Here is a 70,624-nt window from a genome sequence, read left to right on the forward strand (position 1 = left end):
AAGGAAAGGGCTCCTTCTTGGGAGACCCTGAAATCAGACGCTGCAAGAGCAAACACAGATTCCGCACGTGCAGAGAACCAGTTTCTCAAAGAACATCAGTCCGTGGGTTCCCCGTTTCTTTACGTCGTACGTGAACAGAAGATGAGGAATAATCCGCACGTATTTCTATCAAAAGGTCTCAGCTTTCAGAACCTCAACCATTAGCTTCAAAAGCATCTGCCCTCCCTTCATTTGGAATTACTGGGGATTTGCCATATGCAGCCTCGATGTTCATGTGTCCCACGTGGAAACGTGGTTTCGTTAACTTGTTTACCATGCATAGTCTCGCCATCAGCCACACTACAAACTCATAAAGACATACGCCGTCCTGCTGCTCACATGACGGACCCGTCACACCGCTCAGCTCAGCGATTCTCACATTTAGAAGCGAGTTGTTCACACATGCAAAGCCCTCCATTTCTATTAACGAGGGACAGGCAGTGCTGTGGGCTCCTGTGCTGTTCTGGGTGAGCGAAGCCAGCTGGTGGAGGAGGGACGGTCCCCCACCATCATTTTTTTTTGGAAATACGTTGTTATTAACTTAGAACAATTTTTAATTATTCTAAATTGGAGCACTATTTTTGGCATTAATGATAGGTTCTGTTTATCATTCAAGCCGTCAGCTCCCTGAGGGCAAAGGCCACGTCTGATCACGCCTTGCCCCCAGACCCCCGAGCATCGCATGCATCTGCCGTAAGCACCGGTGGAACGGAACTGACTCAAAGTGAAAATGCCCATCTTCCCAGGACTTGCAGAGCTCAATTTGCCCCTTTGCATATAGGAAGGCAGTGTTGTTGTTGTTTGCCTACTGGAAAGCCTTCCAAATATCCTGTCTATGTCCGAAACCCACGCTTCTTAGCATGGCATTCAAGGCCTTCCCATGAGTCTTCAGCCTCTGTTCATCGAAACGCCATCCCGGCCCCGACTTCCCAGCTCTGCACGTGAGGTCTCGAGCCCGGTGTCCGACACCAGGCCCTCGCTGTGGCCTCTGTGCAACCCTACTTCATGCCCCCCTTCCTCCCCTCCTCTGGGGCCTGCGCCCTTCACACTCACCTTAGGGAAAACTGTCCCAGGCGGCGTCTTGCGCTGCCGTGGCATCCGTCAGATCTTGGAAGAGTCTGCTCGGGATGTTTGGCTTGAACGTCCCCAATCACCATGGGGTGCTGCCGAGTTCCCTCCTTCGCCCTCTTGTCACAGAACGTGTTTACCCTGCCTGTCGTCTTGTGCGGACGTGCACACAGTAGGCACTCTGCGTATTTTCTGGGCTGTGGAAGCAAGGCGCCCCAGCCAGGGACGGAGGTCTCTTTCCCCTGAGTCACGCGAAGTCTGGAGGGCAGGGGCCCCACTGGTCAGAGCGCACGCGGGCCGTTCCTGGCAGCCCTGGCCCCCTGAGCTCTCGGGGAGGGGCTGCTCCTGGGAAGGAGGCACGCACTGCGTCCCCTCCAGTGCTGGGCGTGACTTCCATGTGCTTGTCCCCGAGCCTGGCTCAGGGTGAAGGATTCCAAGGGGGTCTGTGGTAGGCCTTCAGCCACTGCAGAGCCTGGGTGAAGGGGCAGGACCAGAAGCCTGGGGCTGGTCTCTCAGTGATGTGAGCCCGCTCTCCTCACAAAGAGGGCACACATCACCTCGGGGGGGGCGGCGAGGGCGTCAGAAGCCCCTCGGATGCGTCCCCAGGCTTCGTTCGCATCTCCGCCATCTTCCTCCCAAGGATCTTCTTCCTTCTGTGGGGACCACACTCAGCCCAGGGCTCCGTGGCCCCTGTCTGCTGCAGACGTGAGGACACAGAGGGGCTCGGGGCGGCTGACAGATGAATAGGAAGAGGCGGGTGGGCTCCTCTGGGGGGCTGCCTGGGATCTCCTTGTGCTTTTCCCTGCTGGGATCTCAATATACATCATTGCCACATAAAAACAGTTGAGTGTGCAAAACGAATCTTTGTTTCTGAAAGCCAAGTGTACACCCAAGACCCCAGTCCTTCCCGCAGGGCTGTGCGCTGCCCCCACAGCCTCGCCCTGTCCCCCGGGCCGCGCCACGCCTGTGGGCTTTGGGAGGACACCGAAGAGACTCCGGCCAGCATTCCAAGGTGAGGCGCCTGGCCGTGGGATCTTTGTACTGGGCTCACTCAGGCTCCGCTATCTTATTACTCTGTTGATTAATGTTTGATGTTTCCATGCCAAGAATTTAATTACAGACACTGTTACACCCTTGCAGGGCCAATAAATTCCTTCTCATGATCTATAAGACTGCACAACACAAGAGCCAGAGATGTTGGCCTCGCTGCGTCAGGTGAAGGGAAACACTGCAGATTTCCTAATTCGCAAACCAAGAAGAAGAGTAATTCATTGTAGCCTACAAGGCATTTTTCTTCTTTGATTTGACATGTTCATTTGTCGTTAATTATTCATTGTTACGTGCAGTCATACGTGCCGGTAAACAATGTAAACACGGAGCAATGGAGTCCTGCCCCCAGCTATCTCCATGAGCGTCAGATGACGGGGGGTTGGCCATGATTTTGAGACGCACAGAGACAGGGCTGGCAATCCAGACACAAGTAAGGACATCCGGGCCAAAACCAAACAAATTCTACAAATTCTGAATTTGTTCAGGAGTTTAAAATGTTCTCCTTCGAGATGTTCACACGAGCTTCTAAGACTGCCGGTAACTCTCGGAGGAAGGTGGCGGGCTGTCAAGATCCCAGGAGATTCGAAGGGCACACAAACAGTAAAGAAGAGGCAGGGCACACTTACCAGATGACACATGTTGGCTTTGTCCAAAATGAGCATTCTTTCCCACATTCTTCCGCTGGGTGGTTCCCCTGAATTTCTCAGTGGGCTCAGTTCTCCCTTGGCTCGCATTCCCCATCAGTTCCTGTCCCCCTCAGACATGGAGAGGCTTCAGACGCTTAACGACTGTGCCACCCAGGCACCCCTGGAGAGGCTTCAGGAAGGCTGGGTGCCTCCTTGTAGCTGACCACACAGACCTTGGAGCTGGGGGTCAGATAACGGAGACAGAGGTGCACTCACGGGCACAGCAGCGTCTCTCCAGGACCACTTGCTCCTCTGCTCCGGGCTGGAGCCAGCAGCCTTGGGTTCTGGAGCTTCACGACTGTGTGCTCTTCATGGGGTCAGTGTAATCTCACCTTTAGTGCAAATGCTCCTTGGGCCAGGACACACTTACTGCCTCTGGTAGGATCCAGAGGAAGTTGGGTTCATTATGATGTTTAAATCTAGAACTTTCGTGGAGTCCAAGGAAACACTGAACCAGTAAGTAGAACTTTCACTTTTTTTTAATACCTCAGTCCTACCCACCACGCGAGCACCGAAACTCATAGCCCAGGTGGCTGATGGAGAAAGAATCCCCTCTACCATCTACAGAGCCCAAGGGAGAGTGATGCGAAAAACAGCAGATCTACAGGAACTTGGAAATCTTTCCTGCCCCTGAAGATCTTTCCAACCGGTGACCAAGCCTTGACACTTTCCAGTTAGGATTCCCTGAAAACTACATCAAACCCAGCATCTGGCTCCCTGGAAGGACGGTGAATGTTTATTGAGAGTGGATTCATATTGACGACCATGATCACTTCAGTTCTTCTTGAAGGACATTTACAAACATAATCCTTTTACAATAAAAGCATAATCGAGAGAGAAATACATATAATTAAGTACAAAAAAGGAGTCTATGGTTTGGCAGTTGTTGCCCTTAGAGGAAGGGATAGGCGGGGTTCGCACGGGCTCCACCAGGTGGTTCTGCTTCCCGGACTGGGTGTCAGTTATATGGATGTATTCGGTTTGTCAGATTTTATCAAGCTGTTCCTGAACAATTTTACATCCCCTGTCTTTATTTTACAACTCAGTAGAAAGCTCCAGAAAATGAAGTGCATAGAGCTCCGCTGAAGAAGCATCTGAAGCTCCTCTCATCTGTTACCCTTTCAGTACAGAAACGAAGAGGAGATAAGAAATCAAGTTCTGTCCCATTTCTTCAGCTAACCAGGTCTGTCATAATCTTACTGGTTTTTCTTGCTTTTCTCATCATGATCACATAAGGAATTTGCACTAGAATAATCTTCGTGCCCAACGTTTCAGCTGCGTAAAGATCCTCGACCCCCACCTCACGCTCCAGCCTCGTTTCTGAAGAAACCATCCGGGAAGGGCTGGGAATCCTCCCTGTGCCCACGTCTCTCCTCTTGTTGAGACACTTGGTCCAGGTCTTCATCCGCAAGATGCCCCTGAGCTGCTCTGACCACAGACACAGGTGACCTCATTTTGCCAAGTCAGTGATCTGTTCCCCACCGTCCTCTGACCACACACCCCAGCAGCCGACCCCAGAACTGACCCATGTCTGGGACACTAACTGGGCTCTGCCGTGTCTCTCTCTTGGGGTGCTCATTTGTCCCAGGCTCCTCCTGGTCGCCCTAACCTCTAAAGCGGAAGGTGCAGGGATTCGGATGCAGGGCTCTCTTCCCCCAGGCCCACCCAGGCGGTCCGTCTCCTTCCGCGCCATGACTTTAATCCCCTCTCGATGGTGCTGACGTCCCAGTTTCTCTCCCTCCCTAGGATGCCCCCAGACTGCAGCCTCCGACGTCTCACACACTCCACACCAGGCTCCCGATTGCTGTCCCATGAACCTGCCCCCCTGCCAGCCTCCCCAGTCTAAGAAAGTGGCCACTCGACCCTTCCAAACTTCTGGAGTTTTCCTTGGCTCTGCCCCTCTGCCTCAGCACATCTGCTAGGCTCTGCCTTGCAGGCACGTCCTCAGCCAGAGCCCTTCTCACCCGTTCTGCTCACTGCCCCCACGACCGCCCCGTGGCCAGCACTGATCTTCCTTGCTCCAACGACTCAACAGCTTCCCAGCTCAGTGGCTTGTCATTCTGTCTGTCTTCTGTACTGATGAGGTCTTTGCAGCAGCCAGAGGGAGCCTTTGAAACGTAAGGCATATCCTGTCACTCCTCTCTCTTGTGGGTTCTGTAGTGTCCCCTGCAAATTCATGTCCTTCCCAGAACATTCGGAGGTCATTTCAGGTGTAATTAGTTAGGATGAGGTCAGGCTGGGTAGGTTGGGCCCTCACTCGATATGCCGGGTGTCCTTCCCAGAACGGTGAAGAGACACAAAGACAGAGAGAGAGAGAGAGAGAGAGAGAGGAGACTGTCACGTGACTACACAGACTCAAGGAAGCCGGCCACATGATGTCGGAGGCGTGATGCATCTATGAGCCATGGGACATCCAGGACCTCAGACAACCCCAGGAGCTGGAAGAGCAGGAAGGATTTTCCACTACAGTGTTCGGGGGAGAGCGGCCCTGCCCACACCGTGATTTTGGACTCCCAGCCTGTAGACTGGGAAAGAATCAATTCCCACTGTTACAGCCATTCACATTTAGTTTTGTGTTCTTTAGAATAAAATCCAGTCTTACCTGGTCTATAGGCCCTGTGTGATCTGCCTGGAGTCGGGCCTTTCCTCCCCACACACCTGGCTGACCCCGGGCTACGTCGGGCTGTTGGCAGCTCCCCTGTGCCTAACCGGGCTGTGTTCTGCTGGCCCCTCCCGACCTCCCTCCTCGTACCAGATTGTCAGAGGACCAGGACACTTCCACTGGACACAGAGGAGCGACTCCCCCACGGCTACACCAGCATCAGTCCTGACGCCCGTCCTACTGCCTGCCCCTCATACAGACTTTCACCCAACCACTAAGTGTACGTTCTTGGCTTAGGACAAATTTCCTGAGACTTTCAGGGCCCTGCTGGATGGAGCGTGCCTAGAGCAATGTTGGGCACTTACCAAACCCTTGCTGAGTGAATGAGCAAACACATTCTAGTTTGCTTTCTAGAGAATTTCCTTGTGTGGCAAGAATTTTTCGGGACAAACTGGGCCTGCTTGGGATTTGTTGGGTCGAGAATGGAGACTGCACGTGTGCGGTTAAGTCTCATGCAGTATTTGCTGGGACAGCAGAAATCAGGACCGTCCTCTCCAGAAGCGCCGTGGAGCGGAGGTGAGGGAATGCTGGGCGGGAGGTCAGTGAGGGGCAGCGGGACAGAGTGACGGGCGTGGGCAGAAAAGACCTTCAAAATGGTGGCCCTGGGATTCCTCACGTATCTGGAGCTTGAATGAGATCCGTGGCCCTGGAGTGAATGCAAACTTTCCCAAATCTGCTTGTTCTCACGGGCGTTACACGGGCCTCCGAGTTTCGTCGATGGGCTCTGTGGCTCGCTGTGAGCGTGGACAGGTCCTGGCACACCCGCAGCATGTCCGGGGGTCCCACATGGGTCTCTGCTGGGTCTCTGAGCCCCTGCCTGGTGGCGAGGGCTGGAGTGGAAGGAGCTCGTGCCCCCGCTGCCAGAGGCTGGAAGGGAGGAACCCCACTGGAACCTGAAGGCCTGGGGCTTCAGGGAAACGTCGAGGGGAAGGCGGAGGCAGCGTGGCCCCACGGTTTGACTCCGAGATGAAGCGCCGTCGCTTCGGGCGCGGCCTGGCGGGGGAGCCTCACGCTGCTCTGTTCGGTGTTTGTAGGGAAGCTGGGGGGAGGCCAAGGCGCATTGCACTGAGTCAGGTTTCGGTTCTCCGTGAGAGAGATCGTCGACAAGCACTGTGCACGGGCAGGCGGGCAGCACTTCCAGAGAGGGGTCGGAGTAGGCTCGGAGACCACGTGGAGCAGGTGAGCAGGCGTCCTCTTCAGGGACAGCATGATGGGCCCTTCTCTGCCAGGCGGCTGGGAGTGCGACGGTGGCCTCCCCTGCCCAGCAGGGGGCACTGCGTGGCCACCGTGGTCCCCTGCTCCTGCCTGGGAAGGTGGAGCCCTGCGGTCCGGTCAGAGGGGGAGGACGTGGGGCTCCACACACTCCACTCTCTCGTCCTGTCCTGCACCGTGCGGGCTGCTGACCCCCCGGAAGTGGAGGGCAAACAGGGAAGGGAGAGAGGAAAAGGGCCTGATTGCAGCCTCAGACACCCTCCAGCTGTGTGATCCACCCACCATCTCACCCTCATGCTGGGAGGGGACAGATGAGGGGACAGTTTGTCTCAGGTGCCAGCGTGGAGGAGAGGCCAGAAGGCGCAGGGAACCTCTGGAAGGGCACCTGAGGCTGGCAGGTTGGCGCCCGCAGGGAGCAGGGCAGTTTTAAAGCGTCTCCCTGAGGAGCGGCCTCTAAGCTGAATTCTGAGCACTCAGCCAGATGGGGGAGGAGGACAGGAATTTTAGCAAAGCCAGCAGTCACTGCAACATCGCAGAGATGTGAGACACATTTATGTTGCTCTTCGGGGAAAGGACCAGGGGCGGGGGCAGGGTGAGGTGGGACAAGCTCTGGGGATCCCTGTACCCCAGGTGAGGGCGTTGGGACTTCATCCTGAAAGAGAACGACCTTTGCTGGTGGGTGGGGAGGGACAGCAGCATGTCACCCTTACACTTTGAGGGACAGTCGGTCGGGTCACCCACCAACAGAGACCACGGGGAGAGAGGGGTTCGGAAGATTCCCAGACAGCACCAACAGGGCCGGTGACTGGTGGGGGTGACAGTGGGGGTGCAGAAGCATCAGGGAAGAGCCCCCGGCAGTGGGCCTGATGCCTGCGGGTAGCTCTTCATGGGAGGGGGACCAGAGGATGAGACGGCCTTTGGGATGCCCACCTGCCGGCAAGAGTAGGGGACACAGGGTCATGGGGCCTGGGGAGGGTGAGCAGGGGCTTCTGGAGAAGTCTGGAGTCGGGCCAGTGGAGGTACACAGAAGTGGGCCTGGAAAGGCCTCGGAGGAAGAAGATCTCTGGCTTTGATTTGGACGTGAAGCTGGAAGTGGGTGTCAAATACCTTAGTACTTGCTCAGCTCTCGTTTGATGGTACCTTGCGTCTTCTCTCTGGCAGGTGGGACTTGCTGCTGTCATGTACTGAACAGGAAGCCCAGGCTGGAGCAGACCCTCACCAGCCAGGGTTAGGGTTAGGGGAGGACCTCCAGAAGGCCCTTGGCCCAGGCTCTGGAGTAGAAGCTTCTAGTCTCCTGCAGGGTGCAGCAGAGAGTGACCAGCTCTCACTGAGCGCTGCCCACCCCCCAGCCTCCTAGCCCTACTTGCCCACCTGCTCACAGGACCCCATTCCCACTGCACACCCTCCGCCTCTGTCAGGGGTCCCGGATGTCAAAGTGCCCTAAAACACACACAGGCGTCTGTTGGACTGTGCTTGCCCTCATTCTTCGGGGAACATCCTTTAATGTTTTAGGACCTAGAAAATGATTCTCTTTGAAAACACTGACAAGGCTCCTTTCATCCAATAATGATGATTATATAATCTGCAGGGTTTTTTATTGCCTTGGCTGCCTGTAGACTTGGGCTCCTTTTAGCAAATTGGAGGAACTCTAGATTTCTGACACATTTCTCTTTATTAGGTGCTTTGAACTTTGTTATTTCTACATTTAGCATTTTCTTTCAGATAGCTCTCCAATTTTCAGGAAGTTTTTAATAATATATTGCAACATGCATCCCTACATTATAGATTTTTAAAAACTTGCCCCTATTAATTACTCTGAGCAAGTAACTATGCATTTGTTGCTGAGCCCTGGGAGCTGGACCAAGAGAGTTAGGATTGTTGGATCAAATCCTAGAGATGCTTGGGAAGTGCTGTATTTTAACCTTCGTCCAGGGGATGGACACCCCATCGTACACAGCACTTCACAGACGTTCACAGCAACACTTTGTCTTAGCGATTCCTCATGAAATGGGAAGATTCTCACTGTAGAAAAGGAGTCATAACAGCGAGGTGAAATCACTTACTTTCTGCTACAATCCAGACTTCGCGCCAGCACACGCGAGGCTGGAAGTACTGGTGTGACCTTGGCGCTGGTCATTCATCCTTCACCCGCTGACCAGGCAGAGAGCAGGGCCGGGGGCCCTCTCTGTCCAGACCCCGCTCCAGGGTTCTTGGGTACATTCTCAAACCCTTCTCACCAAGAAGTTCAAAGCAGGAAAAGAGAAGGCCCTCGTGCTGCAGGCGATCTTCCAGGGAGAGCCGGGGCCAGCTGAGCAGCTGGTTGGGCAGATGGGAAAGAGCTGTCTGCTAAGAACCTCCGTGAGCGCTAGCCAAACGCTCCCGTGTCTGCACCAGGTTGACCGGCAGGCCTCCCGTCCCTCGAGGAGGCGTGGGCTCCTGGCGGCAGTGTCGTCTGGCACACTCTCCAAGGAGCATCAACAGTAGCAGACGGGGTCATGTGCACAGCCGTCTGATCAGAGCCCTGGTGACCCCTGAGCTTCAAGTGAGATCTTTCAAGGCAGCGAAATCCCTGCTGCGGGGACTCTGGGAGATACCGAGCAGTTTCTTGCAGTCCTTACTGAGATGGCCTTTACTCCCAGTATTGGGACAACAGTGGTCTTTTTTTTTTTTTTTAAGATTTTATTTATTTATTTGACAGAGAGAGAGACAGCCAGCGAGAGAGGGAACACAAGCAGGGGGAGTGGGAGTGGGAGAGGAAGAAGCAGGCTCCCAGTGGAGGAGCCCAATGTGGGGCCCTATCCCAGGACTCCGGGATCACGCCCTGAGCCGAAGGCAGAGCTTAACAACTGAGATACCCAGGCGCCCCGGGACAATGATGGTCTTTGGGCCTGAAGTTCGAGACCAGGCCCCTCTGCCCACGTTCTCATCTTTGAGATCCTAATGGATCAGGGAGACCCCCTTGGGCAGGGAGGGACCGAGCACCCCCAGCAATAGGCCAGAGAGTCCAGCCTTTGCCTTTTAAGCCAGGTCAGCCCATCCCCCTCCCTCAGACACGCGACAGCATGCCGACCCTGAGTCAGGAAACAGCCAATGATGCCAATCACCGAGGACACCTCCCCGGCCTTCCAAAAAAATAATTTTAAAAATAATAATAAAATAGCAAAATATCAGGACTGCTTGCATCCCCTCTGTACCTGGGCTCTGATGCTGGATGCTGGCTTGGACAGGTGACCCTAGAGATCTCTGCAGGGCTTTGCCTGTACTTCCTGGCTCTGCTCTCGTCCTGTGGGTCCTTTCCCGTGGACCTCTGGCCCAGGGCACACGCCTTAGTGCCATCTGTGTCTCAGCAGATGCCTAGTGGGGTCAGGAGAATCGGGCCTGTTATCTCTAGGATAATCTTCGAGGGACTCTCTGGAAGGTATGAGTGATTCTTAAGTAATTGAGGGCGTCTCACTCTCAAAGTCTCTGAGCTGAGAGAGCAACCAAAGAGCAGTTTCAGATCAGCTTGTCTCACCCTGGTTTGCATCCAGGAGCCACACGTCCTTCATGCATGGAACCCTAAACCTCCGAGTTGGGGGGACCATGCTTGTCATCTACCCCTCACAGGAGGCCTTCTGTACAAATACCTGTTGAGCTTTGAGTTTTTGTGAAACAGCCGAAACTCCGTGTTTGGAGATGGTCAAGTATCTTACAGACAAATGCAACGCGAGACAGCCTGCAGTGAGTGTCGGAGAAGGGAAAACCACACCACGAGAGTCAGGGAACATAAAGACTCCATTTGTTGAGACCACGGAGGGCTGCAAGAAATCACAGAAGACAGGATGGGAGGGCAGAAATGATTCGGATGGAGACACTGGGGGGAGGCATGGCCCTTCCGTCCAGGGGCGGAGGAGAGGTGAGGAGGATGTGAGGTAGGTGGTGGGTCCACAGAGGCCGTGGAGGAGCAGGAGAGCCAGCTGGAAGGGAACCACGTCACCTGTGTAATGGGATCAACTCCTATTGACTGAGGGAGCAGGTGAGGGGGCCAGGGTTTGGCTGGAATTTCATAGAGAGACCAAGGAATGGGTGAATAATTCTTTGAATTATCGATGGATTTTCTTCACTCTACAAATATTCACTAAGTGCCTGCTGGTATTGTATCCCAGACATTGCAAAGCTCAAGGTTCAGTGGAGGGAGTTGCTCATACAAATAAATACGACAGAGCGTAAGCTGTGTAGGCTTGTGGGGACAGCCCACATAAGCTGCGTGGGGAGGGGCAGGAAGATTCTCAAGGTCGAGGAAGCGTGTGAGCGAAGGTCTGGAGCAAAGTGTCCAGGAGAGGAACCCGGCAGCCTCCTGTGGGCCTTGGGGCTGGACTACGCTGGCCTCGTTAAGGGCGGGGGAGCATGGGAGGGTTTTAAACGGTTGATAGGACTTTGTTAAAGGCGGGGGGGCGGTGCTGGGCTGGGCTGGAGGCTGGGCCAGAGCAGGGCTGTCCACAGGGAAGCAGGAGGTGTGGGAATGTGCAGAAGGGCCACCTTCATGGGCCATGAAGGGAGAAGCCTTGGTGAAGGGCAGGGACTGAGGGTGAAGGATCGCACCTCGGGGTGAAGGGGAAAAGGGAAACACACCCCAGCAACACCGTCAGAGGTGCCAGAGGGTGCTGAGCTCCAGGGAGAAGGTAGACGTCTCAGAAGGAGCAGAGGCCAGCATTAGCAGCTGGTGAACGGCAACGACAAGGACGGGGACAGACTGTTGGCGGATGTGGGTTCTGAACGGAAGGCGCACGTGTAACAGGTAACAAACCCACCCACGGTCCAGGTTTATTGTACTGTTAGCCTCACGCACTGTAGTGGGCAGCATGCTAACCCACTTACCTGATGACCGTGGGGTGTGTGAGCTAGGTGCGTATTTAGGATAAAAGATCTGAAGGGGAGCTCGGCCCATAGTATAGTTGCATTTATTCAGAAACTTATAGTCTATAAACTTCGAGGGACATAAACGCTCATCTGGCTTTGTCGCTCACTGACCCTGGGAGGGAGTCAGCTGACTTCCCTGGATGTCAGTTTACCTATTTGTAAAATTAGAGTGCCAGACCCATTCTTTTCACATCTCCCGGTTCTTACAAACAGCAACAGTACGTACAACAGCAGGGGCAGGAGGCAGCCGCCGCTTCTCCCGAGCCGGGTGCCGTTGGCTGAGTACGCGCCCAACCTTCTTCCCTGTGTCCGACGTGAATGACTCCTTCGTGCACACTCTCCATCTCCACTGGTGACGTGGTGGACCGAAAACTTAGCAGAATAGGAAAAAATTATACACAAAATATAACTACGTATGTCTTCAGGACGGCTGACTATTGCCGACACGTTGTGAAGAATCAGCCGTAAGCCGAGGCCCTTCGGGTAGAGCCCTCTTGTGCCACCGCGAGCGTCCCTGTCACATGGCTGTCTCTGTTTCCGCCCCGTCCGCTGGCTTTGTCTGTTCCGTGGCAACTGGCCTGGCCGGCTTCTTGGCCTCCAGATACTCCACGGTCCCGTACGCCAGCATGGTCAGACTCAGGACTCCCAAGAGGACGTAGAGTTTGACGTTGACGCACAAGAACGTGCTGTATCCAAACGCAATGACGAACCCCAGCGCCTCCCACAGGCGGTAATTCGCAAAGGCGGCCTCCTTGCTCTTCTCGAACAGAACGCCGTAAAGAACTGCAAAGGAGACACGGCATGAACACGTTGCTGCAAAACCTCAAATGTGTTTTTTCAATTATTGATGAAAAGAGTGCAATTTTGCGAATGCCCAATTTTCTCAACAAAGTCAGGAACGTTTCCTTTTTTAAAAGAATTATTTTATGTTGGGGATTATGGAAGTCTGGAGACATTCTTTAGCAGCGAAGAACCATCATACATAAAAGAAACACAGAACTCACGCAATGTTAGCCCTGGAGGGAGCTCAGTCCAGCCTAACCCTCGGTGGGTGAGTACGTGGAAAAGTAGAGTAGAGCTTAGAGGCCCCACCTGGGTCAGATGAGGCATGGCCCTTCACTGGAGTCCAAAAGCAAAGACAAACACAGGCAGTGCTAACCCCAGGACCTCAGACTGTGACTGTACTGGGCCTTTAAAGAGGTGATTAAGGTAAATGAGGTCATTAGAGAGGACCTTCATCCCACGACTAGTGTCCTTAGAAGAAGAGGAGATCAGGACACAGATGTTCACACAGGGGGAAGACAGCTGTCCACAGGCCAAGGACAGAGGCCTCAGGAGAGGCCAGCCTGCCCACACCTGGGTCTCAGACCTCCAGCCTTCAGAACTGTAAGAAACAAAATGTCTGTTGTACTCTGCTGACAGCCCTAGCAGGAGAGCACAGTCTGATAAGTGCTTCTAGAGGAGAGTAAATGATGTTGGTTCCGGTTTGCAGGATGGTAAAATGTTTGGTATGCCTGGATGAAAACCAGAAGCTCCCCGTCTCCTGACCTGAGTGAGGTGGCCCATGTGTAGGGGGGTTAACAGCTAGGAAGCTGCAAGTGTTCAGCAGAGACGTGTGGATCCCCAGGGACCATCCTGAGCATCCTGGCTATGCCCAGTGCTGGCCTAACCTGCTCTGTTGTCCTGAGCTGCTCGGGCCACCTCACCCTCCTTTCTTGCCCTTTGCCCCTTTCCTCCTCCCTACATTTCGCAGGGGAGGGATGTAGGGAAGAGAAGCCTCTCTGGCATTGCTTGAGGCCAGCAGCAAGGTCTCCTGCAACCCTGCCTGGAAATGTCAACACTCAGAAGATTCTTCTTGGCATTTGCTTACTCAGCTGTCTGCCTACCACGGGAGGAACTCAGGAGGACGAGCCCATCAGAAAGATACAAGGTCAGATATACGTCGTAAACAACATTTGTTTGGGAAAACAAGAGGCTGTTTGGAAGGCTCAGAAGAAGGTGCCCTTGTTGTCCGAGCCTGTGAAGTGCCCTCAATGAAATAAGGGTCTCATAACAAGGTCTGGGATTTAGTAACTCTTAAGTTATTTTACAGATTTCATGTCTTTCTACACATGGCCAACAGGTACATGAAAAGATGCCCGTCATCAGGAAACACAAATCAAAACCATGAGATACCACCTCACACCAGTCAGAATGGCTAAAATCAACAACACAAGAAACAACGGATGTTGGTGAGGATGAGGAGAAAGGGGAGACCTCTTACACTGTTGGCGGGAACGCAAACTGGTGCAGCCACTCTGGAGAACAGTACGGAGGTTCCTCAAAAAGTTGAAAATAGAACTACCCTACGATCCAGCAATTGCACTACCGGGTATTTACCCAAAGAATACAAAAATACTAATTCAAAGGGGTACATGCACCCCTATGTTTATAGCAACATTATTTACAATAGCCCAATTATAGAAACAGCCCAAATGTCCACCAACTGATGAATGGATGAAGAAGAGGTGGTGTTTATATACAATGGAATATTATTCAGTCATAAGAAAGAATGAAATCTTGCCATTTTTAGTGGGGAGGGGCAGAGGAAGAGGAAGAGAGGGAATCTCAAGCAGGCTCCACACCCAGTGCAGAGCCCCATGTGGGGATCGATCTCACAACCCTTAGATCATGACCTGAGCCGAAATCAAGAGTTGGATGCTCAACCAACTGACCCATCCAGGCGCCCCAAAATCTTGCCATTTGCAAAAACATGGGTGGAGCTAGAGAGTATGATGTTGATTGAAATAAGTCAGTTGGAGAAAGACAAATACCGTATGATTTCACTCATGCATGTAATTCAAGAACCAAAACAAATGAGCAAAGAGAAAAAGAAAGAGAGAAAGAGAGAGAGGAAAAATTTAAAAAAACCAAACAAACAAACCCAAGACACAGCCTCTGAACTATAGAGAATATACTGATGGTGACCAGAGGGGACAAGGGTGGGACATTGGGTTGAACAAGTGATGGGGATGAAGGAATACACTTGTGATGAGCACCAGGTGATGTATAGAATTGTTGACTCACTATATTGCACACCTGAAACTAATGTAACACTGTATGTTAACTAACGGGAATTTAAAGAAAAACTAACTAAAGATCGCTTGTCTTTCTTTAGAGGGTGACACTTAAAACTGGATCCCAAAATGAGATGTTAGGGATGAAAATCCACGTCAGAAACACTGTGGCTGCGAGTGTGAGTGTTTCCATGTTCTGTGGCCAACAGGTGCAGTGCTGCCCTGAACAGGTGCAGTACCAGAGCAAACACACCCCAGTTCCATGAACATTCTAGTAATGTGGCAATGCTGATTTTAAAGTAACGTGTTTGGTCTGTAGTTTGGCATCTTTAGATTTCAAGATTAAATTTAGATTGTGATGATTATAAATTACCGAGTTTGGCTTTTCAGGAAATATCTGGATCCTATTTTAATCTGAACATAAAGAAAGCAACACATTAGTAGTGTCAAATTCCAGCAGTTACTTAGGGACATGGTGGGCAGAGGGGAGAGACATTCAATAGAAAAGGAAAGTAGATAAAATAATATTTCAACAATTCTGAAGTCTCTTCACATGCAGACTAGGTTTGAGCAAATAAGCAATGTGGCGTGCACAGTGGGAGCCGGGTTTTTCCTTGTCAGAGAAGGAAGGCACAGATCAGCAAGGGGAGGCCAGAATGAACCCGTGGTGCTGGAGGGGAGTCAGGGACCCCAGTGTGGACTCGTCCTCACTTAACGTACCTACAGATAGGCAGATACAGAAATACAGACGTGTGTACGTGTGGCCAGCATGCACACATCCATCCCCCCAATCTGGCCCCCAGAAGCCTTGTCATCTCAGATGCGATGAGCATGCCCAGCACGCAAATCTTATGTTCTAACACTGTTGTGCAATAAAAGGAGCCCAGGGTCCTGGGAGAAATGGCTGATGCTAGTGCTGGCCCAGGAGACGAATCTGGAATAGTTCCCTACCAGCAAGTAGGGAAGGACAAGAAAGATCCCAATGGCCAATGCTGGAACAAGTAGAGCAACAGAACAAGTAACGTAGCTTTGGACTGTGACCCAAAGGATGTAATAAATACATAAGCCCAAAGCAATGGAGACAAATGGTTGAAGAAGTAACTAAATAAGCTGGGGAGGAGGGACAAATATTCCCTTCTGTACAAAAATTGTACAGACTCCCCCTTTAGCAGGTGGAGATTAATTACCTCCCGCTGACTGTTGGCTAGATGTGGTGACTGGCTCCCAGAACTGGCTGTGGAAAGGAAAAAGCAGCCTCTACTCTGCACTGGACAGGTCTGGCAGATACCGGGCTGGTCAGCAATCAAGGTTCACATCATCAGTGATGGATGTGATGAGAAGAGTTCTTCACTCTGGAGTCTTCCTACCCAAAACCCTTAACTCCAGCCTAATCATGAGAAACATCAGACAACCCCAAACTAGGGACGTGCTACAATACCTGACCAGTATTCTTCAGAAGTGTCAAGGTCATGAACAACAAGGAAGAGAAACTGTCCCAGATCAGACCAAGGAGCTGTGGTAATTCAATGCAATGGGGACCCGGGATGGGACTATGGGTGGGACCATGGGAGGGATCCTGGAACACACAAAGGGGGAAAACTGGAGAAAGCCAAATAAAGTCTAAAGTTTAGTTCAGTGATGTACCAACATTAATTTCTTAGTTTCGACAAATGTATCACTGTTTTGCAAGATATTAGCATTAGGGGAAACGAAGAAAATGGTACATGGGAACTCTCTGTACCGTCTTTGCAACTTTTTTGTAAACTCAAATTATTCCAAAATAAAAAGTTTATTTAAAAAGAAAAGAAGTCTTGCTCCCATTCTCGTCCTCCACAGAAAGGCACAGGTGGGAGCGGCCAGAGGCTGACTGACCCCTGTCCGCGCACGAGGGTGTGGACATGTCATCGGGCAGTCTTGTTTGCTTGGAGAAGACAGGCTCAGTGATCTGAGCAGGTAACAGAGGCAGATTTTTTGTGTTTATCAACCCGAGACAGCCCCTCTGGCGGTTAGCAGGGCAGAAGAGTATTTTTAGACCACACATTCTGAATCTCAAATGCAGCGCATTGGCGTGTGAGGATTGCTATGGCAACGGTGCCCGTTTTTGCTGAACTGTCAGAGCGAATGAACAGACGAGCACGTGGCCCAGATCCGTGGCTCCCAAGGCTGCGGACGCCTGGGAGCCCCATGGGAACGTGGAGCGGGTTCACGTCCCTGCCCCAGGAAGGAGGGCCCGGAGCTCCAGCACCTGGTCTGCTTTTAAGCCAGGCTTTACACTGGGAAGCAGTGGTGGAGAGGAGGGTTCAGTTGCACTGAACCGCATTCAGCCTCATTAATTAGGAAAGGGCGTGGCTCACCTCACCTGTCCTCCCAAGCAAGAGACTCACGCTCAGGGAGAGTAAGATGACAAATCCAACCTGCTATTTGAAAAAAACGAAAATGGCAGAAGCTACACAAAATTTGCGGTCTCTGTAAACACAAGGAGCCCGTGGGCGCCCCGCGGCAGGGCAGCAGGTGGTAAGGGAACCTGGCGCTGTCAGCCCGCAGGGGATTCGGTGATGAAAACATCGGTCCCTGCGAGGATGACGGCAAGCTTAGACTCCAAAAGAAATTCTCAAATAATGAACAATTTTCCCCAGCAACTGATGTTTCCTTGAAAAAAATTACTTTTTGTCTGCACAAGAAGACAGAATTAATTCATTTTAAATTAGTACCCTTTATTCCAGGGAGTCCGTCTTCCGGCCACCCATGGTGCTCGATTGTCCCGGGTGTCCGCTGGACCTCACCTAACCTCGTCTGCCCAGTCCCGACAAGGCTCTGCTGGACAGGCTCTTCTGTCCTCGGCAGGAAAAGGACAGTGAAAACCGTCATCATTCCTGCATCTCAGGGAGAAAGAAAGCCAAGCATTTTCACTGCAGTCATCTGAAACATCTAAGGAATTACTGCATGGGCTATGATGTGACTCCTACCCCTGTCCCCTGCCTGACTTTAAACATGTGAATACTTGAAAAATTCCCATGAGCTCAGAGACGTCGGCCAACACGGTGGGAAGCAAGATGGCATGTGCGTGCGCCAGGAACGCACTGGGTGTCTCACTCCTGCACGCAGATGCTGAAAGAAATTCTCTCCTGACGCTCACCAGGTGACCTGACCTGGCCCGGGTTTACGGCTCTGGACTGCCAAAAAACCTAAGGTGTTTCTGCTTGCCACTCCTCATGGAATCAGTACTTCCCTGCGGCGACCCTGCGAGCCCAGCTGTGAACAGTTTCTGTCACTGCTGCAGCCACATTCGATGGTGGCTCGGAGTTGCACACAGGTTTGTCACCTGCTTCAGGAGTGTACGAAAGCCTCCTGCACCCCCGAGGTGTTGGGGAGGCCGTGAAGCCCGGACCCCCAAATCCAGCCGCACTGCATTTGTGTGAAGATGTTTTTCCAGCTGTTCTGTGAGCTGGCCACAACGCAGCTCGTAAGAAAGGAGCCACCGCGGGGGCACCGAGGCCACAATGACCGAGGTCCTGTGTGCTTCTCCTTGGTGGTGGGGACAGCAGCCAGGCCCCCACCCTTGTGCTGTTTGTGGATTGGCCTGACCCATTCTCTAGCCCCCAGGTGTTTCCCAGTGCGGAACTGGGGGTGATGCCACCAGGGGAAGAGGCTCTCTTCGGAGCCAAGCCGTGGGGCATCCCACACCCACTCCCCATCTCAGGCTGTAGAAGGGCCTGTGGGAAACTCAGGGCTGTCATTTTCACTCACCTCCCAAAATGGAAGCCCTCGGCCACCAGATTTGTACGTGTGCCACCCGCACCCCTGCCTCCTGCCTCTCTCCTAGTGGCGGCTCTGACACCCCTCAGCTACGGCTCATCTCACCATGGAGAGCATGACCCTCGGCTGACACAACACAGGCGCCCCCCAGACAGCCCAATCCCTGGGCTGTCACTGACTCCCTCATCAGGTCCTCCTGCTCCGATCGCCATGGGCCTCCCCGGCCTCCTGTTGGACCTCTGCTCCTAGGCTCCGGCCACTCCCTGTGCACCCGGACCCACTGCTGTTGTCCTGTGCTTCATGGTGACCGTGACGTCCCTCCTCCAGGTGGCCCTCGCATAGGGGGAGTGCGGCACTCCGTGCCCAGCACCTCACGCAGAAGCCTTAGGTCCGGCAGCCCAGCACTGGGGGCCCCTGCTGTCAGGGCCACTGACCCCTGTGTGGTTATCCGCCCCTCCTCCACTGTGTCTCTCTCGCTGCCCGGCCCCATGGGGCCTTGCGTCCCACACACAGACGCCCATCACCTGGTTCAAACTCGGGTGGCCTCTGTCCCATGTTGCACCCTGTGTAAGCTCGGCTAGTGGCATGTCACGGCCTCCTGTCCTCTGCTCTGTGGGTGGCTGAGCCTCGGGGGCACCAGGCGGCTCCACACGTGCTCACACCACCCCCCGCTCTCCCGGCCAGCTCCAGAGACTGCCCAATAGGATGGCGGGGCTCTGGGCCGAAGCCCCAGGTCTGTGCCCAAATCCCAGCTCTGCCCTCAGAGCCCAGGCCTTGCAAGCACCCTGGCCCCCGCGCTCTGCTCCGTGGCCCCACGAGCGTGTGTGAGAGCGTGCCTGGCTGGCAGGCTCTGTCAGGGATCCCCAAACACTAAACGGGCACACGGTGAAGCCCAGCAACGCCTCGGTCGTGGCTGTCGTGCCCGGCGCTCCCTGAGAACCCTGCTAACTCCTCTCCCATGGTGACAAAGCTTCCCGTGGTCCCCAGAAAAAGGGCAGCCCTTCTCCGGACCAAGGGGGACCCCTCTGTCCCCCTGACCCTCTCATTCCTCGTCCTCACGTCCTCATTCAGCTCCCCACCTTCTCCTTTACCGGCCCCTTCCCCTGCATCCTCCCGTGTCTCAGTCCCTGACTTTGCATCTAAATGCTCTCACACCGGGTGCTGAGCCCTGCAACAACCACCTCTCGGGCTGAGTCCCCAGCAGGGTCCTCTCTCTGCCTCTGCTTGTCTGCCCTCAGACCCTCACCCTGGGGACGCTGCGCCCCAGGCCACACGGCCCGCCCGCCAGCTGGCCCGGTGGCTTCCTGCACGCTGTGCCCTCAGGCCGGAAGTTCTGCCTTGTTTGACCTGCTTCCCCTGCCTCCTGCTCTGCCCCGCGGCCGCCTCGATGGGACTCTGTTTTGTCTTCCATGAACGCAGCAGCCCCTTGTCCCCCCATAACCCGATGGGGCTGACCTTGTCATTTCCCACCTGGACCCTTTCTGCTGTTTGTACCAAAGCTGAGCAAAGCTGGACCCCTCCCCAGGCAGGCTGGGGCCCCTGTCAGGCCCCCAGACTCTCCATCTCACCCCAGCACCCTGGCCCAGTCTGTCCCCTCAGTGTGTCCCATCTGCTGTGACCAGAACACTTGTGTCCCCCAAATTCATAGGGTGAACCCTAACCCCTAGGTGACAGTGTTAGGAGGTGGGGCCTCGGGGGGGCGATGAGGTCTTGAGGCGGAGCCCCCATGAGCTGGATTTGTGTCCTTACAAGCGGTCTCCAAAGAGCTCCCTTGTCCCTCCCACCATGTGAGGAACAGCAAGAAGATGGCTCTATGAACCAGGAAGTGGCCTCTCCGGACACAGACTCTGCACCGTGGTCTCAGCCTTACAGCCTCCCTCCCGGCGCCCCAGCCTCCCCCGGCTCCCCCACCGCTGCGGCCTCCCCCCACCAGTCAGTTGGGCCCTGACTCAGGCCTGATCCCCAGGCCTCCCGCTGACCGCCCCTCCCACTCCCAACTCAGTTTCCCAGAAAACTGCACCCTGGTCCCAGTGCCCCTTGTTTGGCTGCTGTCACAGTGACCTGTCCCCTCTTCCACTTGGAGGTTACACATCTCTCTCCCCGTCGGGGCCAAGGGTGCCTAGAAGGCTTCTCCAGCCCCATGGTTCCAGCACCCAGCACATGGGCCGTGTCGCTGCTCGGGGATGAACACATAGCCACGAGGGGTCCGCCATGCTTAGGGAAAAAGGTTGTGCCCGTGGCTGACTTCCTTCTTTTGCAGCCTGGGTTTGAACAAACGCTCCAATCCAAGTAAGCACCTGGAGCACGCTTGGTCCCTGTTTGTGTCCTGCTCTAGGCTCGCTGCAAGGCGCATCACCTCCCCAGGGGGCCCCGGGTCGGCGGGTCCTTTGCCTGCCATGTGTCCCCCACGCTGGCCTAGGTAGGGACCCCCGAGAGGAGACTCACCATTGTTCTGTGTCTGCCAGACAGCGTCGGCCACGCCCCAAAGGCCGGAAAACACGAAGAACACAGCCAGCTGGTGGGGATGAGGTTTCCACAGCAAGAGAGCGATGATGCAAGACAGGTGGGTCACCGCACCTGCGGGCGTGGAGGGTAGAAACCGGCAGGAAGTGAGCGCAGCCCCAGGGAGGCTTGGACGAGGCGATGCTCAGGGAACCTCTTTGTTTGCTTCAACCTGTAAGTAACGGTTCCTGGAAATACTCCAAACTGCCTTCCTCAGCTGGATGTAAACACTGAACACGCCGGCAGACCCGGGGGTGTGCCCTTCACAGCCTCTCACTGCAGCGCGCACCTGGCCGGGGGAGCCGCTTTGCTCATCTTTGGCCCCCCCGCCGTCCAGGCAGGGCTGGGGTGACGAGCCCTGAGCCTTGCAGGGAGTGTCATTGTGTCCCGGCTGGGGAGACCCCAGAGTGATGGAAGGGGGGGTGGGCTGTCGTGGGTCGGACTGTCAGCGAGTGCTGGGGGCGTGGGGACGGCGCTGGGCTCCCTAGCAGGTGCAGATGTGAACGGAGAGGTGGGCAGAGCCACGCAGGCTCATCCCCCCTGACTTTACCCCAGTGGGTGGTGAGTTCTGGCCTCATGATTCCTGCGGACACTGCGGCATCTATGGTTACAATGTAGTCACAGAACAGCTTATGGTGTTGCTGAAACTGCTGCCGGGTCAAAGGGCAAGTCACTACTCTCCCCTGTTCCTGCATTTCCTCGTCTGTAGAGTGAGCACTGTCCACCCCCCAGGGCGATTGTAAGGATGAAACAGGAAAACCTGAGCAGGTGACGTGGCCCCTGCTGGGCGCCGACTAATGCTTATTCTTTCCCTCCTTGCTGTGTCCCTGCGCAGACACGGGAGACCCCGACTGGGCCGCCAGGTCACGGTCTCATCAATGCCCTTACTATTCTCACTGTCTCTGCTTCTTTCTTCCCTTCCCAAGAGGCACAGAGGGGGAGGTGTGCTTAGAACGCAGTCTTGTCCCACCAGGCGGGGGCGGGAAGCCTCCCCGCAGGGCCGCGCACACCCAGCCCGCACGCCCTCGCTGAGCAGAGCACGCCCTTCCGTCTGGCTGCCACCATTCCCCCCTACCCCGAGTGGCACGGGGTCTGCCTACCCAGCGCGTAGAGAGCGATTCTGCCCGTGTGCTGGGACAGCCTTCCGTAGAGCACGGAGCACAGCGAGTTGGTGGCCGAGAAGCAGATCATCGCGTACCCGACAAACTGGATCCCCAGGGCGCAGGTGGTGTAGGACTGTGGGGGAAGCACAGGGCACGTTACCCCCCGGCCGTGCACGGTGTGGTGGCGAGTCTGGATCAGGGATTGCGGGCGACACTAACATGTGTTCTGCTGTGGGACGGCCGGTGTGCGGGGTTGGCCTCCCGGTGCCAACCGGAGGAGAACAGGCCCATGCTCGGTGGGAACTAACAAGGACAGAAACCTGCGCGCAATGCCCCCACGCCTCCTGTGCCATGTGTTCCTGTGAATTACGTGGGGGCTGGCGGAGTGGGTCGTTCCCTATTCTGCACACCGGGCGGCTGCCAGAAGGTGGGGAGGGATGAACGGGCAGAGTGCAGAGGACTCTCGGGGCAGCGAAGCCACTCCGTGTGATACCATAATGCTGGACACGTGTCCTTACGCACGTGTCCGTACCCACGGAACGCAAGCACCAGGAGTGACTCCTGACGTGGGCGATGGTGACATATCATGACAGGTTCACAGGTTGGAACAAACGTCCCCTCTGGGGCAGGACGCTGATAACGGGGAGGCTGTGCGTGTGTGGGGCCGGGCCATGTGGGGCTCTCGGCACCTTCTGTCAATTTTTCTGGGAACCTGAAACAGCTCCATAAATAAAACCCTAAGGGCGAAGAAGCAGATGTGAAGGAAATGAAGGGAATCTCCATGGAGGCCAGAAGACAGAGGAGTGTTCCTGCACCGGACGGTGGGGTACAGAGCGGCCCCACCCTGGACCCCGGGGCAGCGCGTGCTGTCACCGCCCGTGCCCTCTCACCCACACCCGCCACTCCTGTCCCTGGGCAGAATCAGGACAGATACACAGACGAGCGGGCTGGACAGGAAGCTCTACTGCTTCGGGACAGGCTGGGCCATGGCTGAGGTCACACGCCACGCAGTCTACTGCAATGGGAGGGGCCGTGGCCAAATGCCAAAGGACTGTTTTGTCATTTTTGCCTTTAGTCTTTGAAACGCCTAGACCCTCCGTCAAGGCTGTCCCAGGAGTGGGGGGTGCCAGAGGATCTAGGACGCACGAATCCTGCACAGAGCATCTGTGTCCTAAAAGATATTTGTGGTTAACCTGAAATTTGGATTTAACTGGGCATCTTGCTGGTTCGGCACGTCTACCTGGGAGGGAGCTGTGGTGGGCATGAAGCTGGAGAAGTTTCCTGGTCGAGGAAGGGCAATCCCCGAGAAGCAGCCTTGGTCCTGGCTCTCTGGCCCCTTGGAACCCCAGCTCCCGCCCAGCACTTTCTGGAAAAGGGGGTCTCCACTCTCTACCACCCCCATTTGAGGCATCCGTCCCATGGGACCCCGGGATGATCTTTAGGACAAGACACCCATGGGTGGGGTGCAATGGAGGCAGAACCTCAGCGAGCATGCCACGGCCACGAGAGTTGGTGGTGGACAGTGACCTCGTATTCCTGCTACGCCAGCCCCAGGGGACAGGTACTTCCTCTGCTGGCCTGCCCCCAAAGAGACCTTCCCTACGCACCAAGTGGGCAGCCAGGCATCTAGGGAAACACAGGGCGACAGTGCCTGAGAGCCACGTCCATTTCCAGATTGAAATGCATAATTTGAAAACTAGCATGGGGAGTTCCAGTGTCCTCGTGGGTTTCGTGTTTTTTCCTAAAATAAGGGCACAGGGTGAGAGGCAGGTAGGCCTGACACAAGGCCGTGTTATGTCCAGGGAGCTTGGGCCGTGATGAATCCAGGGAGCTTGGGCCCTTTCCCTGAAGACACATCTCCAGTGAGAGCTGGTCCCTGGAGATAAGGCCCAGCTTGGGGGGGGGGGTGGAAAAGGGGGGAGGGGGAGGGGGGACGAGGGGGGGCAGGGGAGGGGGATGGAGGAAGTGACCTGAGGCTGAGCTCCTGAACCATAAACTCTGCTCTCCTGCAGCGGGGAAGGATGACCCCCCGGCCCCGGCAGCCCCGCCCCCACCTGGCCCCGGGCAGGTGGCCCGGAGACGCGCACGCGCAGGTGTTAGGGCGCACGCGCAGGTGTTAGGGCGCGCGTCCCGTCCAGCTCCCTCGTACCCTGGTGTAGTCGCCCGCGAGGAAGGCTTGCTCGAATCCGCTGTACATCGGCAGCAGCACCAGGAGGCGCAGGCGCCGGTCTCGAAGCAGCCTGAAGGTCGACAGCAGGGTGGACCAGAAAGGTAATTCCTTCTCCCCTTCACTTTTCTGCTGAGCGTCTTTGATGGGTTCGAGAAACACGGCTACGAGCAGGACCGCCAGGACGCTGCTCCCTGGTGGGAAGCAGAGGGCAGGTGCTGGGGTGCTCACAGGAGCCGGGGCTACTGGCTACTCCTTCACTCCTCTGGGGCATCGGTTTCAAATCCTGGTTTAAGTGAAACGAGGCTGCGGAGCCTGAGCAGAGCCTCTGGCCCGCACCACACACCCTGCGAGATGCCCAGGTCCTCCGCGCCCCTCACCGCTGCTGTTCCCCTCGTCCTCGCTCTCAGGTAACCCCCAGCAACAGCCAGTCTTCCTTTTCAGGACTACGAGTCCTAGGAGGTTATCGTTGGCTGAGCTTTATGTTTATTCTACATGTGTTTACCCACAAGTCCGGGGTGGGAACTGGGGGATCCTGAATGTGAGGGGATACCGCACATTCGAAGACAAGAAATGAAGCAGCTCTTTATAGGCTAAGGAGGGAACTCCCCACGGGGAGCAGCTGGGGGAAAGACCGGTGAAGGCTGTGAGGCGCACTGTCTCTCGTGCCGCCTGCGTCCAGCAACGACTGACCACGGGGGTGGGCTGGGGCCGACAACGGTGAGGAGGAGGGACAGCCGGGGCTTTCCCTCTCACGGTGGGTGTGTTTTGAACCACGTGAATGGGCTGACTATGCAAACGCACTCTATTCAAGACGCCCCCTGGAGGGGACACCTGTGCCCTCCTAATCCCGCAGGTGTGACTGCCCCTCTTTCTGCACCATGCACCCCTGTGTCGTTTGGATCAAGGCTAACATTTACTCCTTTTCCTCTTTACCCAGAAGCCTTCTCAGTCCTTGCTGGTTTTGTGATACCTGTGCACCTGTTCCAGGTTTCTCCTCTCTGGCGACACTAGTGACCCTCAGTGCTCTGGCAGCCACAAATTAATCCAGGAGCTTGATGCGCTTCCCGTTTCTCTGAAAGGCAGTGAAAACCCTCCAAAACGGTTTTCAGCCGTGATTTCTAGTCCGATAGCTCAGACCCGTCAGCCTCTAAAGATGGCTTTAATTATTTTTTCTCTGTGCTCCATCTCACCAGCCTGATGTGATACCAAGTCCGTCCCGCCACGATGTGCTGGCTGGGCATTCCTGAGACCGCCAGTTTACAAAGCCAGCCCTCTCCCAAGCTGTGGGCAGAGCTGGGGCAGGCACGCAGAGGGGAACCTCACGTGGGGGTGAGGATACAGAAAATGCATTTCCATGGCCTGGGCTGTTCCTTGAGACCAACAATCCTCGACGTTGTGACTTCGGAACAGTATTTTTAATTCAGTTAATAAAAATAGAAGAAAAGCACACATGGCTACTATATTGAACTTTGCAAAAGAAAAATGATGTTATCATCATAGGAAACTGTTAGACAGCCCTGTTCTGCTGTATTTGATTTCACGTGAAAAATACCTGGGTACAGCCCAGGTGAACACATTTTGCAGGAATATTTATACTTTGGGAAGATACTCTTTTTCACCACAGGAAGGAGTTCGGTTTGCTGTCCCTGGGACTCCACCCTCTGTGAGCACGTACCCGTGTAGATGCCCAGCAGGGTGTAGATGAGAGTCTGCGAGGGACGCAGGGTGCTGTTGGTGGACGCCGTGGCCATCAGACAGTCACTGGCCCCACAAGACAGGAGCTGCTCCTCTGGGATGGCCTCTGTGCCGTCGGAAGCAGAAAGGTGACGTGAGAACACGGGAAACTGATAGGGCAAGGGGCACGGGGAATGAAGCGTGTAGCTAACAGGAGCCTGGACACCCCATAGGCAAGAGTCGTGATAGGTCAAAGTCAGGGGACACGGGCTTGTTTGACCACGTACTTGTCGTATGACTTTCTGGACCTAATGTAAATGCTCAACGTTTCCAAACTAATCAAGAAGAAATAAGGTACATTAACATTAGAACAGGTGTCAGAGCTGCTGGGATCTCTTTCAGATTCATCTGTAGCCATTCCTTGACCTTGGGCGGGTCATTTCTTACCTCTTCTGAGGGTGAGTTTCCCTATCTGCTAAAATACTAAAACGTGCACTGTCAATGACTCTCAGACCATGTCAGAGTCTCTGGAGAGAAGGGGAAGATGTCTTGGAAGAAAGAACATTTGTCGTAACAGGAATCTCATCACATAGAACTTGGCTGGTGAGATCTGCAGCACAGAGAATGAGAGGTGCGGTGGAGGGAGGTGGAGAAGCCTCGCAGGGCTCTCGGGATGACTCACTCCTTGGAGTCTGTGTCCTGGGATCGCTTGGAGAATTAAGCTTGCTTGCCTGAATGTCTTTCAAAGTAAAGCTGTTCACTCCATTTCACACCAGTCGTGTGCTAGAGACGAAACCTTAATCCCAGTTTCTGTTGCATTATTGCTAATCTTGGCAGCAGTAATGAGTATGGACGGGTCTCCATCCACCCGATGGTTTCCCTTCTTCAGATGCACTTAGCAAGTGATGACATCACATGAGAAACTGGGGAAGGAGGATTTTGGAGTTTCCCAAAGGTGGGACTTTATAGGGGATGGCAGGATGGAAGACCAGATCAGAGATATAGGGATAATCCCGGTAAGAGTCAGGAGTCAGGACTTTCCCCCGCACCCCACCCCACCCCAATAAAGGTTGCCTGTGAGAATCAGAGAGTTTATTTCCTCTGCCCTTGGTTTAAATCCTCAGACATCCAAGGGTGCAGACATTAAACAGATACACACTTTATATCCATGTCTGGACAAGGTCAGGTAAAGATGTGATTTAAGACAACAGCTGTCAAATTTTGAAATCAGTTAAGGGACAACTGGTCTTACGTGGAACATTTAAGACACTGGACAGTGGATCAATTCAGCGGGACAGTGAATCAGTTGAACCTGTTGGTCTAAAAGGATAGTGATGATTCTATGAACCCAAGTTCCACTGGCAGTGGCCCTCCATTTCCCACGGGCACTGCTCTGCAAGCCCTCTCCCTGCCCCTGGAAGGGCAGGGTCAGAATGGCTGAGGCACTTGTGGACGAGACAGCCCCTCAGACCTACACAGACTGCCCTGAAGAAGAGCTGGCAACCAGGAGAGGCTGGGGCGCAGGCAGCTGAGAACCACATCTTTAGGCTCCTTTCAGGAGCCATCACTGAGCCCTGTTCCCTTTTACCTTGAGTGGGTGTCTGGCCAAACACCAGGGAGGAGATCAGGTTGCCCCACACACCGGATGACTGGAATATGAGAAAGAAGATGCCAAAATACTGGTTCACCACATCTCTGCCAACTTTTCCCACCTTCTCTGCTTGTGTGTTTCCCATGATGGTGAGGTACGTGCATTGAGCGGACCACAGCGGGGCTGCTCCAAGACCCAGCAGTATGGAGGTGGGAATCAAGGTGTACCTGTAAAATAAAATGCAAACAGCGCCTCTTCCTCCTCCATTCTTCCCTACCTCTGTGGAGAAGGAAACTCCATGCCTGGTCTATTGTAAGCATTATTATGTTTATGGATTGGCTAGATGGATTCACCATTCGTCAGACTCAGATAAATGACCAAACCCAGTGCCCTTTCTGGTTTAGAAGAGAAATTCACTGCCAGTGAAGTTGTTTGTGTTTGAAAGCAACTGCCAATGAGCTGGGGTTACGAGTAAGGTTGGGTGGTTTTTGACTATTTCTAACAGCTAAATGTTGAAAATGATTTATTTAGTTTTTGAAACATTGATTGATTGATTTACCCTCTTCACTGAAGACTGCATGAAAACTCTATGGCAATAAGAAAGAGAAGAATGTGAAGTCATCATAATCATTATGTCCTGGATGACAACAGGCATCCCTCCAGAGAGATGCTTGACAGGTGTGTTCTTGGGAATAAGGGTGTGAGGCTGGTGCTCTTAAATCTTGGTCCCGGAGGACTCCTCTCAATCAGGGAGTAAGCAGAGCTCAGCCTGGGCCCCTGCACCAGCTCCAGCCCTGCCACGTCCACTTCCTGTGATGGGGTGAGGGTATGGTGTTGGGTCCATTGGTCACATTCTGCTAAATCCCCTGGAATTCACCCTGGACATCTTAGTCAGGGTCTAGCTCTCATCGCTGGGGCCACAAAGGAGCCCTGGTGCAGGGGGAAGCTCAAGGCCCACAACAGACCTGAGGGAAGGTCAGGGCTGGGGACTGGGAGAAGGAGATGGGCCCAGCAAAAGGGACAGAGACATCTTGATGGGAAAAACTGGGAAGAAAGCCTCCACATTATCCTGTTCCAGACGCAGAGAGGAATTTCAGGAAACAGCACTCATGTTAAAGGGGATACAGTGAGGCATCATGGGGCAGGTGCCAGCTGAGTGCTTGTGAGCAGCTAAACCTGAGCAGGGTGGGGCTGTGCGGGCTATACCAGCTGGCGTAGAAGTTGCCCAGGGAGAAGGCCACGTAACAGCACATGGAGATGACGATGGTCCACTTGCAGCCAAACTTCTTAATCAGGAGCGGCGGGAGGAACATGGAGGACAGGAGCACCCCACCATACAGCGTGCTGAGTGCTGTCACCCCCAGGCCTTCCTCACTGTACAGGCTGCTCTGTGGGGGACAAAACCGCCCTGGTCAGAGGGGCCACTGGCCAAGGGGAAAGAGCTGTAGGTCAGCACTAGGTTCCTGAGACCACCAGCAATAGGCTTTTCCTGGCGGGTGGCCCCCACCCAGCTGACAGGTGAGGCATGGGGGGAAACCAGCACAGTCCCAATGGAGAGTCAGCTGCTGCTAGAGACCAGGGAGGGGGAAAGCCTGAGGCCCAGGGTGCTGGGGTCACAGGGGGGCAGAAGGCCTCACGCCTTCTGTGATATCTGCTTTCATCTATAGGACAGCTGTGCATTCCTCCCCTTTAACGCTGAGAAATGGGTGCTATTTTCCCCACGCTAGAGATAAAGAAGGGGACACTGTCTCCTTGTAGACTCATACGCACAGAGAGAGAGTTAGATGATCTGGAAGCTGGTACTTTAATGCCTGGACTGTTCACATTCCTTCCTAGCTGCCCCCCCCCAAGACAATGTCCCGCAGCAAGGGACCCTGCACAGCGCAGGTGCAGCCCCTTGGTACTCCCTCACTGTCATTCTGTCCGCTGTGGACCCCAAACCCGTGGGCTGAGTTCTGACTCTGCGTGGCACCCACCACTCCAGGATTCTCTCTTCTCTCTCTCTTCCTTTCCTGCCTCACCCCTCGACGTGCTCTGACTTTCCTTGTGCTCGCTTTCCAAAGGGTGCCCATTCCTCAAGTGCAGATCAAGGGTCTCCAAGGGCCCCTGGATAATGTCATCCATAGACACCTCTGCTTTAATCCTGTGCTAGAATTTCACCTGACCTCTAGCACGCACGACCTGTTGACCTGTGGTGTCACCCCAGCTGACGATGATCCCTGAACTTGGGAAATGTTCTGCGTGTTCCAAATCTCTCCTGACGCCTTGCCCAAAGCAGGCACATAACACAATTTGTGTATTAACTGAGACTGAAAGTAACAACAGTTAGTCCCATGAAAATTCTGAAATCTGGCTGGAAGATGGAGATTGAGCACTCTGCTCTGACGTGGGGGTTATCTGGAAATTTCTGCTTGTGACTCTGGTTGCTAGGAGTTGGTTCAGCCTGAGCCTTTTGTTTCCTTAATACAAACATATGAGTTCCTCCTGTATTACTGAGCTGGTCTCCTCGTATTCCTGAGAAGCATGCAGCACTTCCGTGTGCTGGAATTTCTCTTCCACACGCAGTGCGGCTGCAAATCAGCAAGGCATGCTGGTCACTTACAATCGAATCTGACTGCAAACCACTGAAAAGGAAGACAAATTTCAGTAGCCAAAGTGGGAATCAAGTTTTAAAAGCAAATTTCTTTCCTACGTGAACACCGGGGTTCAAACACCTGTGTCTGCATGTGTTAGGAGAGCAGAGCTGCAGAATTCGGTGTGAGGATGAGGATGTGGGCGTGTGAATCTGAATCAGGCAAGACCTGCTCCCAGAAGCAAGTAGGACATTCACTCAAGTCACTCAACAAATACATCCTTAAGCACGTACCAGTAGAGGCTCTGTGCACGGCTCTAGTGAAACCAAAGGAAATGACAAGAGTGCACGGTGGACGGGAGCTGACAGAGTAACACCAGCAAACAGGCCATTGCAATCGAGCCTGAGTCCTGCAAGGGAAGCTAGCCCAGTGCAGTCAGAAAGACCTTCTAGAAGGCATGAAGACCAAATGAGATCTGGAGGATGAGGGGGCAACCTGAGGAAGGGTGGGAGGTGTGGGAGGCAGGAGATGTGGGGGATGAGTTTGCATGGGCCTCGTCCTGAGCTGAGAGGCAGCAGGGAACATCGAGCTGCTTTGTCCAGAGCCGTGAAGCTCTTCTGGGGAGATGAGTCTGAACAGACTGCCGGACTAGACCATGAGGAGTCCCGGCTCAGTCCTGGGCAGTAGGTTGGATCTCTAAACCCATGGAGAGCCTGGGAAGGGAGGTAAGCTGGAGACTGGCATGCACCGCTGACTTTCACGCACAGAGTTATCCGTCGATTGCCTCCTGGGTGTCGAGCACTGTCTTAGTCAGGGGGACATGGTCATGGAGTAGTGACTGTCCTCCTGGCATCAGAGACTCACGGGCATACTGCGGAGCCTGCCATAGTACCAGGGGAGCACACACAGCTGTGCCCCATCCAGACTTCGGTTCCAGGGAGCAGGGAAGGGGGAGAGGGTGACATCCAAGTGGAGATCCGAATGACCATTAGCTGCAGGAGTGAGAGGGGCACAGCTGCTGCAGGGGGAGGCTGTGTAGGTGTGTGCCTGGGTCCCGCGGTGAGTTCAGATCAGGGCTGGGACCCTGGGGATGCCTGGGACAATCTGTGTCACCCCCTGGAGGCCTGAGAATGAAGCTAAGCAGATGAAAGCAGAAGGAATGACAGGGACAGGCAGCCGCCTCCAAGCTTGTGGGGACGCAGCTGCAGCAGAGGTCGCTACTGTGCACGTCATTGCATTCTTTGCTAGGCGGGTCCTGACTGAGGGAGACAATGGTCCCCGTTAAACCACGTTTACGTATTCTGGACCAACAGGTGAGGAAATATGGCGGGTTAGGGCAGGACAGAAGGCACGAACTGGGCGAGGGGACTGCCGCACGCCAGTGTTGGAGGTCTGCTTCCCTAACGTCTCTGGTCTTCCAAGGAAGAGGGGGCCTTAGCAATGACCGTGGGTGCTTCTACTCCTGGGAACCCAGGCAGACTGGGGGGGGGGGACGTCTGTTCTCTCTGGGCTGCTGCCCCATGCCAGCTACACTTGGAAAAAAAAATAAAAAAGTAACTATCTGGGGAAATATATAGCAAAACTACTCCTTGGCAATGTGACCCCTGCCACAGCTGCTTGGAGAGGCCTGAGGAGGAAAGAGCGCCATGGGGGTCAAACTTACAGAAAGCACTTTGACAAGGTCACTGTGTTGCTTAAAGAGGCTTAGAATCTATATAGTTTAGTGAAACCTGGTAAATTCATGTTACTACCTACTACCCCAACCACAAAGCCAGTCATGAAACCATAGAATTCACAATGATTCATCCTGCGTCTCTCCCTCTAACTATCCAAAGGCAAAGAACATCTTATCGCATCACTAACCCAAGACCCACACCCCTTGTCCAAGGGTCAAGCGCACACTTTCTGCTGGGCAATCCTGCTGGACTGGGTGAGGCTCTGCGTTGCAAGTTCGCACATAAAAACCACTGTTTGCGAGGCTTGGGGAGTGAATTGGTTCATGAGAAACCCTGCGTTCCTCGTCTTCTGTGACCATGGGGATTCCTGAAGGCCAAGAGACAGACGTTCACTCAGGAGTGCTCTCACTTACCTGCAGGCTCTGAAGGCCTCCGTAGGCTGTAAAGAGAAGCAGGAATCCAAAAGAAACCACAAGGACATTCTTCAGGCTTCTTTCCATCCTGCTGATTAAAGATGTCAACCATCAGTGGGCACGCAGACTCGTCGTTCCTAAGAGAAACCAATCGGGGCGTAGGAAAAGCAGTCTGTACCAAGAAGTCACACTCTCTCTCTCGTCTGCGTAACAGGCACAGGTGAGTTAATGGACTCGGTTATCACTGACACCGTGAAGCACCATGGGGTTGTTATTCATTCCCCTTCTCTGTCAGCTACAACAGCCAGTTTCTAACAGGGCAAAAGATTAGGACTTTGATCAGCCTGTATGTACTTGCAGGTTTCCCCTATTAATTTCTAGTAGATAGAGTCCTTACGGTAATAATGATTTACATATATGTGTATATATATATATATATATATATATATATATATATATATATATATATGACAGTACCTTTTGCATTAAAAGAAATTGTCAATTTGCAGAATGTGGATGTACCTGAGTCTTAAAGAACAAAGTATGAATGTGAGCTTCAAGATACATAGCTCAACTTCTGAAAAAGACGTAACATGATTGTAAGATCCAAGGGCCAAAGTATTGGTCTCTCAAAGGCTACGTGATTTTGTAACACCGCAAAAATTAAAAAACAGACAAACGAAGCCACAATGCCTCCTGAGTATAGCATTTTATAATTGGCAAAGGACTTTACATGCATCATTTTATGTTGTCCCAGGGGGAGCTGTGATAATTGTCACTGGAACTCTCAGACATTACTAGACAGGGAGCTGAACTTCAGTACAGGTCACAGATTTTGAATTTTTGGAAGAGAGCAATGCTGTCCAAGGGAACTTTCTGCACTGTCCCTGGCAGCCACTCGAAACATGGCTATAGTGCAGTTGAGGAACTGAAATCATCACTGCACTTAATTTTAATTAATTTAAATGTAAATAGCTACCTGTCGCGGTGCCTACCATACTGGGTAGCACCCGTCTGGTTTTAAACAACTTAACCGTATCTCACAGCTAATAAGCAAAACCACTTGTTTACCCAATTGTTTGTTCAATTCTTTCATTAAGTTGTTGGTGAACTTGATGTTTGAAGATTGTTTCCAAAGTTCTGTGAAATCAGCGATCTTTATTTAATTTGGATCTGCAAGAAAAACCTGGCGGTGTTGGTGAGCCTAACATGGTTAGGTTACTGGCAGCACCATCCATGGGAGCATGTCATTCTGTTTGAAGAGCACGATGAAGCCCTTGCAGCTTAATTTAGTCTTGTGAAAATAAAATTTTTAGGAAAATAATGGTTTTATGTGCAGGCAAAATGTGGATTGTCATACTTACTACAGATATGTAAGCAGCATTGTCCCATAAAAGACATCAACATGGAAACAAGTGAGACCTGTGGGTTCAAACACTAACCCTGTCACTTCTCTGCCGGGGAGTCTCACGGGAATCGCACCACTTTCCAAACCCACTTTCCTCTTGAAAAAGAAGAGTTTCAAAAGTTCAGGAAGCTAATAATTGTGAAAGCCCCCAAAACAGCTCTAAAACGTCGTCATCACCAGGAAATATTAGTTGGCTAAGATGACATTTTAACTTTCAGAGAAAATACCACTTGGAACAGTTTTTAAAGAAATCTAATACTTAGTATAACATTCACTTTTTCACACCAATCTTACCGATTAATGAACTCTGGCTTCTTTTTTATTTCCAGCAACATTCTAGCTTTCTTCAGCACTGGTCCGTCTATAACTATTCACAATTGACTTCCACTCTGATTTTAGAAGAACCAACTGAGGTTTTCTTCCGTCACCCACTGTGAAACGTACCCGGTCCACCTGCTGGGATTTGCTCACTGACTCCGGGGAGCAACTCCAGGGAGCTGCCACCCTAGCTCTGTGCTTATGCCGCGAAGCCTCAGTCTGCTCCTGTCTTTGCAAGCCACGTCCGTCCCTGCCCCTCTAGCTGTCCTTCTGGTCGTCAGGAGTTCACATGGAAATAACTGCTTTCATACTATCTGCTTCCACTTTCCCTCCTGGTTCTTCCCTTTTATCCCTCATAATAGCGACTTCTTAAACGAACAGTATTTTACAATCTGCCTTGGCTCTCTAGCAGAACAAAATGCTCCCCCCACCCAGTTTTAATGAGAAACAGTTCACATATACCACTGTGTAAGTTTGAGGTATGCAGCATGGTTTGATTCACATCTGTTGTGAAATGATTACCACGACCGGTCCAGCTACCACCCACCTTCTCATGTAGATACAATAAAGAGGAAAGAGAGGAAAGAGAAAAAAAAACCCACATTTTTTTGTGATGAAGTCTTAGGATTTAAAAACGTCCCTCTATTTCCTAGACATACATCCAGCAGTGTTACCTGTAGTTGTATCTATATACACAACTTACAACTTACTATCCATTCATTCACTGATGGGCACTTAGGTTGTTTCCATGTCTTGGCTATTATAAATAATGCTGCTATGGACATGGGGGTGCAGGTATATTTTTGAGTTAGCGTTTTCATTTTTTTAAAAAGATTCCATTTATTTATTTGTCAGAGAGAGAGAGAGAGCACAAGCAGGGAGAGCTGCAGGCAGAGGGAGAGGGAGAAACAGGCTCCCCACTGAGTAAAGAGCCCAATGAGGGACTCGATCCCAGAACTCTGGGATTATGACCTGAGCTGAAGGCAGACGCTTAACCATCTGAGCCATCCAGGCATCCCAGTGTTTTCATTTTCTTTGGATACACACCCAGAAGTGAGATTGCTAGATCATACTGTAGTTTTATTTATTTATTTATTTATTTTTCAAGATTTTTATTTATTTATTCGACAGAGAGAGAGACAGCCAGCGAGAGAGGGAACACAAGCAGGGGGAGCGGGAGAGGAAGAAGCAGGCTCATAGCAGAGGAGCCTGATGTGGGGCTCGATCCCATAACGCCGGGATCACGCCCTGAGCCGAAGGCAGACGCTTAACCGCTGTGCCGCCCAGGCGCCCCTGTAGTTTTATTTTTAACTTTTTGAGGAACCTCGATTCTGTTTTCCACAGTGACTGCACCAATTTACATTCCTACCAACAGTGCACAAGGGATCCTTTTCTCCACATCCTTGCCAGCTTTTGTTATCTCCTGTCTTTTTGATGATGGCCATTCTAACAGGTGTGAGGTGATATCTCATCGTGGTTTTGATTTACATTTTTGTGATGATTCGAGATATTGTGCATTTTTTCACGTACCTGTTAGTTTTTGGTGTATCTTCTTTGGAGAAATGGCTGTTCAGGTCCTTGCCCATTTTAAAATTCTTTTTTGTTTGTTTGTTTTTTTGCTATTGAGTTGTATGCATTCTTTATGTATAGTAGATATTAATCCCTTATCAGATATATGGTTTGCAAATATTTTCCCCCTTCCACAGGTTTTCTTTCCACTTTGTTGATGGTTTCTTTTGCTGTGCAGAGCTTTTTAGTTTGATGTCATTCCACTCATTTACTTTTGATTTTGTTGTTTGTGCTGTAGACATCACATCCAGAGCTTTAGTCCTGTGTTTTCTTCTAGGAGGTTCATGGCGGCAGGTCTCATATTTAAGTCTTTAATCCATTTTGAGTTAATTTTGTGCGTGAAATAAGATATGGGCCCAGTTTCATTCCTTTACATGTGAATATCCAATTATCCCAGCACCATTTATTAAAAAGACTGTCTTCTCTCCATTGAGTATTCTTGACTCCCTGTCAAAGATTAGTTAACTTTATAATGCTTGGGTTTATTTCTTACTTCTGTTCCATGGGTCTATTCATCTGTTTTATGCCAATACCACACTCTTTTGATGAATATTGCTTTATAGTATCGCTTGAAATCAGGAAGTGTGATGCTTTCTGCTTTATTCTTAGGATTTCTTTGGCTTTGTGGGGTCTTTTGTGGTTCCATATGAAATTTTAAGAGGTTTTTTTTTTTTTTCCTGCTTCTGTAAAAAATGCCTTTGGAAACCTGATAGGGATTGACTTAAACCTATAGGTGGCTTATGGTATCACTGGCATTTAAACAATATGAATTCTTCCAATCCATGAACGTGGGATACTTCTCCATTTATTTGTGTTCTCTTTGATATCTTTCATCAGTGTCTTGTAATTTTCAGAGTACAGATCTTTCACCTCCTTAAATTTATTCCTGAATATTTTATTGTTTTTGATGTTACTGTAAGTGGGATCAATTTCAATTATTTCCTTTTCTGAAAATTTGTTGTTGGTGTATAGAAATGCTACTTATTTTCATATGTTGATTTTGTATCCTGCAACTTCACTGAATTCATTGATTAGATCTAATAGTTTCTTGGTTGAACCTTTAGGATTTTCTATATATAAGATAATGTACTTTAAAAATAGAGACAATTTTACTTCTTGCTTTTTAATTCTGACAACTTTTATTTCTCTTTCTTGCGTGATTGCTCTGGCTAGGACTTCTAGTACTATGTTGAATAGAAGCAGTGAGTGGACACCATTGTCTTCTTCCTGATTCTAGAGGAAAAGTTTCAACCTTTCACCATTGAGCATGGTATTAGCTATGGGCTTGTGATATATGGTCTTTATTATGTTGAGATATGTTTTTTCTATGCCTAATTTGTTAAGAGTTTTTATTGAGAATAAATGTTGAATTTTGTCAAATGCCTCTTCTGCTTCTATTGAAATGATTGATTCTTTTCTTTCATTCCATTAATGTGATGTATCACAATGATTGATTTATACATGTCAAACTATCCGTCCTCACATTCCAAATGGTAAATCCTATTTGTTCATGGTGAATGGTCCTTTTAATGTGCTGCTGAATTTGTTTTGCTTGTATTTTGTGGAAAATTTTTGCACTGATATTCACCAGGGATATTGGCCTGTAGTTTTTTTGTTTGTTTGTTTTTCTGGCAGCAACCTTTTTTGGACTTGGTATCAGGATAATGCTGACCTCATAAAACGAGTTTGGGAATGGCCCCCTTCCTTGATTTTTTGGAAGAGCTTGGGAAGAGTTGGTATTAATTCTTCTTTGAATGTTTGGCAAAATTCACTGATAAAGCCATCTGGTCTTGGGTTTTTCTTCATTGGGAAATTTTTTATTATGGAGTCAATCTCCTTACTAGTAATTTGTCTGTTCATATTTTTTTATTTCTTCCTTATTCAGTCTTAGTAATTTATAGACTTCTAAAAAATTTTCCATTTTTATTAGGTTGTCCAGTTTGTGGGCTTAGAGTTGCTTATCCTTTGAATTTCTGTAGTATGCATGGTAATATCTCCTTTCCTATTTATAATTTAGGTGATTTTGGTCCTTTTTCTTTTTTCTTTGGTTAGATGAGGGTTTGTAAATGTTATTATTTCAAAGAACCAAGTCTTACTTTGGTTAATCTTTTCTATTGTTTTTCCATTCTCTATTTCATTTATTTCTGCTCTAATATTTACTATTTCCTTTCTTCTAACTTTGTATTCAGTTTGTACCTTAAAGCATAAAGATTGGTTGCTTATTTGGGATCTTTCTTGCTTCTTAATATAGGCATTTATTGCAATGAACTTTGCTCTTAGAACTGTTTTTCCTGCACCCCACAAGTTCTGATATGTTGCATTTCCATTTTTGTTTGTATCAAAAAACTTTTTTATTTCTCCTTTAATTTCTTCTTTGATCCATTGGTTGTTCCGGTGAGTGTTGTTTAATTTTCACGTGTTCATAAATTTTCAGTTTTCCTTTCATTATTGATTTCTGGGTTCATGACATTTTGGTCAGAGAAGATACTTGATATTATTTCAACCATTTAGAATTTGCTCAGACTTGTTTTGTGGTCTAACTTATAGTTTATCCTAGAAAATGATCCATGTGCCCCTGAGAAGAATGTGTATTCTGTTGTTGGATAGAATGCTCTGCATATGTCTATTAGGGCCATTTGGTATATAATGTTGTTCAAATCTGTTGTTCCCATATTGATTCTCTGTCTGTATGATCCCTCCATTGTTGAGAATAGGGTATTAAAGTCCCCCACTAGTGTCGTATTTCTGCTGATTTCTTCTTTCAGTTCTGTTAGTTTTCGCTTTATATATTTAGGTGCTCCAATGTTGAGTGCAGAAATATTATATATAACAATATAACAATTGTATCTTTTTGATGTATTGACACTTTTATCACCATTTAATAATCTTCTTTGTCTTTTTTTTTTTTTACCATTTTTAGTTTAAAGTCTGTTTTGTCCAATATAGATACAGCTACCTCTGCTTTTTTGCTGTTGTTGTTTCATTGGCTCAAAACGTCATTTTCCATCCCTTCACTCTGTCTATGTGTGTCTTTAAGGCTAAAGTGAATCCCTTCTAGACAGCATATTGTTAGATCTTGTTTTTTTTAATCCACCCAGCCATTCTATGTCTTTAATTGGAGAATTTAATCCCTTTATGTTTAAAATGATTACTGATAATTAAGAACTCACTGTTGTCCTTTTGTTAATTGTTTTCTGGTTGTTTTATAAATCGGTTGTTCCTTGCTTCTTATCATACTGCTTTTTTTGTGTCTTAATGTCTTTTGGTATCAGGAAGATTTGACTTCTTTATCGTGTTCTTTTTGTACATTTACTACAGGATTTTCCCCTGTGGTTATCATGAGGCTGACATAAAAAATCTTAAAATTATAACTCTTATTTTAAACTGATCATAACTCAACTCCAATAAAATTCATAGACTTCATAGTTTTACTTCTCCTCCCCTTCACATTTTAGCTTATTGTTATTGCAATTTATATTTTTTATATTGTATAACTAAGACTATTGTAGTTATGGTTATTTTTAATATTTTCATTTTTTAACTACTTTTAAACTAGAGTTGTAAGTGAATTATGCACTGCTATTATCATATTGCAGAATCTAACCATGGCTATATATTTCTCATTACCAGTGAGGTTTACACTATCTTTTTATGTTTTTATTGATGTTAATAGCATTCTTTTCCTTCATTCAGAGAATCCCTTTAACATTTCTTTTAAGGCAGGTCTGGTGATAATGAACTCTTTTGGCTTTTGTTTGTTCAGTAAAGTTTTTAGTCCTCCTTCATTTCTGAAGGACAGCTTCACCAGGTATAGAATTCCTGGTCGACAGTTATTTTCTTTCAATATTTTGTATATGTCATTCCATTTTCTCCTGGCCTGAAAAGTTTCTATTGAGAAATCTGTTTCTAGTCTTATGGGGCTTCCTTTGTAATTTTTATCTTTTCTTTTGCTGCTCTTAAATTTTTTTTTTTTTTTTTGGTCTTTGTTGATAATTTAAGTACAATGTGTCTCAGTTTAGCCCTAATTGGTTTCAACTTATTTGGGATCCTTTGGACCTCAAGGATCTGGATGTCCATTTCTCTCCTTAGGTTTGGAAAGTTCTCAGCCATTGTTACTTTAAATATGCTTTCTGGTCCTTTCTCTTTCTCTTGTCCTTCTTGAATTTTCATAATGTGAATATTGTTTCTTTTCATCGTGTTCTGTAATTCCCATACTCTTTCTTCACTCTTTCATTCTTTTTTCTTTTTGCTCCTCTGACTGAATAATTTCTAATGTCCTGTCCTCCAGGTCATTGATTCTTTATTCTCCTTGGTTGAGTCTACTTTTAAAACCTTCTACTGAATTCGTCAGTTCAGTTACTGTATTTTTTTGACTCCAGGATTTCATTTGTTTGTTTGTTTTGATGGTTGCTATTCCTTGTTGAACTTCTTGTTTTGTTCATGCATTGTTTTCCTAATTTCATTTAGTTGTCTGTCTGTTTTCTTGCAGTCCACTAAACTTCCTTAAGAGGATTGTTCTGAATTCTCTGTCCAACAGTTCATAGATCTCCATTTCTTTAGGGTCAGTTATTGGAGCTTTATTAGTTTCCTTTGGTGGTGTCATACGCACCTGATTTTCATGATCCTTGATTCATTACATTGGTATCTGTGCATCTGAGTAATTGAACTCTTCTAGATGTTACAGGTTTGCTTTGGCAGAGACAGCTCCTCACCAGTCAGCTCTGTTTGGGTTTCTGGGTGTGTCTGCTGATAATGTTCTTGGGGAGATGGGCTCTGATACTATGGTCTATTTTTGGCAAGGCAACTTTTCCAGCTCTGTGGGTAGGAACCGGGGTTGTGCTATTGGCTGAGAAAAGTTGAATAGGACTGCTGGTTTGGTTCCCTACGCAAGCGAGGCTGAAGGATGGGCTCCACAGTTGGATGGATTCTCTGGTCAGGTTTACTAGATGGTCAGGACTGGGTACTACATTCAGTACTAGATAGGGCTATGAATTAGTTTCCCTGACTTGGCAGGACAGCAGGACCAGAGCCTGTATAGCTCATGGGTTGGGGACCTGAATCACACTAGAATTCCCAGGTCAGTTGAGGCCCCTGGTTTTGCTCTGCAGATGGGGGGAAATCACTGACTGGTCTCTGTTCAAGTGGCACTGTACGTAGGACTATTGAATGGGCTATGCAACTTCCCGTGTGCTTTGTTTAGGTTGCTTACAGGCTGAAGGCTGTACTCAGTGATGAGCTGGGCTATGAATTAGATGTGCAGGGATGGCCAGGAACTGCAGGGGATGCAGCTCTAAAGCTGATAAAGTTCTTTGTTTCTTGTCTTAACTGAAGCCAACCCACACCCCAAGTTCCCTGGAAGAACAGGGCCACTAGCTTTGCCCTGCAAACTGCAGCTATGCTTGCCCTTCTCTCCACTCTAGCACTGCTGGTCACACAGCTTTCAGGAGTTGTCACCAAGCCCTCTGGTTATATGGGGCTGGAAGACACTCTGCACAGTGGGTGGGACCATGTCTCAGCCCCTACGCCTGGAAGGGAAGGGGAAAAGCTGCTCTCAATTTCCCAAACAAGCTCTCTGGTTGGGAGTGGCTGGGAGTGACCCTGGGACTTGGCCATGTATTCATTTCCCTGCTTGTGTGCAGCAAGGAAGTGTCCACGCTTGGTACTGGCTTTGCTCTGGGGGCAATTAGCTCTGCCTGCTCGCTTCTCAGGTCATGCACAGCGGGGCTGCACAGCCTCCAGGAGCTCTTGCCAGTCCTTCTGGCCAGATGGGGCTGGAAGGCACTCTCCATAGTGAGTGGGGCTGTGACTCAGCACCCTGCCTGGGCACGGGCAGACTGGGCTCTAGGGCTGGCAGAGCTCCTTGCTTGAGGATCCCAATCAGGCAGATCTGCACCCCACTAAGTTCCCTGGTCAGACCGTACCCCCGACTTGGTTTTGCAGATGAACAAGGCCTCTTGTGGGGATGACTACTTGGGCACTGCAAATATGAACTTGGTCTGCTCAGATCCCAGGGCTGGTTGTGGCAAGCACCTCCCCCCTTCTCCCTCACAGTCGAAATTCCCAGTGGTTGAGTCTTGCACATTCCCCTGCAATCCCCATGGTATGAAATCAGATTAGGGGCTCCCACAGAATGACCCACACTGCTGGGGAGGCTAGTTGTTACCCCGGGTTCCCTTTTCCCACTGCATGGACCAGAGGCTCAGGGGAGACGTCTCCGCGTGGGGCTGTGCTGGCCTGGGGGAGGAGCAATGTGGTCAATGTGTGGCCGTGTGATGGCTCCTCTTACCCAGCTGACGCGGTCGACGCGGTCTGTCCTGGTCCTGAGGTGTAGGCCCTGCTTCAGCCTCAGGCCCGTGCTCCAGGCTCCTCTCAGGGTGCTGTTCTCTGATAGTTGTCAGCTATTCTTGTGAGAGGGAACGAAGTCAGGGGCACACATAGGTATGTCGCCATCTTAGTGATGTCACTCTCCCAAAATATTTCTTAAGAGATGTCCGCGAGGACCATGCCCAAACCGTTCATGTGATGAGGGCGAGCTTAGTTGAAGCCACAATGCTTTCTTCATAATTAGAGGGACCCAGCCTCAGAAGTGTGTGTCCACTAAGTTATATATTCCTGCAGATACGCGGCTGGGACGGGGACGGGAATGGGAAATTCCAGAAACCCAAAAGCTGTTTGGACTTGTCAGCCAGTGTCAGCACTGTTAGCAATGCATGACAGGCACCATGAACCCCGGGGCCAGGGGGAGCCTCGAACAGCTGGAAACTTAGATATAAATGGCTCAAAATACCAATGATCACTTCATTCCTTACAATTAACATCAACACCTTATCACTTTGAGGAAGAGAGATGATCTCCTGGATCTGCTTGAGTCCTCACCTTACCTGAGACTCAGGAGGTGACAGGCAGGGGGTTTACCAGCCACTAGATGCCACTGTTTTGCCGACCCTGAGCTCGGCAAAAGCTCCCGGAGGGGTGCGTCCTACATCCATAAACGTCCTGCGGCGAAGCTAAGCTCAGCCTCAATTCCAAGGAAGTCTCATCAGGGATTTGCTCTTTTGAAGAAATTACTTATATAAGCAAGTTAATATCAATTTTCTTGACATTTAGACCTGATACCTTTGTTAATAAAAGCAGCATGGCACAAAGTCAAATCTGTCCTATTCATTTACTATACTTTCTTCTAATAAAGATGAACAATGTATTTGTAAGGAAGGGAGCCAATTATTGCTTACGTTTGGAATTCTTACACTTGGAAAATAAGTGTATTTGGTGCTTTTTGTTCTTTTTTAAAGTAAGAGCAATTTATATTCTCTCAACTCTGGCTTCAGAAAGCATTCTGTTAATCTCTTAGCAAGTGTTTCAAAACAGTGGGAGCCTCGCGGGGGCAGCTGGCCTGCTGGCTGGTGGGTGAGGCCGGCGGCCGTGAGGACCGAGCTGGCCACAGTGCTCTGGAGGCGGGGAGGGGGGGGGGTCCTCCTGGATCCCGTCCTCCCCCAGCAGAAGCCCCTTCAGCTCCTTCCCATCACTTCTCAGAGAGCAGAGCCCCTCCTCAAACTCAGCGGAATCAGGGCCCAGAGAGAGACCTGAAATATTCTGAAATATGTTTACTCTCACAGCGCTCGCAAAGCGTATCAGCCCGGGAGCTGTGCTGAGATCCTGGCTCTTCCCTGCCCCCAGGCCCCTCGCAAGCATTTCCACTTGGGCCACGTGAGCGGCTGGACTGCAGCCTGCATCTCAGCAGGAATCTGCCAAGCTCCCCAAGCCACCGCGTCTGCAAAGGCCAAACCCCGTCATCTTGTCCCAGAGAGAAGGAGACAGGCAGGCCATGGGGAGCACTTGGGATGCCCTACATGTGCCCTGCCAGCATCACAACACGAAGGAGTCGGAGAGGGGAAAGTCCTCACGCCATTCTCCCGTATTTGAGAGGCAAGGGAGGCGCCTGGCTTAGCACACACTCGTGTGTGCCCATGTATTCACACACACCTCTTTGTTTTTCAAGTGCACGGTCGGAGGGAAAGCTACTTGGCCGGGCCTGCCCTGTACCAGAGACGACTCTGGGTGCTGAGACCACCGCTCCGATGGTCGGCAAGGGCCCCGTTCCACGGAGGCTTAGTACCGTTGGCGGGAACAGGCAGTAAACCACAAATAGAGAAATCACACCAGTTCAGATGGGGTACACACTGTCCCCCAAATAAAGCAGGTAACGCGACAGAACAGATGGGGAGGGTGATCACATCGGCCCCCCACCCCACATCTCCACGAAGGTGACAGAGCCCACCGCTCATGCAGCTGCTCAGCTCTGCAGGGGCTGAGCCCGACCAGTCTGCTCCCCACAGAAAGTGAAAGTTCCAGCCCCGCAGCTCTCAAGCCCAGCAGACCAGAGCCCGAGGCCCTCTGATTGCACAGGGTCCCGCTGAGCCCAGGCAGCAGCTAGGAAAGCTGGACCTGTAACTGGGACAGCCAAGAGCCAAACGCACATTTGCCCACGATCCCCTGAAGAGGGCAAAGTGGTGATTATGCCCGAATGTTCTGGGTAGTTCTCAATCCATTATTTTGTCTGCACAGGCAGAGCTGCAGGATATAAAAGTACCTTGGTAAATCTCCAGAGATAATTGTGTGCCTTTGATCCCACAGCACACAGATATCCAGGAAGTTTGAATTACGTCTGCCCAGACTAAACAACGCCCCGCGTGACGATTTTACCTAGTTTTGTGCCTCCTTAGTTGCCGTCATTATCCTGGCATAGGCCTTCATAGACCTTGGAGGACGCTGGACATTTTCCTGGTTTGCTTTTGGTGGCAAGGAGAATGACTGACTTCTCCAAAGCACGTTGGGAAATCATTCACAACACCTGCTTCGCTTCAGCAAGCAGCATAACCTGTTTGCAACTACAGGTCCCCCCGGCTGCTTATCTGGGAACTACTTGACTCTCTGGGAAAGATTTGCCGGCGAGATGTGGAAAGGCAGACTGGGACAGAGCCTGGTGTGGCTGAGAACATTTTATGAAGACTTCTACTGAAGTCTTGGTTTTCGCACAAAAACACCTTAAGCTCATTTTAATTAAAAAAAAAAAAAAGATCTCTTGGAATTTAAGAAACAAAACAAATCAACAAATAAAGAGAAAAGAAACACACCAAAAACCCCCAGACTCTTAACGGCAGAGAACACACTGGTGACTGTGGGGGAGGGGGAGGGGCGGGGATTCGGGGTACATGCATGAGGACAGGCACTGTGTAGGGTAGAGAAGGGTCGACTCACTATGTCGTACACCAGAAGCTACTATAACACTGTGTTAATTATACTTCAATAAAACAATTAAGAAATTAAAAGAGTTAAAAGAAAAAAAGAGAAAAAACATGCCCATATGGGCACATGTGAGTACAAACACACACACATACGTGTGCATACCTACATACGGTGAGTCTCCAGGCAGACTCACGCCAAATCCTTCCTGGACAACAGAAGCGTGGAAGTTGGGGGCATGTGTCCTCCATTTGATGTCCCTGTTTACTATTCCCATGTTTTTAGAAAAAGCATTTAATTTAAAAAAGAATAAAGGTTTTTAAAGGAAAACAGACTTATATAAAGAAATTTTGTTACAAAGAACTCTAAACATTAAACCAAAACTCCAACTTATGTTTAGGCCTCTGATTTAATCATTAACCTGTTCACCTCTTAGCTTCTCTTGAATGTTCTCGGGCCCCACCTGCTCTAAAAGCCAGTGGTTTACCAAGCGAATGCAAACAGGCCCCCAGGTATCTGCCACCTGCTCACAGCTTCCAGGGCTTCCAGACCGAGCCTCACTCTGTCCCCCGCCCCGCCCCGCTCCGAGTGCTGCCGTGCAGGCCATCCTTCAGAAGTGTGGCGATGCTACCTCTGTGATCACTTAGCCTTGAGCTGGTCCACACGGATCAGCAGCTCCCGGAGGCCTGCACTGTCTGTGCTGAGCTGGAAAGAAGTGAGACGTGTGGTTGGACCCCCGGAGGCAGCCTGGCAGCCAGCTGTGCAGAGGGCTCCCCCGTGTTCTGCTCCCGTTTCCCGAGTCCAGCTCTGCACTGGCCGCAGAGGGACGTGCGGTGGACAGAGGGCAGGCCCCTCTCCCAGCCTGAGACCCGCGTGAGGGCCTGCCTTCAGTGGCAGCCGGCACGACTGACCGGTGTTCTCTGGCCCCAAGGATCCGCTGCCCCCCGGCTGGGAGGGGACCACGTACCTCCTTGTGCCATTTGGTGAAGAGGCCACTCGTGCCCTGTGATGGTACGCGCAGCGGGACCGCAGGTCATCACAGGGTGGGGAGTGCGCTTTTGCTCCGAGGGGGGGACATCAGGCTGATGATGTGTTTTGAGAACTGGGAGGGATTGTGACTCACAGGTGAGGAAGGGTTCTGTGCTTACAGCGTATCGCCTGTGGGGCAGCTCGGCCTTTGTGGGCCTGGCTTCCGCCCCCGCGCGCCCCGCGTTCCCAGGCAGGATGCCCCGCGGGTGTGAACCCAAGAATCTCCGCACAGAGTTGTCTCCCGAGTGTTCTTAGCCCGCCGAGAGCGGGCAGTGCGCCGCTGGGTCAGCTGGCCTTCTGAACCTGACAGCGGGTCTGCCCCTGGACGTGGGACCGAGTTTTCTTGGGAAAACGGGCTGTGTGTGTAGGTTCTACAAGCAAAATCAGGTTTTCTCTGAGTAATCCCTAATATCCTGGCTTTTTAAACATGGTGTGTCCAGTTGATGTCACGGTATTTCACTGCACCCCCGGTGGCCGTGGCTCGAGCTCTGTTTTGTGAAGTGTGTTGGGAGCAAGGACGTAGGGGAAGCCCGCGCTCCTGGCCTTCACACTAGTTTCTCGTCTGCATCTTTCCCTTGCCCTCCCCAGCCACCATGCACCAAGCGGCTCATCCTCACTGCCTCCACAATGCGGTTCTTGCGTGTTCTGAGAGCTGCATGCTCGACCCCTGATTAGCAGCTCTTCACCCCGTGCCGTCCACCGTGCTGAGTAGCCTCTAGTCCTCAGGGTCTACGGCAGAAAATGCGACTTACAGTTTAAAAAGAAACCCACAGAAAAGCCTTCCCCTGCTGTGGTCAAGGTGGCCGGGGTTTGAAAATGTCCGTGCACGTCCCTGCAGCCTCCCCTGGGCTTGTGCGTCTGCAGGAGCCTCGGTGCTCGGCAGGGCGGCCGGGCTGAGGAGCTGGGGCTCGCCCGGTATCTGACGGTCCGCAGCCGGGTGTCCTGGGGTCTGACCGGCGTGTGCGCCTGGGTTTGGCCTCGGCGTGAGTAAAATATTTTGGATTTAGAACATAGACTCCAGCAAATAAGAGAATGTGTGACTTGTGACTACAACCTTCCCAGAAGGGACCGAACATTCTGTGAGATTCACTATAAAATCGTTTACTGAAGTGGCCTGGTGTCTGGAAGAGCCAATTTATTGTTGAAACATTTGCAAATTACGGTACTTCTGGCGTCCTAAGTGAGGACTGGGGCCGCTTGCTGGAAGTTCGTCTTTCTTAGCACGCTCTTGCAATAAGTAAGCAGCCGTAACGTCTCCTTCATCATTACGAGGGGTCTCCGATGCCGTGTCTCTTGTTCTTCAGACCCACGCCTAAAGAGTCAAGTTAGGATGTGTGTGTGTGCGCGTCTATGCAGTACGTGTGCTTACGTGTGTGTGCGTGTGTGTGTGTGTCTCCGTTTCCGCCCCATTCCTCTCCAGCTGCGAGGCCACGAGGGGAACAAGGGAGCACGCATATTCAGGGCTGGGTTTATCGCACAGATAATGTCCTCCGGAGAGACTGCCAACCCACCTGTTTCTCCCACCTCCCCACCTCCCTTCACACCTACCTGGGACTCGGGAAGGAAGGAGTCAACCTCACTGTCCTTCGTGAAACATGCTGTTTTCACTGGGAACACTGCACTTTTTCTGATGGGAGCCCGGTGCCTCTTTTTGTGCCCCAGGCAAGGACTCACCAGGAGGAGCTCCCACCGCCCCCATGCGACATAGATGAGACCCTGGTCCACACGTTCTCATGACTCCATCGCACTCACAGAGGACCCCTTGACACCTGTGCTGAGGCAGACTGGCCGTGCAGCTGCCCCTGTCTGATGGTTGAGCAGCTGAGCCGGGAGCTGTCTGGCCCCCTGGAACCATCTCGATGCAGGGGAAGTCCTTTCCTGACCAGCTGCCCAGCTGAGGCTCCTCTGAGTGTGTTTGCTGGGCTGTGGGGCCCATCCGAAGCCTGCCCGCTCTTCCCCAGGGAAGTCCAAAGCCAACCCTTGCCGACTCGGATCTGCACACGGGTCAACCCGACCGCAGCCCCCAGGATACAGCCTGTCTCCCAGCCTGTTTGCTGCTTGACTGTGACCTCACCTGCGTGCTTACATTCAGATCCTGAGCAAAGACTGGACGGAGCCTAACTCCTCTTTCTCAGGACACGGAGGACTGGCTCTGCCCTTGGTCTTCACTAGGAGGTAAACTGTTTCCTCCCGGGAGCGTGGTTAAACCTTTTCTCTCACTGAGGGCTAAGATGTCTGTCTCCTCAAAGAGAAATATCAGGAGACCCACCGGGGTGAGAGGACACCCGTCGGGGTCAGGGGAGGCCCGCCACGAGGGGGAGCGGCCCCGGCCCAGCCTCCCCGCAGACGTGGTAGTGGACGAGCCTTGTCAACTGCCCTGTTCAGGGGACTTACTGGGCATGAGCACCTGCAGAAAACAAGGCCCACTCACAGGGCCAGGCTCCCCCCTCTCCCGTGTGCCCTTCGAACAGACAAGTCTGGGCCCTTCCAGGAATCTCCCCTCACCACAGACCCTGCTGTGAAAATACCCGCTTTCTGAAGTGCTAGCTGCCTGACCTGGCTTGACCATTGAAGTGGCCCCCCAGATGCATTTTCCTCCCCCTCTCCATCTCTAATGAACTCCTTTGTGTTCCTGGAGCTCTTTGAGGCCAGGGAGCAAGTGTTGGGGGCGGGCTCTAGTCCCGAGTCTCCTGTTGCCTTTTACTGGAAATGAGGTCGGCCACCTCGTCCTGTGCTACACGCGTACTCGTTCCGCTCCCGCTCGGGGAGGATGTGCGCCGTCTTCTGACTGAACGGTGCACAGGCAGCTCGGGCGGGCTGGGATGGATCACTAACACGGCCCGCTGGACTCCCACCTGGGATGTCCTCCGGGACGGTGATGAGTTTCAGTAGAAGCTTCTAGAGAGTGGGTGGGTTTCCTACGGTGTTCACGTTGGATACGATTCCCCGAGCTGGCCCATCGCAGCTAAGTTGCAGGTAAGACCACAGTGAGGTCAAGCTGAGGGCCCTTTGATGGGCATAACCAGGGCCAGTCCCGGTGAGACAGGTTACCTGATTCAGCCACTGCTCTACTCATGTTTAAATTTTTCCCTTCAATTCTATCCCCAAGCAAAGGCTGCTTCAGTTCTCTAAGTTCCAAAGTCAAAGTCTTAGGACAGAAGGAGGCAGATTGGGACCAGCTTGAGTCAGATTTCCACCGCTGGTCTGATTCAGCCATGGGTGTGGCAGGATGTTCAGGGAGCCCTCATCTGGCACGAGGCCATCCCTGGGGCTGGGAGAGACCCCCCACCCCCAGGGAGAGCATGCAGGGTCCCAGGCCCGGCCACACCCTGCCGGCTTCCCCTGCAAATGGGCTTCAGGAGAGCTCTAATCCCTGACCTCTCTGTTGAGGCCGGCGGGGACATCTTCCGGTCCCACCAAGTGTCACGGTTTGGAGTCACCGAGAATCTCTGTGGAGGGATGGCTCATCACACCAGTTCTTTCTTCATTTATCGCTCGGCTACCAGCGGTCTGAGTCCTGAGCCAACTTTGATGTTTTCAAGCACCGAAAACATAAAATAAAATTACTTGCAGTATAACCTTGCCTCAGAGAAAATTGTAATGTACCAGAAAATCCTGTTTCTCTTCTAGGGTTTGAATCCTCAGTCCCGAGTGCATGGTCAGTATTCCCGTCGGATCCGTCGTGCTCAGGTCGCAGCATCAAGGAACTCAGTCGGGACCATCGCTGGAAGCCCCATTCTTTTCTCTGATCCACAGACAGTTGTGTTCTGGTTCACCTGGAGTCCTGCTTGCAGACGTGACCTCTGCAACGATGGGGTGCTGTGCAGCCCAGCCCCGCTCCCTTCCCCCAGTGCTCTCAGCTCACGCAGGGGGCATGTATTTGCTGGGCGCCCGAGGTGCAGGAGCTGCGGAAGGACCCAGAGACAACGCTGTGCGCGGTCACCGTCCTTGGACCTTCAGCAGGAGATCCAGACAAACTAACGGGCATCTACATTGAGATGGCCCACGACACAGGGCCTGCAGGTGTTTCTGAACAGCTGGAAGGACAGGTCCGTGTGCAGGAGGAGGGCCTCACAGAGCAACACCAAAGCCAGAACCTGGGGGGCACTTGGTGGACGGGAGTCAACTCCGCAAGCAGAAGGAACAGTTCTGAAATGGGCAGGAGGATCCCTGTCTCCCCAGACAAATCCAGACTCAGTGTGGTGGAAAAGTAGCCGGGACTCATCCCGGTCTGGTAAGGAGCCTGCCCACCGTTAGCACTGCCAGACGGGGTCGAGATCACCGTCCCTGACTCCCACCTCTGTCTCCGGACCTATTTTAAGTCTGTCTTAACTCAGATGCAGACTTTTTTTTATGTAGGTGGAATTATTTTCTATCCTTTTTAAAGACGGTAGACCTCATGTTAACTGTTCTTACCAAAAATAAAACAGGACAATGAAACTAGCCCTTCTTTTGTTTAAAGCTGTATTTGGCCATGCACGGATTTTAAGATTTAGTTTATTAGAACATGTAATGGCATATTTTTTGTTGTGTTTATGAAAACCACACCAAATATATTTCTAAAAATTTTCTTTTCTGGGGCGCCCAGGTGGCTCAGTCGTTAAGCGTCTGTCTTTGGCTCAGGGCGTGATCCCAGGGTCCTGGGATTGAGCCCCTCTTCGGGCTCCCTGCTCTGCTGGGAGTCTGTTTCTTCCTCTCCCACTCCCCTTGCTGGTGTTCCCTCTCTCGCTGGCTGTCTCTCTCTCTGTCAAATAAATAAATAAAATATAAAAAATAAAAAAATAAAAAATTTCTTTTGTCCTTATGTGTTATCTTTTTTTTTTTTTTTGGTACATTTAAGTCTTTGATCAACTGGAATTTATGTTGGTAAAGGGACTGACTTTGCTTTTTCAAAATCACTAGCTTTTTGCCTCAATGGTATGTATTGGCTAATCCACGTTTTTCACACCATTTTGCACTGACGTTTTATCAGGCGTTACCTTCTTACACTTACACCTGCATACATGCTGTCCTGTCATTCTGTCTTTGCAGTAACTTCCCACTGTTCACATCACCGAAGCTCTATATGTCCTGATAGCTGGTGGGACCAGCTCTTTCAGTGTCCTCATCTTCAGGATTTTCCAGATGTCCCTGGAAAGCAGATGCCGAGATGGACAGTTGGCAAGGCATGTAGGGAAGGAGGCAGGGCAGGGCATAGGGGAAACAGGAGGAGGGAGGAGGGGCAACGGAGGGGGAAGAGGTTGTGTAAGATGTGCTGATCCCATCAGAGTAGGGACACCACTTGTCATGTTCTCAGGATGTTTACCCCTCTGCAACTCCCCTGTGGCTTGTCTCGCTGTGGGAGCCCCTGGAAAAGCTCATATTCCAAGAATGAGTATGTGGGGGGGTGCTGGCCAGCCTGGGTGCAGGGACTCGACCCCCACGTCACTGGCTCCCTGGGGTCCTGCCCTGACTTGACCCTGACAGTGTTGGCTGACATGCTTTCTGTGCATTCGGGTTCCTGGGGAGGAATCAGCCTTAGCTGACCAGCTGTGCACTACACTGGCTCTTTCTAGCAAAAAGCATCCAAATCCAGCCATTGCCAGAGGCACAGAATTTTCAGGAATCTTTGCCTTTCCACAGGTCACTCTCCAGGAAGGCCGAGTGAGGGATTTCAGGGTTTGCTTTCAGCTCAGGCTCGCTCTGCATTTTCTTGGCAGGCCCAGCTAGGAAGGAATGCTGGATTCCCACCAAAATGCCTGGGACAAAGGCCCCAGCTCGCTCGGTGCCCTGACTCTGGGCTGACCCTTTGGGGTTATCCGGCTGTCCGCTCTGTCAGGCTACTTTTACTGCGTCATCCCTCCTAAAAAATAACAGATGACATTAATTGAACCAGCTGATGTTCCCAACACTTCCAATTTTTTATGTCTTTTAATGTAGTGAAATTTATTATGTTTAACAAAGGCCTGTTAGCATTTTCATTGGGTTGGTGTGCATTTATACATGAATATAACATGATATCAGCACAGACTGCAGGAGAGGCCAGGTTCATGCCGAGCTCAGCTGTTAGGCCAGTTCAAGATGGAAAGGGGGTTACAGTTACAAGCCCTGGTCATTTGATCTATGAAGCATCACGGGTGCTCAGCTCCTGAACTGTTGGTGTGAAGCCAGCCTTTTAATACTCTAGTTGTTGGATAAAAGTTAGCATTTGACGATTTCAGTTGTCCCCTGGAGAGGAGAATTGTCACTGTTGTTGGAGAGGACATCTTCCATGGCGACTCAGCCTATGGCCAGAATGCGGTTTTTCCTACGTGTGTTCCGTGCGTTCATTAGCTAAGGCCAGACTTGGCTCTGAGGACCATCAAGTCCGGTGGCTCTCCCCGGGAACGTGCCCTCCTCTCTCAGCTAAAAGGAGGTCTCCCTTGGGGGCGTCCCCTTGGTTGTCAGGGCTCCTGGCTCCTTTGTTCCCATCTCACCTCACAGCTCACAGTCACGCCTTTGCCGGCCTCTGGAGCCACCCAGACCCCTTCCAGACGGCAAGGAGGACGAGAAGGCTGATCCCCGGCTGCCCAGGACCTTCTTGGATGCTTTACACATTGCTTCTGATTTTTACACTCTCTAGAGACCCAGAGAGAAAGATGCTTTAACCCAAAAGAGGGCCCAGCAGGGCCAGCTTCCAGAAGTTGTTCCCAGCGATAGATTACGTCGGTTAGTGTGATTTCCCGCCACCATGGTGTGTGAGGCCGGGACTGCCCCCCACCCTCTGAGCCGTGCCTTCTTGAAGACGCATGCCAGATGTCACCCAGTGCTGCACAGAGTGGCTGCCAGATGGATGTGGGTGCCACGCCCTGAAGCTGGGGAGCCGGGGCCTTCTTGCAGAGAGTCAGAGTCGTGGCTGCTACGGGCGCTGGGGCTGCTGAGGAATACGTGGACCAGCCCCTAGTGTCCCTAGCGGCTCACTTCCCAAACTTCCCGAGCCACGGAGCCCCCTCCCCACTCCCCCACCAGGGGGCCTAAGCTCAGATGAGTGGGTGCGGGAAGTGCTTTACGCAGTGGGGGTTCCAAAGCCAAGCTGGGTGGTGCTTCCTGCTGTCCTCTGAGGGGGCAGCCCGGGCGCCCCCAGCGCGGAGGCCTGTCTGAGGCACCCGGTCTCTTCATGGGCAGGAGCCTTGTGTCCACCTCTGGGTGAGTCTGCTGGTCAGGCCCTGCTGCCTCCTCCCGCCACGGCCTCCTCCCGCCACGGCCTGCCCAGCCTGACCACACGGGTCTGGGGGACAGCCCCCTGCTCACCATGAGTGGTATCCATGGCTCAGCGGTCTTCATAGTCATCCACTGGGCATTGTTAATTTATTTTTTTATTTTTATTTTTATCTTTATTTATTTTTTTTTATTGAAAGTTCGATGATTCATTAGTTGCGTATAACACCCAGTGCACCATGCAATATGTGCCCTCCTTACTAGCCATCACCAGCCTATCCCATTCCCCCACCCACCTCCCCTCTGAGGCCCTCAGTTTGTTTCTCAGAGTCCATAGTCTCTCATGCTTCATTCCCCCTTCTGATTACCCCCCTTTCTTTATCCCTTTCTTCCCCTACCAATCTTTCTACTTCTTATGTTCCATAGATGAGAGAAATCATATGGTAATTGTCTTTCTCTGCTTGACTTATTTCACTTAGCATAATGCCCTCCAGTCCTGTCCATGTTGCTGCAAATGTTGGTTAATCGTTCTTTCTGATGGCTGAGTAATATTCCATTGTATATATGGACCACAACTTCTTAATCCAGTCATCTGTTGAAGGGCATCTCGGCTCCTTCCACGATTTAGCTATTGTGGACAATGCTGCCATGAACGTTGGGGTACATATGGCCCTTCTCTTCACTATGTCTGTCTCTTTGGGGTAAACTCCCGGTAGTGCAATGGCTGGGTCATAGGGTAGCTCAATTTTTAACTTTTTAAGGGACCTCCACACTGTTTTCCAGAGTGGTTGTACCAACTTGCATTCCCACCAACAATGTAGGAGGGATCCCCTTTCTCCACATCTTCTCCAACATTTGTTGTTTCTTGCCTTGTCAATTTTTGCCATTCTAACTGGCGTAAGGTAGTATCTTACTGTGGTTTTGATTTGAATTTCCCTGATGGCTAATGATTTTGAACATTTTTTTTTGTTAAAGCATAATTTTCAAAAAGGTAAAATCATGATTCTCATGCGAATTTTCAACAGACACATATCACAGATTTTACTCACGTCATTAATCAGTGAGGGAACCAGACTGTTGTTACACCTAGTTAGGAAGAGAATCTGAAGAACAGAACGCATACGGCTGGCCCTGGGGTTGTGTGGGTGTGGGGCACCGATCCCTGCCCAGGAAAAAACCCAGGTGTAATTTTGACCACCCCAAAACTGGCCTAATAGCCTGCTGTTGACCAGAGGCCTTACCAATCACGCAAACAGTTGACTGACACATTTTACACAAAATATAATACCTTTTCTTACAGTAAAGTAAGCTAGAAAAAAAGAAAATATTAAGAAAATCATTAAAGAAGAGAAAATGTATTTACAGTACAACACTGTAATTATAGAAAAAAGCCCTGCATGTAAGTGGATTCGTGCAGACCTGTGTCGTTCAAGGGTCAGCTGTACACTTGTGTGTGTGTGTGTGTGCTTGTATACGTCAACACACATACAGAAACACAGTCAGAATGTTGAAATAAATTTTCTAGTACTTGTAAAATCGGTTAAAATACCTAATAGGAAAGTAGCATCTGGGGTTATTTTTCCACAGGAAATTCACTGACTCTCTACTGAACAAAGTTCATTTTGCTTTACTATGGACACGGGTGATTTGCATAACCATCCACTTTCAGTAAGTCGGCTTATTATCCCTGTGGAGCTGATCCGTAGTGTAGTCAGCAGGAAATCGGTCCGCGATGCATACTCCCGTGGAGTCACCGTGCGGGGCGGGGCTTAGACCCGGTCCTGGTGTTCCGCTGAAGGGAAAGGGGACCATTCCTCCGTCTCACTGCTCCATCTGGGCAGGCTCTCCGGCTGGCAGCCGGCTAGTGGGGTGCTTTACGTATGGTACTTAATGATGTTCTCATGGCAACCTTGTGAGGTGCAGAGGGTTCCCCACCTCGCAGGTGAGGCAGTGTGGATTCAGGGAACTTACGGGGTTTGCCCGAAGCCACGCTGCGGAAGCGCTCCTGTTCTCTGCAGAACTCGACTACTGCAAAGACAGTACCAGCCCGTGACTAGTGGCTGGTGGAGACGCAGGGCTGGTGCCACGCCCGGAGGCACGCTCTGAGTACCAGACAAACACTGAATAACACTATGAATTTTTAAAAATAAAAACCATTTGCAAAGGAAGAAAATGGAAGCTGGAGAGCTGGCAGTGTTGGGTTTTAGATGGCAGACCGAGGCCCGTGGCCTGTGCCCGACCCCAAAGGCAGATTTCCTGACGGTGAGAAAGCAGCTTCTCTGCTCATGGGTCTCCTTTGCATGTGCTTTCCGTTTGGCCCAACACTTTATGCTGTTCATTCTGTGAGACCAACCCCACGAAGGGCCCGGGTCGGGCTGGGCCCCTGCGGTCCAAGGCAGAGAGCGCGGACTCTGCCCTCTCATTAGAGCCTCGCCTGTTCCAACACACCGTGTCACCCGCGCCGTTACGAGCTTCTCTTACTGGGCTGTAGATATCCTTAGTCTGAAGGTTCGAGTCATGAACTGGCTTCTGATAACCACACGTGCACGAGAGCACCGAGGGGGGTCATGGTGGCTGTTTCCCAGGAGCCCTGGGCTCAGGCAGAGCCCCCTTCTCTGGTGTGACTTCCTTTCAGCTTCATGAGAAAGAATTGCTTATGGAAACTAAGTATTCTTTCAGAAATGTAGAAACTAACCCAGAGGTTTCTCAAGTACATGTGATCTCGGATAATCTTCGGTAGATAAGAGCTAGTTTGCATTTGTTGCTTTAATTAAAATAGGCATGTCTCAGAGTTATCCGTATCAAATACGATGTGACATACAACTTTAATTCCACCTGCGTTTACTGAAGGTCAAGTGCCCTCATGTTACTGCTCTTAAGGAATTTTTCAGTAGGAGAAAGAACTTAAGATGATGGAGAGTCTCATAAAATTTTTGTGAACAATCTAACTATAATCATTAAGAGCAAGCAAATTAAATAGATATAAGATAAAGGTTTATAAATACAGTTTTCAAGAATAACTATGTTTTATGGTACATCTACTTAAAAATATTTTCCAAAATCTTTTTGATAACTTGAAACCTTAAAATTTTAGTGAACTAAATGATATAGTCATTAAATACCTTGATCTCCAAATAAGATAAAATACTGAAACATAGATTAGCTACTTTGGCTCCTTATTGAAGAGGAACTGAAGATATTTGAGCTAGTTTGTAAACATTTTTGTGCCATGTTGATATATTTACTATGAGGAAGAATATACTTCTGGGGATTAGGAGATATATTTATAAACTTGCCAATCCCCAGAACGGCAGTGTAAGAGAGTCCACGAGTTTTCTTGGCTTTTACTAAAATGAAGGATTTTAAGGGTTAAATTTTTGAGGGGGCGCCTGGGTGGCACAGCGGTTAAGCGTCTGCCTTCGGCTCAGGGCGTGATCCCGGCGTTATTGGATCGAGCCCCACATCAGGCTCCTCCGCTGGGAGCCTGCTTCTTCCTCTCCCACTCCCCCTGCTTATGTTCCCTCTCTCGCTGGCTGTCTCTATCTATGTCGAATAAATAAATAGAATCTTTAAAAAAATTTTTTTTTGAATCACTACATGTAATTAAAAACCACTAGAAATAATAAAGCTGAAAGGAAACCACTGTCTAAGGAAAGTAGACTGTGTTTTTTGCTTGAGGAAAGAGGTATGAAGGACAGATCTGTTTTTGTTGTTGTTAAGCAGACAAGTGAGTAATTTTGTCCTAAGGTAGAATGACTAGTTGTTCCAGAATGAGGAACAAAATCTGAATGGATATAAAGAAGTTGCCAAAGATTGTAGAAAAGGAAACGTGGAAAAGGAAATTTGTACGTGGTCAAGCTGGCTGAGGTCAGAATGGATTTAAGTTCTCAAAGAATGAATCTTGCTATCAAAGTACATCCATTCAAAATGAGAATTTGTTTTTCTCTGGTTAAAAGGACAAAGTTTTCTTGGAACGATTGGTCTGCTCTTGGTAAGAGGTCGTGAAAAGTTTTTCTTTGCCTTTTCGGTAATCTGCCTGGAAAGCAAAGACTGCGTGTCTCACCAGAGTGTCCCGTAGCTCATGTCCTCATCGAGTCCTCGACTGTGTGGACGACGGGTCTGCTCAATGAAGCAGCTGAGTCCCATTCACGACCGTGTAGCCTCCTGTATCTGTCTTTAGCAGTCGGTTTGGTTCTATAGATAATGAAACATTTTCAGTTTCCACTTTCATCTTGGTGCAATAGATAATTAAGCATTACTTCATAATGCTCTGTGATCCTATTTGATCAACTTTCAAATTCTTTGAGATTTTGACCACTTCCCCAAATCAAGTTCTTTTTTTTTTTTTTAAGATTTTATTTATTTATTTGACAGAGATAGAGACAGCCAGCGAGAGAGGGAACACAAGCAGGGGGAGTGGGAGAGGAAGAAGCAGGCTCACAGCCAAGGAGCCTGATGGGGGGCTCGATCCCACAATGCTGGGATCACGCCCTGAGCCGAAGGCAGACGCTTAACCGCTGTGCCACCCAGGCGCCCCCCCAAATCAAGTTCTAAATGGAGTCTTTCTGACCTTGGACTAACTTGGAGATTCCCCAGGAGGTCCCTGGCCGAAGAGACGTCAAGCTAAGCAGGCTTACGTGGCACGTTCGCTGCGTGGGAAGCGTTGTCAGACAGGAGTTGATACAAGCCGCCCGGGGTCACGCGTGTATGGGTGCTCGTTACCGTCACCAGCGCACGTATCAGAAATTGCCTGAACCTTGTGAACTTTGTCAGTACCCTCCTCGTCCACTTATGATCTTAACTTGCTGACCGTCACAGCAATGACGACGTTTCCTTATCAAGAGCACACTCCTCATGTCTTTAACTGGCCGTTTAAGAGCAGCGTTTTTGCCATTTGCAGGAAGTCTTTGCTCTGACGCTTTGGCAAAGGTGTTTCATCTTCACAAGGATTCGTGGAAGGACCGACAAGAACAGGTTTCTGATGACTTTGAAAAGACCACTGACCCGGAACAAGGACTGACCTGGAGCCTCCCTGCAGGGGCCAGGCCAGGGACTTGCCCCTTGGGTCCACATCTCTCAATTAGAAGGGGCTCCTGGAGATGCCGTGAGCTCACAGCAGCTGCAGACCTCACACTAAAGCTGACCAGAGAGGTCACGAAGCAGACGGCGTCTGCACGTCACAGCTCTCCCCAGGTCACAGATCCAACCTCATCCCTGGTGTGAAGCCTCTATTCCTCCTTTTGCCTTTTTGTTATTTGATTTTTCTGTCCCTTAACACAAGGAAGACAACGCTCCCTAAGTCTGGTTACTACTGCTGAGTCTCCGCCAGGCCGTGGCTGCGTGGCGAGGTCGCTCCGCTTCCTTGCTGGGGTGGTGGTAGATAATAGGATTGCTGTCGTGTACTTCTGGGCCCAGTCGGTGTGTACCAGAGCCAATCCCTCCTGCTGCCCCCGATCCACGCCGCTGGCGTCCTAGCGAACACAGGAAAATGACAGACGAGCCCCTTGGCGAACCCAGGCTGACGCCCCTTCGGGCACATTCTCCTATTTATTTCATACCAGCTGGTGGGGCTTCATCCCCCTCGTGGCCGTCTGGTGGCCTCGCGTGCACCGTGTTCTGTCTGTCCCAGGCCCGAAGTGTGAGTTGCTGGCCACGCGTGAACCGCTCGACTCCCTTGTGCCCGAGAGCGGCGCGAATGCCAAAGTCACGGTCAGCCCCTTGCCCATGGAGGAGGACATGAGGCAGAGGTTAACGTACTTCACCAAAGAGGCCGCGAGGCTGAGCCTAGGAACCAAAACAAGATTTAAGCCTGAAATGCCGCAAGGCTAAGACGTGAAAGCTAAGGACAGCCCATCAGAAAGCCCGCTAGGCTTTACGCTACAGCCAAGCAGCGATTCCCTTCCTCGGCCTTTCTCTCTACGGGTATGTCCGCCTAGGCTCCCATGGGCCCAGGGCCGCCAACCCCTTCTGGCTTGTTGCTGCCCAGTTGAAATCCATGTTGCTCAAGTCAACTCTTAAAATGGCTACTACGCCTCAGTTTACCTTGTGTCTTCCTCACCTTGCTCATCAGTTTCTCCACCTCTGGCAGATGCCTGATGAATCGAGGAGGGGATCAATAACTACGCATCTTACACATTTCCCGGTTGTATCAGGCCAATGATCTTACATTTTGCTAAGCTGACTTTGTTCAATCACTCAAAGGGAAGGAGGAGTCTGAATTTCCAGCTCTCCTTTGTAAAAATGACACTTGACCTGGGGTCATGTTGGGGAGGAGGAAATAATTCTTTTTTTTTATAATATATTTTTTTATTATATTATGTCAGTCACCATACAGTACATCCCTGGTTTCTGATGTAAAGTTCAGTGATTCATTAGTTGTGTATAACACCCAGTGCACCATGCAATACGTGCCCTCCTTACTACCCATCACCAGCCTATCCCATTCCCCCACCCCCCTCCCCTCGGAAGCCCTCAGTTTGTTTCTCTATGGAAATAATTCTTCTACCCTTCTAAGCTCTCAGCTGGAAGCCTATAGCCAGAGACAGGTTTACGAGGGAAAAACAAATGTAAGTTTATTAACATGTGTATGTGGGAGACACCCAGGGAAAAGTGGCTCAGAGCTCAGGCTTAACTACCATCTTTAGCTGAAGACAAGAAGAAGAAGGGGTGGGGAGAGCAGTTATGGGCGGTGACCAGGAGCGCGGTGAGCACGGGGAAGGCTGTTGGCTTGTGCACTGACAAGATTCCCTCGTGACTGAGTCACCCCCTCTTCCCAGTACAGGAGGGAGACGCCCTCGTAGATGGAGATTCCCTTTATAGATGTAATTGTCCCCTACAAAAGGTTAGCTTCTCTATTTTATAACATCTCCTGTGTCTGCCGTTTCTTAAAATAACCTTATGCCAAAGAGGTATTTTCGGGGTGACATATTTGGCCACTCTTTAGTGGGGACCTTCCGGTACCTATGCCCCCTGCAGGCTACAGCTCGGACTTTGGGGTCTAGACTCACCCAGGCACGCAGGCCCTGCCAGCTCCATGCACCTGCCACAGAGAGGCTTAGGCCGGGGCGCACCCTCGCACATTCCTGTGCTGGGAGTCCGGGTCCCCAGGCACCGCAGCCTTGCCCTTTGCTCACCCGGGAGGGGCTGTGAGCCCAGCTGTGTGCCCCACAGTGGAGTTGCTCAAGGCCTCCAAACCAGCCTGCTTCAGGCTATCTTGAAACTCTTAAAACCGGAATGATTGTCCTTCCAAGTGCAGGACCACACCCGGGAGGAGCTCCCCCATGCCTGGTTAGGCGAGGGAAGTCTTTAGAAGAGAAGCCTCAAGGCAGGGAGTGAAGCTGTGAAAGGCGCAGTTTGACAGAGACGTGCGGGCGCCCACTGCCTTCTCCGAGCACAGTCATTAGGATGCCGCGGTCATGCCTTTAGCATTTTCCCGGTAAAGCACGAAGCTCTTTTTCTCATAAGCAAGTAGGAGAAGACCCACCTCTGCTCCATCCTCTGCAAACGTCTGAAAGGGCACATACGGCAGCCCAGGCAGGCGGCCAGGAGGCTGCTCTCCAAGCCGGGAGGTTCGTCTGCTGAGGGTGGGACCTGGCTCTCTGCTTCCGAACATCAGATACTCAGGTGTTTCCGTAGCTTCCAAGATGAGCTTGGGTTTGCAGATCCCGAACTAGCAGGTGGCCAGGAAAGGCCACGGCAGGAGCTGAAGGGACAGGCGCTGGGGTTCACCCAGAGCAAACCCTTTCTTGAGCTCACAGCGGCCCGCGCTCTCTTGGACTTCTCGGAGAACACGCTTTATTCCACAGCTTAACAATAAATTGTGCGTTACCTCGTATTTTCTTTGAAGTATTTCGTGTGGTCCTATTTTCCCAGATTCAACCAGGACACTTGGCCTCTCACCCCAGGCCAGGGTGTTGTGAGCTCTTTCAAGCACTCTCCTTTCTTCTTCTTGGCTCTCCTGCCCCTCGCGGACACACAGTTGGTGCTAACTAAATGCTTCGCCCCTTCCTGTTTTTGCGGCAGTGCCCTGCCTGAAGCAAACTGTGCAAGTACTTTCTGCGGACGTGCCATGCACACGTCGCTAGGGCAACACTCAGAGCAGAATCAAGAGGAGAATGTTTCTGATTCCTGGACGCCCGTAGCCGAACGCGGTCACACATGCCGAACAGAACGTCAGCAGCGGATCGCAAGTCTCAAGAGTACAACGCGTTCCGTGTGTTGTGTCTGTGTATTACGTCCGGAAGAGGGTTTTCAGGAAGGCTTTCCGCCTGGGGTCACCAGTCACCCCTCCATCTGGGTGTTCTCGAACAAACAGCACCCCAAGGTCCCTGCATGGCCCCACACAGAGTAAGAATTTGTCAGTACCGTCAGGAAAAGGCCCCCTTTTTGAGAGTCTTACGAAACTTCTTGGCTTTTGAGAAAAAAGTTCTTATCTTCCCTGTGACTGATAATATTCTTAAATTCCTCCAACCTCGATGTTCCTGGAGCCCATCCTTGTCCTCTCTGTGCTGATCCCAGAGAATTTAGCTCAGATCCAAACCAAAAGCAGCTGCCTTGTCGGGGTGCCAGAGCCCGTGCCTCCAGAGGAGCCCGGGTGTGCCCAGACAGGTGCAGGCGCCACGGAGGGGCCGCAGGCCTCATGGAGCACTGTGTGTCCCCGTCGTCCTGGGCGGGAGCACCCCGCTGGCTCTGCTGGAGGGCAGGTGTGACCCGGGGGAAACCGGCCGGTCGGGCAAGTCTGCACACTTTGTGACTTCCACGAAGCCAGGCCCACTGCCTCGGACCATTCAGGACACACCAGACATGGGCCATCTGGCCACGTTTGCACAGACTTCTCAGGGGTTCCTTCTGCAGCTGGCGGGAGCCAGAAAAGCTACACCCGTGGCCCCTTAGCCACAGCTAAGCCCGGCAAGCTTCTGGGGGTCAGAGCATGCCACCCCACCTACGGCCCTCAGGCGTAGGAGCATTCCAAGCTGAGGGCAGCTGACAGGCAGACCCAGAACAACTCTCTGTCCTCTCCCAACCAGGAAGGGCAGGGTGATTCTTAATCACAAGACGAGTCTAGACTCGCCCCAGAGATGGCATCAGAGGACACTCATAGCAAACCCTGTGCACACCACCCCATCTTCCCTCCCTCTCCCCCTTGTATTTGTCTTCCCATCCTTTGTCCACATAGAAACTCAAGGCCCGTTTCTTCTCTTGTCACTTGTCTATAGGACAAGTGTTCCTTTGCGGAGAGGATGCCGGAGCCCGGATTTTAACCAAGCCTGAAGTTACTCATCCCCAGCTCCGCCATGTGGTGCAGTTCTGTCCCCTCTCTCCTGGCCATCTGCTGGGGCCCAACAATGACCCTAAGATGGCCAAGTGCCTAGGACGTGCTGGGAGCGGGGGAGTGGCCGCCAGGAGTCAGCAGAGTCCACGTCTGGCGTCCACTTCCTGGACACCGCTCTGTGTTTGGGGGGCAGGCTTGAGAATCATCTGGAAAACGGAAGAAGATCAGACTGTCCTAAGCAGATGGATGCACGATGCCCACAGTGCCCAATGTCCTGAAGCAGCCAGCTGTGTCCACAGTGACCGATCCTTCCCCAGGCCAGCAGCTGGCCCAGGGTCAGGGAGGAGGTGGCAGGGCTGTAGGCTGGAGCCACAAAGACTGGGGGCTCTGGCAGGACAGCCAGGCAACGTGGCACAAGGCAGCTTTGCCAGACCACCACTTACGGACAGTGTCAGCCCTAGAGAAGCTTGTCAGAGATCGTGAGGGCTCCCTTAGTGTGTGCCAGGGAGCCAGTCCACGGGGCGAGGCCGAGGAGGGGCCACAGGTCATCCGTCCAGCCACGGATGAGGCCTGGGTTTGAACCCGCCTCTACTGGGTCTGCAACCGCAGTGGAGGAAAAGGTTCTCTGTCCCTTGGAGGTGGTTTTACAGCTGGTAACACAAAGTGGCTTTCCCACGCAGACCTGGACTCCTTGTGTAGTGAGAGGGAAGGAGCCCAGGGTAGGGGTGTATGAGAAGAGCAGCAGAAGGAAGTGACCCCCCTGTCACCAGGCTGCAGAGGAACACTGGTTACTGTACACAGGAAATGACCCTGCCCTGTCACCAGCTGCAGAGGGACACTGGTCACTGCACACAGGAAATGACCCTGCCCTGTCACCAGCTGCAGAGGGACACTGGTCACTGCACACAGGAAATGACCCTGCCCTGTTAACAGCTGCAGAAGGACACTGGTCATTGCACACAGGACATGACCCTGCCCTGTCACCAGCTGCAGAGGGACACTGGTCACTGCACATAGGAAATGACCCTGCCCTGTCACCAGCTGCAGAGGGACATGTGGTCAGTGTGCAAATCCTTTGCCTGGAGGATGGAGGAGGGAAATGGGATAGCTGTGGTCTTGCTCTCAGCCTGAGTCTATAAACCAGATTGAAAGAGGTTAAAGGAGCATAAATATGTATCTTTGAAAAAGTCTAGTCAGAAAAAACATCTTTTTTTTTCTTTTAAGGATTTTATTTATTTATTTGACAGAGATAGAGACAGCCAGCGAGAGAGGGAACACAGCAGGGGGAGTGGGAGAGGAAGAAGCAGGCTCACAGCGGAGGAGACTGATGTTGGGCTCGATCCCAGAACGCCAGGATCACGCCCTGAGCTGAAGGGAGACACTTAACAACTGTGCCACCCAGGCGCCCCAGAAAAAAAATCTTTATCACGCATTGAGACCCAGAGGTTTCTGGCTGCATGTTGGTTATTCTAGTTGCCAGAACCAGGTGCGAAGCCCCGAGCAAAGTCCCCCCACAGTGGGCCTGACGGGGAAGCAGCTGCAGGTGTGCAGTTCGCTTTCACACGTGTGGACAGAGGTACGGCCCCCTCACGACACGGGCCGGGCTGCACCCCGAGTTGGCAGGGACGGTCTGGATCGCTGCTTCTTTTCTCTGATGCCCAAAGGGCCACCAGTGACGGGAAGACTATCCTGGACCCCCAAGTGCACAGACCGTGGGAGGAAAGGGGAGGACACGCAGACACACAGAGACACATGCAGAGACACGCAAAGGCACACACATAGACACACACAGAGACACGCAGACACACATGGGTGCACACACAGACACACACACAGAGACACGCACATGTGATTTCTCTTTGTGGACAGCGTGGTTTCATCTGACCGCCTGGCCATGCTCCTCCCCATCGCGGGTGCGGACGCCCAGACCACGTCCCTTCCCTTCTCCATTGGTGCTGCTCCCGCCTTCCCTGCACTGCCAGCTAGGTGTCTCCCTGGCGTCCTGCTCTCCGTCCGGAGTTTGCTGTTTCTGGGAAGCGCACACCCTCATTCTAGTCTGCCCCCTGCAGACTCCCATCCAGTCCTCTGAGGTATTAATGCCCCAGGGGAGTATCCTCCCTCCCCGGAGGGGAAGTCTGGGAGCTGGGGCTTGTGTCCCGCAGCATCCGTACCGCGCCCTCCGAGCACGGCTGTTGAAGGATGGTGTGGGCAGTCACGGCACTGGGTGCGTCGTGAGAGTGCGGGGACGAGCGCCAGGCCGTGGGGCTTCACGACGGTGGCCTGCAAGTGCGCCCTCGTGTTACCGTTCCCATCTTCCAGACGGAAAAGAGAGGTCCGCTCTGACTCCCCTGCGTGCATGCGATCCCTCGGTGGACTAGGGCCACATGCAGAAATAAGGGTCGTGGCTTGTTCGTCGGGACTCTGTGTGCCCAGCATGTGGTCCTGCTCTCCGTCAGACAGCTCTGTCCTCCTGTCTTAGCTCCTATCAGGGTGAGCCACAGAGTTTGGGGGGCTCAGTGGAAAACAAAGAAGGAAGGAAGGACCCTTGTTCACAGCGCGGGCAAGTGTGGGAGGGCAGGGAGACATCAGAGCGTCCCTCCCCTGCGGCCGCTCTCGGCCTGTCATGCTGTTCTTCTGCTTGCCACTTCAAGCCAACCTAGACAAGAAAATGAAAACTTATTTGCATCAGTTTTACTGGTCACCTTTATTCTGGGGAATGCCAATTTTAAATGCAAGCATAAAAATGTCTCATTTGCAACATCATTAAAATCGCTGGATGTGTATTTTGAGGCTTATGCGTACATGGGCATTTCGTTCTTATCAGAGCAGTGAACGCGTGCAAGAACGACTCCCCTGCTCTGCTCTCCCTTCCCTCCCAGCACCCCTGCCTGCCTCGCTGGTGAGCAGCAAGGACAGAAGGAAGGGGACCTCTGGGCGCCCCATCCTCCCCTCCCCCGTGTCCTCATTCTCAGGGTAAACACAACGGCCGACCCAGGGGAGCAATGAGTGAGCATGCAGAGAGGAAGGCTGGCCTTTTGGGGGAGGGGTGCCAGCACCCCCTTTCCTGGACCGGAGACGGTTACCCTAAACTCCCACCTCCGCGGGCACCCAGATCCTGTGCTCTCGGGGCATCGTGATGGCTCCGTGCGGAGGGGGAGGCCAGGAGCAGAGCAGACACATGGGAGCCCCTCTCTCCACACACGCTCCATGGCCCTGTGGACTGAGCGCGACGCCACGGACGGGACTGTGAAGCATCCCAGCACAACAGCGGAGTCAAGCATGGGCCCTTCTGAGTGAGGGCAGGGCGACAATGCAGATCTCCTGTGAGGTCTGCCCTGCTCCCTCCTGGCCTCCCCCCGATGCAGGGGGTGTCACTCAGGTCACCTCTCTGTCCCCCTTCACCTTCCCCTGCTGGTCACTGAGGAACAGGTTATTTTGTCGGAGCCTCTGTATTTGGAGCCGAATGGGTACCTGTTCCCGACCTGCGTCATCCCTGCTGTGTCTGTCCCTCCTGTCCCAGCTCACAGCTGCTCGCATGGCCACTCTCCGCCCTCCTCAATGCTGGCTCAGCTTGTCAAGCTTCCTTACCACTCAGCTGCTTGATATTCGTCCAGAACACGCCACCCCGAAATACGCCCCTTCAGTATGTTGACTGCTTTGTTCTCCAGAAGCAGCGGGTGCAGACGCGCTCTCTGCCCTCCCTCTTTCTACCTAACAGCGCGTCCTAAGATCCCCCGTGGGAAGGTGCCCTCCCCACACCAGGAAGAGAACATTCTCGTCCCAGAGGCGGGCGTCCCGACATGGAAGTGCGTCTGGACAGACGGACCTGGTACAACCACCCAACTGCCGTGGCTCCCGCCGCCGCCTCCTGCCGCTGCCCCAGAGCTGGCGGCCCGGCCCGAGCTGTTGGTCCCGTCGCCCCCAGGGCGCTCTGTTCCTCGTGCAGGATGGCACATGCCCTCCGGTACGTACAAACCAAACAGAATATACGTGTTTCTTCAGGTTTCCGTTTTCCTTTCTGAAGATTCCCGTGTGCACACAGACACGAAACGCATCTGTGTGCTTTCCTGCGGTCGAACAGTGTGCGTGAGCTTTAATTCTGAGTCCAGCCACGAAGCCACAGAGGACGGGAGCAAGGCTTTCTTCTCTCGGCTCACCCGCTGGGACCCTCTGGCTGCCGTGGGCTGGTCCCCCAGTGGACCACCGGGTAAGTGTCACCTTCATGAACAGAGTTGATTAGAATCCGCACGTCAAGCTGGCTCAGTCTGTCTCAGCACAAGAGGGCTGCTGCAAAATTCACGGGGATTCGAGAGAAGCGGAAATTCGTCCCGCTCCCGGCCCTCAGCTGCGTAACGGCCTCTGATGCTGGACACCAAACGGCCGCAGACGGGGACCCGGGCCGGTTTCAGGCCACAGGAGAGCAGGCCCTGCAGTTCTCACCCGGAACCTGAGGCGAGCGGTTGTGAACACGCTGATGTGAGGTAACACGTACAGCACGTGCCCGGGACACAGTGACGGGCTCGGGATGATCCACGAGTGTGCGTGACACGTGTGGTGTGTAACACATGGGACGGATGTGCGGTGTGCAGCGTGTGTGTGACGTACTGTGTGTGTGTGGCGCATGGACCATGTGTCAACGTACGTGTGTGCATGTTGCAGTCGTCCACTGTGCGTCTGGCCTTGGGAACTTGCTTGGGCCTGCGTCTGTCCCTCGGGAGAGCGTCCTCTACAGGCCTGTCCCCTGAGCCGCCCGCCGTGTGCCATGTGCAGTAGGAAACCTGCCGGCGTTCCCCCTTCGATGGGGCACAGGGCTCGCAGACAGCTCTGGGCCTGATGGAGCCTCCGTGGGCAGTGGGGAGCCTGTGCAGGGAGGGTGGACAGGCTGCCATCTGCGTGGATGAGCCTGGGACGTCAGGGCACATGGGACAGCTTTGCGCAGGAAGACCGAGCGTCCCGACGGGACAGCGGAAGTCACTTCCCCAGGGAGCGGACGGGGCCAGGGCGGCTGGGGTCCTGACCCCCGTTCAAAGCTGGGTCGGTCCTGGGTCTGCCGCTCAGCACAGCCCCTCTAGCCAACCGCCCTGTTCTGTGTACTGAGTTTGCGCGGACGGCAGATGCTCAGTGTTCTCAGCGCCAGAAGGACAAGGGTTCGTCTGTCAGGTGATGATGGGGGATGAACTCGATGGACTCATTTCACACGTGGGCCTACGTGGAAGCCTCACGCCGTACACCCCACATAGACAGCTTCCACTTGTCAACTACTCCTCGGTAAAGCTGAGCAAATATGAATTATTGCTTCACCAGAGGTGGGCCTGCTCTGCGGGACCCCGGGGGCCTTGCTCGGCACGGCTCTGTGGGATGTGGGCGCTGCAGAGATGCGTGATCACGAGCTGCTCCGCCGTGATTTCAGTCTGGCTCTGCCAGCAGCGGCCTCATCATCGGATAAGCGTGGGACTCAGGCTCTTCCATTATTTGGCGGGGGTTTGACGAGAGGCCCGTGTGTCCCGGGTTCCGATTTCTGTCCCACTTCCTGCAACAAACGAAACGGGGGGATATCACCACAAAAGGATTCTGCGGCGGGAGACAGGGCGCACCCAACGCTGAGCCACGGCGCCTCCCTCCCTGAAACATCCGGCAGGTGCAGGCGGCAGGTGCAGCCACAGCTCTCTTGCAGTGGTGGGGACGGTTCACCGAAGGAGCTACGTGAGCTGCACAGACAGACAGGCGGCCTTCAAAGCAGGGAAACGGTATTTCTCAAGCACCTACCGAGGCCGGACACTGGCCAAGGAGGGCCCGCAGGTTTCATGGCGTGGATCTGGGCGGGACCACAGCAGGCAAGTCGCACTGCCCCTGCCCCCCATGGAGGAGAAATGGAAGGCCTGGAGTGGCGAGCAACAACGGCCCACGTCTTCATGTTGTTGGGGCGGTGCTAGGTCCTCCACGCATATCGGAGCTTAGCCGAGAGAGTTAATGTTTGCTTAGAAAAGCACACTGTATTCCTGGTCAGTAAGTGACCTTCTCTGCGGTCATGCTGGGATCCCTCGGAGTCCCCACCCTTCTGCCCCTGCAGGCCGTGCCCCTGCCCGCCGATCCAGCCAAAGAACGGGGAAGGAGAGCGGTCCTCCCTCTTTCGGACGGTTCCAGACATTCCCGCCAGCAGGAGCGTGGGCTCCTCTGCCCACTTCCCATTGGCCAGAATCAGAGCCGTGGCCTGGCCTGCTGGCGGGGAGGCTGGGGGGAGAGAGCGAGGCCCCCACACGTGGCTGCCGGGGCCGCACGCCCCACCTCTCTCAGCCTGAGGCCCTGCCCGTGCTCTCTCACACTTCTGTTCTGAACCCCAGGGCCTCCCCTACAGAGCGGAGGAAATTCTGGAATGAAAACAAGAATGCCCGAGGACCTGGTCTACGAAGGACCGGGTCACAGCAGGAGCCCCGGGGCAAGGCTGCAGCTTCCCTGCCCCTCACTGGGGCACAGCAGGCACCGGGCCTCTCCCCTCCCCGGCCTCCCTCCATGTCTGCCTCGTACCGGGCAGTCAGTTTCGGGAAGCAGGGTGGGCAAATGGCTGGGGCAGAGCCGGAGGTGGGAGGACATGAAAGGATGGTTTTACCGCCTTTGCGGGAACCCGGAGTAGAGGAGAGCACAAGCTGTGGGCTGGTGGGCACACGGTCACCACATCCCCCAAGCCACTTGCAAACGCGAGATGCGGCTGTGGCCCCAGTGGCCTCCTCAGTCTCGGACTCTGCAGACATGGCTGGGGCTCCCTGCACACAGTGTGCACCGTGGCTCTCCGCGAGGACACTTCCGAGCAGCCTGCGCTGCGTTCCAAGATTCCGGTTTGTGCTCCTTCCCTCCCGCGCCGGGAGGAGAGGGAGGAAACTGTGGGATTACAGCCTGCGTGAGGCCGGCAAGTCCCACCATGCGCTCTCTCTTGGCTAACTGGGTAACGGGGACAGAAACGGGGGTCTATCCGCCTGAGGCCCCCAGTAGCTGCCTCTGCTTGCCCACGTGGTGTGCTAAGGGGCGTGAGGCACCAGAACCCCTTCCTGTGGAGTTCCCCGTGCACCCCGCAGAGGCAGCTTCCAGACCTGCAGGTCCTCGTTGTCAGGGAGCTCGCAACCCGCACCAGGCTCCGAGAGCCAAATCAGGCTGCATGACGTCTCCAGAAGAACTGAGACATCAGCAGAGAGAAGGGAGTGAAGCCCATACGGGCCATAGGCCACGCACTGCCGTCCGAATGGCTCATCTCAGCAGTGGGACCAAAGGAAGCTGACTTGGAAGGCGTGCCGTCCCCGCCCTCTGCCCAGACGCCCATGACAGGAGCCCTTCTCTCCTGGCCTGATCATCACATTAATCCCGTGCTTGGCTCAAAAGTAATCATTCTTTCAGACTTCAGAAGTCTGGACCCCGCTGACGAAACTGCTGTTTCTCTTGTAAAGCGCAGACTCCAGGAGCTGCCTGTGACGTGTGGTTTGAGGGGCCTCCAGAAAATTCCCCACTTACCCCTGAATTTTCTGTCATGTTTTCTGAGATCTCCCTGTTAGAAATGATTCTTGCTAGACCTTTAAGATTTTGTCTTTTTAAAAGTATTTTATTTATTTATTTGTTTGTTTTCTTATTTTTTAGAGAGGGAGGGAGAGAGAGGAGGTGCAGCAGGAGAGGGAGAGAGAGAATCTTAAGCAAACTCCATGTACAGCAGAGCCTAGGCGTGGGGCTCGATCTCACAACCCTGAGTCATGACCTGAGCCAAAACCAAAATCCGATGCTTAACCGAGTGAGCCCCCCAGGCGCCCCTAAGCGTTTGTCTTTAAGGGGGCTGGACGGAAACGCCGTGCCTCTGAGGAGGGGAACAGCACAGCCTCCAGGTCATCAGACCCACGCCCCTCCCCCACAGCAACTACTTGCAATGCTCCTGTGGGATCTTCGCTGGATTCATGGATGGCACGCCTGCCTAAAAAGCAATCTGATGGGGGCGCCTGGGTGGTACAGCGGTTGGGCGTCTGCCTTCAGCTCAGGGCGTGATCCCGGCATTATGGGATCGAGCCCCACATCAGGCTCTTCTGCTATGAGCCTGCTTCTTCCTCTCCCACTCCCCCTGCTTGTGTTCCCTCTCTCGCTGGCTGTCTCTATCTCTGTCGAATAAATAAATAAAATCTTAAAAAAAAAATTGCTTTAAAAAAAAAAAAAAAAAAGCAATCTGATGCCTTCGTTTTGTATGAAGGAGAAGCAGGAGGAAAGCAAGGCTGTGGATAAGGTTGTGTGTTAACCCGACAGTCCGTGGGTGCCCGACGGGACATTGTCCTGCCTGTGTTTGCGACGGAACTTGCAGATGAGAGGCGCTTCTGAGCCTGTGACTCGGGGAAGCAGTTGGCCTCCCCACATGAGCAGGCCTCGTGCAAACTCGTGAGGCCGAAGAGAACAAAAGACAGAGGACCAGAATGTGCCCCCTTCTCCTGCCTCATCTCCGCCTCTCCTGCCCTCTC

General features: G+C 52.0%; 1 protein-coding gene across 7 annotated transcripts; it reads right to left on the minus strand.

Moving 5' to 3' along the window:
* Positions 1–11,643: 11,643 nt before the first annotated feature.
* On the minus strand, positions 11,644–44,260 carry UNC93A (unc-93 homolog A). 7 transcript variants are annotated; one of them, XM_045776211.2, is made up of 10 exons: positions 44,129–44,260; positions 32,131–32,267; positions 28,675–28,856; positions 27,466–27,695; positions 25,879–26,004; positions 24,183–24,394; positions 22,031–22,166; positions 20,874–21,005; positions 17,384–17,503; positions 11,644–12,399 (listed from the first exon to the last, which is right to left on the minus strand). In XM_045776211.2, exons 2-10 carry the CDS (start codon positions 32,215–32,217, stop codon positions 12,134–12,136), a joined length of 1,491 nt encoding a protein of 496 aa, XP_045632167.2. In that variant the 5' UTR covers positions 32,218–32,267; positions 44,129–44,260; the 3' UTR covers positions 11,644–12,133. The 7 variants fall into 7 exon arrangements, with proteins under 7 accessions (XP_045632167.2, XP_045632166.2, XP_045632164.2 ...); XM_045776210.2 differs by having other exon boundaries at positions 17,384–17,545; XM_045776208.2 differs by having other exon boundaries at positions 17,384–17,551.
* Between the last annotated feature and the right edge of the window lie 26,364 nt (positions 44,261–70,624).

This window comes from Ursus americanus, chromosome 11 (genome assembly GCF_024610735.1).
Source record: "Ursus americanus isolate L20-20 chromosome 11, mUrsAme1.1.p, whole genome shotgun sequence".
Classification (NCBI taxonomy): Eukaryota; Metazoa; Chordata; class Mammalia; order Carnivora; family Ursidae; genus Ursus; species Ursus americanus.

Excerpts from the sequence above, each read along its gene's own strand:
- UNC93A (XM_045776208.2), bottom strand. The coding sequence starts at position 32,217 with ATGGAAAGAAGCCTGAAGAATGTCCTTGTGGTTTCTTTTGGATTCCTG. Across the intron at positions 24,395-25,878 it reads CCTGCTGGGCATCTACACGG|GGAGCAGCGTCCTGGCGGTC; the intron begins GTACGTGCTCAC and ends GCTTCCCACCAG. Across the intron at positions 21,006-22,030 it reads AATCGCTCTCTACGCGCTGG|GTGCGGTGACCCACCTGTCT; the intron begins GTAGGCAGACCC and ends CCACGCCCGCAG.